The sequence below is a fragment of the Phyllobates terribilis genome, unplaced genomic scaffold, assembly GCF_046119375.1.
Source record: "Phyllobates terribilis strain yellow unplaced genomic scaffold, ASM4611937v1 Scaffold_5__5_contigs__length_657084704, whole genome shotgun sequence".
NCBI lineage: Eukaryota > Metazoa > Chordata > Amphibia > Anura > Dendrobatidae > Phyllobates > Phyllobates terribilis.
Genome location: NW_027362765.1, coordinates 213,303,912 through 213,376,000, shown reverse-complemented (window position 1 = coordinate 213,376,000; position 72,089 = coordinate 213,303,912). Strand labels below are relative to the sequence as shown.

General features: G+C 43.9%; 2 protein-coding genes across 2 annotated transcripts; one reads left to right on the top strand and one right to left on the bottom strand.

Moving 5' to 3' along the window:
• Positions 1 to 26,576: 26,576 nt before the first annotated feature.
• On the top strand, positions 26,577 to 36,039 carry RAB5IF (RAB5 interacting factor). Its single transcript, XM_073683780.1, has 4 exons — positions 26,577 to 26,809; positions 29,290 to 29,393; positions 32,994 to 33,123; positions 35,256 to 36,039. The coding sequence occupies exons 1-4, from the start codon at positions 26,699 to 26,701 to the stop codon at positions 35,295 to 35,297; spliced, it is 387 nt and encodes a 128-aa protein (XP_073539881.1). The 5' UTR covers positions 26,577 to 26,698; the 3' UTR covers positions 35,298 to 36,039.
• Positions 36,040 to 40,206: 4,167 nt separating this feature from the next.
• Positions 40,207 to 64,011, bottom strand: LOC141271060 (ubiquitin carboxyl-terminal hydrolase CYLD-like). Its single transcript, XM_073681162.1, has 12 exons — positions 63,992 to 64,011; positions 62,827 to 63,259; positions 49,589 to 49,712; positions 46,811 to 46,949; positions 46,590 to 46,697; positions 45,231 to 45,310; positions 45,082 to 45,148; positions 44,839 to 44,971; positions 43,857 to 43,965; positions 43,324 to 43,442; positions 42,412 to 42,604; positions 40,207 to 40,786 (listed from the first exon to the last, which is right to left on the bottom strand). The coding sequence occupies exons 2-12, from the start codon at positions 63,247 to 63,249 to the stop codon at positions 40,599 to 40,601; spliced, it is 1,683 nt and encodes a 560-aa protein (XP_073537263.1). The 5' UTR covers positions 63,250 to 63,259; positions 63,992 to 64,011; the 3' UTR covers positions 40,207 to 40,598.
• Positions 64,012 to 72,089: the final 8,078 nt, after the last annotated feature.

Sequence of the window (72,089 nt, the reverse complement as noted above, 5' to 3'; positions counted from 1 at the left end):
ACTACTGGCCTGTGACCATGTGCAGTAGAAGCTCCGTCCTCCTTCATATGTAGGAAGATGTGCTCCACTAATACTACTGGCCTGTGACCATGTGCTGTAGAAGCTCCATCCTCCTTTATATGTAGGGAGATGTGCTCCACTAATACTACTGGCCTGTGACCATGTGCAGTAGAAGCTCTGTCCTCCATCACATGTAGGAAGATGTGCTCCACTAATACTACTGGCTTGTGACCATGTACAGTAGAAGCTCTGTCCTCCTTCACATGTAGGAATATGGGCTCCACTAATACTACTGGCCTGTGACCATGTGCAGTAGAAGCTCCATCCTCCTTCATATGTAGGAAGATATGCTCCACTAATACTACTGGCCTGTGACCATGTGCAGTAGAAACTCTGTCCTCCTTCATATGTAGGAAGATGTTCTCCAATAAGCTACTGGCCTGTGACCATGTGCAGTAGAAGCTCCATCCTCCTTCATATGTAGGGAGATGTGCTCCACTAATACTACTGGCCTGTGACCATGGGCAGTAGAAGCTCCGTCCTCCTTCATATGTAGGAAGATGTGCTCCACTAAAACTACTGGCTTGTGACCATGTGCAGTAGAAGCTCCGTCCTCCTTCATATGTAGGAAGATGTGCTCCACTAATACTACTGGCCTGTGACCATGTGCAGTAGAAGCTCTGTCCTTCTTCATATGTAGGAATATGTGCTCCACTAATACTACTGGCCTGTGACGATGTGCAGTAGAAGCAACGTCCTCCATCATATGTAGGAAGATGTGCTCAACTAACACTACTGGCCTGTGACCATGTGCAGTAGAAGCTCCGTCTTCCTTCATATGTAGGAATATGTGCTCCACTAATACTACTGGCCTATGACCATGTGCAGTAGAAGCTCCTTCCTCCTTCATATGTAGGAAGATGTGCTCCACTAATACTACTGGCCTGTGACCATGTGCAGTAGAAGCTCCGTCCTCCTTCATATGTAGGATGGTGTGCTCCACTAATACTACTGGCCTGTGACCATGTGCAGTAGAAGCTCCATCCTCCTTCATATATAGGAATATGTGCTCCACTAATACTACTGGCCTGTGACCATGTGCAGTAGAAGCTCCATCCTCCTTCATATGTAGGAATATGTGCTCCACTAATACTTCTGGCCTGTGACCATGTGCAGTAGAAGCTCCGTCCTCCTTTATATGTAGGAAGATGTGCTCCACTAATACTACTGGCCTGTGACCATGTGCAGTAGAAGCTCCGTCCTCCTTCATATGTAGGAAGATGTGCTCCACTAATACTACTAGCCTGTGACCATGTGCTGTAGAAGCTCCATCCTCCTTTATATGTAGGGAGATGTGCTCCACTAATACTACTGGCCTGTGACCATGGGCAGTTGAAACTCCATCCTCCTTCATATGTAGGAAGATGTGCTCCACTAATACTACTGGCCTGTGACCATGTGCAGTAGAAGCTCTGTCCTCCATCACATGTAGGAAGATGTGCTCCACTAATACTACTGGCTTGTGACCATGTACAGTAGAAGCTCTGTCCTCCTTCACATGTAGGAAGATGGGCTCCACTAATACTACTGGCCTGTGACCATGTGCAGTAGAAGCTCCATCCTACTTCATATGTAGGAAGATATGCTCCACTAATACTACTGGCCTGTGACCATGTGCAGTAGAAACTCTGTCCTCCTTCATATGTAGGAAGATGTTCTCCAATAAACTACTGGCGTGTGACCATGTGCAGTAGAAGCTCCATCCTCCTTCATATGTAGGGAGATGTGCTCCACTAATACTACTGGCCTGTGACCATGGGCAGTAGAAACTCCATCCTCCTTCATATGTAGGAAGATGTGCTCCACTAATACTACTGGCCTGTGACCATGTGCAGTAGAAGCTCCGTCCTCCTTCATATATAGGAAGATGTGCTCCACTAATACTACTGGTCTGTGACCATGTGCAGTTGAAGCTCTGTCCTCCATATGTAGGAAGATGTACGCCACTGATACTACTGGCCTGTGACCATGTGCAGCAGAATCTCCATCCTCCTTCATATGTAGGAAGATGTGCTCCACTAATACTACTGGCCTGTGACCATGTGCAGTAGAAGCTCCGTCCTCCTTCATATGTAGGAAGATGTGCTCAACTAACACTACTGGCCTCTGACCATGTGCAGTAGAAGCTCCGTCCTCCTTCATATGTAGGAATATGTGCTCCACTAATACTACTGGCCTGTGACCATGTGCAGTAGAAGCTTCGTCCTCCTTCATATGTAGGAATATGTGCTTAACTAACACTACTGGCCTGTGACCATGTGCAGTAGAAGCTCCGTCCTCCTTCATATGTAGGAAGATGTGCTCCACTAATACTACTGGCCTGTGACCATGTGCAGTAGAAGCTCCGTCCTCCTTCATATGTAGGAAGATGTGCTCCACTAATACTACTGGCCTGTGACCATGTGCAGTAGAATCTCCGTCCTCCTTTATATGTAAGAAGATGTGCTCCACTAATACTACTGGCCTGTGACCATGTGCTTTAGAATCTCCATCCTCCTTCATATGTAAGAAGATATGCTCCACTAATACTACTGGCCTGTGACCATGTGCAGTAGAAGCTCCGTCCTCCTTCATATGTAGGAAGATGTGCTCCACTAATATTACTGGTCTGTGACCATGTTCAGTAGAAGTTCTGTCCTCCTTCATATGTAGGAATATGTGCTCCACTAATACTACTGGTCTTTGACCATGTGCAGTAGAAGCTCCGTCCTCCATCATATGTAGGAAGATGTGCTCAACTAACACTACTGGCCTGTGACCATGTGCAGTAGAAGCTCCGTCCTCCTTCATATGTAGGAAGATGTGCTCCACTAATACTACTGGCCTGTGACCATGTGCAGTAGAAGCTCCGTCCTCCTTCATATGTAGGAAGATGCGCTCCACTAATATTACTGGCCTGTAACCATGTGCAGTAGAAGCTCCGTCCTCCTTCATATGTAGGATGCTGTGCTCCACTAATACTACTGGCCTGTGACCATGTGCAGTAGAAGCTCCGTCCTACTTCATATGTAGGAAGATGTGCTCCACTAATACTACTGGCCTGTGACCATGTGCAGTAGAAGCTCCATCCTCCTTCATATGTAGGAAGATGTGCTTCACTAATACTACTGGCCTGTGACCATGTGCAGTAGAAGCTCCGTCCTCCTTCATATGTAGGATGGTGTGCTCCACTAATACAACTGGCCTGTGACCATGTGCAGTAGAAGCTCCATCCTCCTTCATATGTAGGAATATGTGCTCCACTAATACTACTGGCCTGTGACCATGTGCAGTAGAAGCTCCGTCCTCCTTCATATGTAGGAATATGTGCTCCACTAATACTACTGGCCTGTGACCATGTGCAGTAGAAGCTCCGTCCTCCTTCATATGTAGGAAGATGTGCTCCACTAATACTACTGGCCTGTGACCATGTGCAGTAGAAGCTCCGTCCTCCTTCATATGTAGGAAGATGTGCTCCACTAAAACTACTGACCTGTAACCATGTGCAGTAGAAGCTCCATCCTCCTTCATATATAGAGAGATGTGCTCCACTAATACTACTGGCCTGTGACCATGGGCACTAGAAACTCCATCCTCCTTCATATGTAGGAAGATGTGCTCCACTAATACTACTGGCCTGTGAACATGTGCAGTAGAAGCTCTGTTCTCCTTCATATGTAGGAAGATGTGCTCAACTAACACTACTGGCCTGTGACCATATGCAGTAGAATCTCCATCCTCCTTCATATGTAAGAAGATATGCTCCACTAATACTACTGGCCTGTGACCATGTGCGGTAGAAGCTCCGTCCTCCTTCATATGTAGGAAGATGTGCTCCACTAATATTACTGGTCTGTGACCATGTTCAATAGAAGCTCTGTCCTCCTTCATATGTAGGAATATGTGCTCCACTAATATTACTGGCCTGTGACCATGTGCAGTAGAAGCTCCGTCCTCCATCATATGTAGGAAGATGTGCTCAACTAACACTACTGGCCTGTGACCATGTGCAGTCGAAGCTCCGTCCTCCTTCATATGTAGGAATATGTGCTCCACTAATACTACTGGCCTGTGACCATGTGCAGTAGAAGCTCCGTCCTCCTTCATATGTAGGAAGATGTGCTCCACTAATACTACTGGCCTGTGACCATGTGCAGTAGAAGCTCCGACCTCCTTCATATGTAGGATGGTGTGCTCCACTAATACTACTGACCTGTGACCATGTGCAGTAGAAGCTCCATCCTCCTTCATATGTAGGAAGATGTGCTTCACTAATTCTACTGGCCTGTGACCATGTGCAGTAGAAACTCCGTCCTCCTTCATATGTAGGATGTTGTGCTCCACTAATACTACTGGCCTGTGACCATGTGCAGTAGAAGCTCCATCCTCCTTCATATGTAGGAATATGTGCTCCACTAATACTACTGGCCTGTGACTATGTGCAGTAGAAGCTCCGTCCTCCTTCATATGTAGGAAGATGTGCTCCACTAATACTACTGGCCTGTGACCATGTGCAGTAGAAGCTCCGTCCTCTTTCATATGTAAGAAGATGTGCCCCACTAATACTACTGGCCTGTGACCATGGGCAGTAGAAACTCCATCCTCCTTCATATATGTGAAGATGTGTTCCACTAATACTACTGGCCTGTGACCATGTTCAGTAGAAGCTCCATCCTCCTTCACATGTAGGAAGATGTGCTCCACTAATACTACTGGCCTGTGACCATGTACAATAGAAGCTCTGTCTTTCTTCATATCTAGGAATGTGTGCTCCATTAATACTACTGGCTTGTGACCATGTGCAGTAGAAGCTCCATCCTCCTTCATATGTAGGAAGATGTGCTCCACTAATACTACTGGCCTGTGACCATGTGCAGTAGAAGCTCCATCCTGCTTCATATGTAGGGAGATGTGCTCCACTAATACTACTGGCCTGTGACCATGGGCAGTAGAAACTCCATCCTCCTTCATATGTAGGAAGATGTGCTCCACTAATACTACTGGCCTGTGACCATGTGCAGTAGAAGCTCCATCCTCCTTCATATGTAAGCAGATATGCTCCACTAATACTACTGGCCTGTGACCATGTGCAGTACAAGCTGCGTCCTCCTTCATATGTAGGAAGATGTGCTCCACTAATACTACTGGCCTGTGACCATGTGCAGTAGAAGCTCCGTCCTCCTTCATATGTTGGAATATGTGCTCCACTAATACTACTGGCCTGTGACCATGTGCAGTAGAAGCTCCATCCTCCTTCATATGTAGGAATATGTGCTCAACTAACACTACTGGCCTGTGACCATGTGCAGTAGAAGCTCCGTCCTCCTTCATATGTAGGATATGTGCTCAACTAATACTACAGGCCTGTGACCATGTGCAGTAGAAGCTCCGTCCTCCTTCATATGTAGGAATATGTGCTCCACTAATACTACAGGCCTGTGACCATGTGCAGTAGAAGCTCCGTCCTCCATAATATGTAGTAAGATGTGCTCCTCTAATACTACTGGCCTGTGACCATGTGCAGTGAAGCTCCGTCCTCCTTTATATGTAGGAAGATGTGCTCCATTAATACTACTGGCCTGTGACCATGTGCAGTAGAAGCTCCGTCCTCCATCATATGTAGGAAGATGTGCTCAACTAACACTACTGGCATGTGACCATGTGCAGTTGAAGCTCCATCCTCCTTCATATGTAGGAATATGTGCTCCACTAATACTACTGGCGTGACCATGTGCAGTAGAAGCTCCGTCCTCCTTCATATGTAGGAAGATGTGCTTCACTAATACTACTGGCCTGTGACCATGGGCAGTGAAGCTCCGTCCTCCTTTAAATGTAGGAAGATGTGCTCCACTAATACTACTGGCCTGTGACCATGTGCAGTAGAAGCTCCGTCCTCCATCATATGTAGGAAGATGTGCTCAACTAACACTACTGGCATGTGACCATGTGCAGTAGAAGCTCCATCCTTCTTCATATGTAGGAATATGTGCTCCAATAATACTACTGGCCTGTGACCATGTGCAGTGAAGCTCCGTCCTCCTTTATATGTAGGAAGATGTGCTCCACTAATACTACTGGCCTGTGACCATGTGCAGTAGAAGCTCCGTCCTCCTTCATATGTAGGAAGATGTGCTCCACTAATACTACTGGCCTGTGACCATGTGCAGTAGAAGCTCCGACCTCCTTCATATGTAGGATGGTGTGCTCCACTAATACTACTGACCTGTGACCATGTGCAGTAGAAGCTCCGTCCTCCTTCATATGTAGGAAGATGTGCTCCACTATTACTACTGGCCTGTGATCATGTGCAGTAGAAGCTCCATCCTCCTTCATATGTAGGAAGATGTGCTTCACTAATTCTACTGGCCTGTGACCATGTGCAGTAGAAACTCCGTCCTCCTTCATATGTAGGATGGTGTGCTCCACTAATACTACTGGCCTGTGACTATGTGCAGTAGAAGCTCCATCCTCCTTCATATGTAGGAATATGTGCTCCACTAATACTACTGGCCTGTGACCATGTGCAGTAGAAGCTCCATCCTCCTTCACATGTAGGAATATGTGCTCCACTAATACTACTGGCCTGTGACTATGTGCAGTAGAAGCTCCGTCCTCCTTCACATGTAGGAAGATGTGCTCCACTAATACTACTGGCCTGTGACCATGTGCAGTAGAAGCTCCATCCTCCTTCATATGTAGGGAGATGTGCTCCACTAATACTACTGGCCTGTGACCATGGGCAGTAGAAACTCCATCCTCCTTCATATGTAGGAAGATGTGCTCCACTAATACTACTGGCCTGTGACCATGTGCAGTAGAAGCTTTGTCCTCCTTCATATGTAGGAAGATGTGCTCAACTAACACTACTGGCGTGTGACTATATGAAGTAGAAGCTCCGTCCTCCTTCATATGTAGGAAGATGTGCTCCACTAATACTACTGGCCTGTGACCATGTGCAGTAGAAGCTCCGTCCTCTTTCATATGTAAGAAGATGTGCCCCACTAATACTACTGGCCTGTGACCATGGACAGTAGAAACTCCATCCTCCTTCATATATGTGAAGATGTGTTCCACTAATACTACTGGCCTGTGACCATGTTCAGTAGAAGCTCCATCCTCCTTCACATGTAGGAATATGTGTTCCACTAATACTACAGGCCTGTGACCATGTACATTAGAAGCTCTGTCTTCCTTCATATGTAGGAATGTGTGCTCCATTAATACTACTGGCCTGTGACCATGTGCAGTGACGCTCCGTCGTCCTATATATGTAGGAAGATGTGCTCCACTAAAACTACTGGCCTGTGACCATGTGCAGTAGAAGCTCCGTCCTCCATCATATGTAGGAAAATGTGCTCAACTAACACTACTGGCATGTGACCATGTGCAGTAGAAGCTCCATCCTCCTTCATATGTAGGAAGATGTGCCCACTAATACTACTGGCCTGTGACCATGTGCAGTAGAAGCTCCATGCTCCTTCATATGTAGGAAGATGTACTCCACTAATACTACTGGCCTGTGATCATGTGCAGTAGAAGCTCCGTCCTCCTTCATATGTAGGAAGATGTGCTCCACTAATACAACTGGCCTGTGACCATGTGCAGTAGAAGCTCCATCCACCTTCATATGTAGGAATATGTGCTCCACTAATACTACTGGCCTGTGACCATGTGCAGTAGAAGCTCCGTCCTCCTTCATATGTAGGAAGATGTGCTCCACTAAGACTACTGGCCTGTGACCATGGGCAGTAGAAACTCCATCCTCCTTCATATGTAGGAATATGTGCTCAACTAACACTACTGGCCTGTGACCATGTGCAGTAGAAGCTCCGTCCTCCTTCATATGTAGGATATGTGCTCAACTAATACTACAGGCCTGTGATCATGTGCAGTAGAAGCTCCGTCCTCCTTCATATGTAGGAATATGTGCTCCACTAATACTACTGGCCTGTGACCATGTGCAGTAGAAGCTCTGTCCTCCATCATATGTAGGAAGATGTGCTCAACTAACACTACTGGCATGTGACCATGTGCAGTTGAAGCTCCATCCTCCTTCATATGTAGGAATATGTGCTCCACTAATACTACTGGCGTGACCATGTGCAGTAGAAGCTCCGTCCGCCTTCATATGTAGGAAGATGTGCTTCACTAATACTACTGGCCTGTGACCATGGGCAGTGAAGCTCCGTCCTCCTTTAAATGTAGGAAGATGTGCTCCACTAATACTACTGGCCTGTGACCATGTGCAGTAGAAGCTCCGTCCTCCATCATATGTAGGAAGATGTGCTCAACTAACACTACTGGCATGTGACCATGTGCAGTAGAAGCTCCATCCTCCTTCATATGTAGGAATATGTGCTCCACTAATACTACTGGCCTGTGACCATGTGCAGTGAAGCTCCGTCCTCCTTTATATGTAGGAAGATGTGCTCCACTAATACTACTGGCCTGTGACCATGTGCAGTAGAAGCTCCGTCCTCCTTCATATGTAGGAAGATGTGCTCCACTAATACTACTGGCCTGTGACCATGTGCAGTAGAAGCTCCGACCTCCTTCATATGTAGGATGGTGTGCTCCACTAATACTACTGACCTGTGACCATGTGCAGTAGAAGCTCCGTCCTCCTTCATATGTAGGAAGATGTGCTCCACTATTACTACTGGCCTGTGATCATGTGCAGTAGAAGCTCCATCCTCCTTCATATGTAGGAAGATGTGCTTCACTAATTCTACTGGCCTGTGACCATGTGCAGTAGAAACTCCGTCCTCCTTCATATGTAGGATGGTGTGCTCCACTAATACTACTGGCCTGTGACTATGTGCAGTAGAAGCTCCATCCTCCTTCATATGTAGGAATATGTGCTCCACTAATACTACTGGCCTGTGACCATGTGCAGTAGAAGCTCCATCCTCCTTCACATGTAGGAATATGTGCTCCACTAATACTACTGGCCTGTGACTATGTGCAGTAGAAGCTCCGTCCTCCTTCACATGTAGGAAGATGTGCTCCACTAATACTACTGGCCTGTGACCATGTGCAGTAGAAGCTCCATCCTCCTTCATATGTAGGGAGATGTGCTCCACTAATACTACTGGCCTGTGACCATGGGCAGTAGAAACTCCATCCTCCTTCATATGTAGGAAGATGTGCTCCACTAATACTACTGGCCTGTGACCATGTGCAGTAGAAGCTTTGTCCTCCTTCATATGTAGGAAGATGTGCTCAACTAACACTACTGGCGTGTGACTATATGAAGTAGAAGCTCCGTCCTCCTTCATATGTAGGAAGATGTGCTCCACTAATACTACTGGCCTGTGACCATGTGCAGTAGAAGCTCCGTCCTCTTTCATATGTAAGAAGATGTGCCCCACTAATACTACTGGCCTGTGACCATGGACAGTAGAAACTCCATCCTCCTTCATATATGTGAAGATGTGTTCCACTAATACTACTGGCCTGTGACCATGTTCAGTAGAAGCTCCATCCTCCTTCACATGTAGGAATATGTGTTCCACTAATACTACAGGCCTGTGACCATGTACATTAGAAGCTCTGTCTTCCTTCATATGTAGGAATGTGTGCTCCATTAATACTACTGGCCTGTGACCATGTGCAGTGACGCTCCGTCGTCCTATATATGTAGGAAGATGTGCTCCACTAAAACTACTGGCCTGTGACCATGTGCAGTAGAAGCTCCGTCCTCCATCATATGTAGGAAAATGTGCTCAACTAACACTACTGGCATGTGACCATGTGCAGTAGAAGCTCCATCCTCCTTCATATGTAGAAAGATGTGCCCACTAATACTACTGGCCTGTGACCATGTGCAGTAGAAGCTCCATGCTCCTTCATATGTAGGAAGATGTACTCCACTAATACTACTGGCCTGTGATCATGTGCAGTAGAAGCTCCGTCCTCCTTCATATGTAGGAAGATGTGCTCCACTAATACAACTGGCCTGTGACCATGTGCAGTAGAAGCTCCATCCACCTTCATATGTAGGAATATGTGCTCCACTAATACTACTGGCCTGTGACCATGTGCAGTAGAAGCTCCGTCCTCCTTCATATGTAGGAAGATGTGCTCCACTAAGACTACTGGCCTGTGACCATGGGCAGTAGAAACTCCATCCTCCTTCATATGTAGGAATATGTGCTCAACTAACACTACTGGCCTGTGACCATGTGCAGTAGAAGCTCCGTCCTCCTTCATATGTAGGATATGTGCTCAACTAATACTACAGGCCTGTGATCATGTGCAGTAGAAGCTCCGTCCTCCTTCATATGTAGGAATATGTGCTCCACTAATACTACTGGCCTGTGACCATGTGCAGTAGAAGCTCTGTCCTCCATCATATGTAGGAAGATGTGCTCAACTAACACTACTGGCATGTGACCATGTGCAGTTGAAGCTCCATCCTCCTTCATATGTAGGAATATGTGCTCCACTAATACTACTGGCGTGACCATGTGCAGTAGAAGCTCCGTCCGCCTTCATATGTAGGAAGATGTGCTTCACTAATACTACTGGCCTGTGACCATGGGCAGTGAAGCTCCGTCCTCCTTTAAATGTAGGAAGATGTGCTCCACTAATACTACTGGCCTGTGACCATGTGCAGTAGAAGCTCCGTCCTCCATCATATGTAGGAAGATGTGCTCAACTAACACTACTGGCATGTGACCATGTGCAGTAGAAGCTCCATCCTCCTTCATATGTAGGAATATGTGCTCCACTAATACTACTGGCCTGTGACCATGTGCAGTGAAGCTCCGTCCTCCTTTATATGTAGGAAGATGTGCTCCACTAATACTACTGGCCTGTGACCATGTGCAGTAGAAGCTCCGTCCTCCATCATATGTAGGAAGATGTGCTCAACTAACACTACTGGCATGTGACCATGTGCAGTAGAAGCTCCATCCTCCTTCATATGTAGGAAGATGTGCCCACTAATACTACTGGCCTGTGACCATGTGCAGTAGAAGCTCCATGCTCCTTCATATGTAGGAAGATGTACTCCACTAATACTACTGGCCTGTGATCATGTGCAGTAGAAGCTCCGTCCTCCTTCATATGCAGGAAGATGTGCTCCACTAATACAACTGGCCTGTGACCATGTGCAGTAGAAACTCCATCCACCTTCATATGTAGGAATATGTGCTCCACTAATACTACTGGCCTGTGACCATGTGCAGTAGAAGCTCTGTCCTCCTTCATATGTAGGAAGATGTGCTCCACTAATACTACTGGACTGTGACTATGTGCAGTAGAAGCTCCGTCCTCCTTCATATGTAGGAAGATGTGCCCCACTAAGACTACTGGCCTGTGACCATGGGCAGTAGAATCTCCATCCTCCTTCATATATAGGATTATGTGCTCCACTAATACTACTGGTCTGTGACCATGGGCAGTAGAATCTCCATCCTCCATTCTAGGTAGGAACTTGTGCTCCACTAATACTACTGGCCTGTGACCATGTGCAGTAGAAGCTCCGTCCTCCATCATATGTAGGAAGATGTGCTCAACTAACACTACTGGCATGTGACCATGTGCAGTAGAAGCTCCATCCTCCTTCATATGTAGGAAGATGTGCCCACTAATACTACTGGCCTGTGACCATGTGCAGTAGAAGCTCCATGCTCCTTCATATGTAGGAAGATGTACTCCACTAATACTACTGGCCTGTGATCATGTGCAGTAGAAGCTCCATCCTCCTTCATATGCAGGAAGATGTGCTCCACTAATACAACTGGCCTGTGACCATGTGCAGTAGAAGCTCCATCCACCTTCATATGTAGGAATATGTGCTCCACTAATACTACTGGCCTGTGACCATGTGCAGTAGAAGCTCTGTCCTCCTTCATATGTAGGAAGATGTGCTCCACTAATACTACTGGACTGTGACTATGTGCAGTAGAAGCTCCGTCCTCCTTCATATGTAGGAAGATGTGCCCCACTAAGACTACTGGCCTGTGACCATGGGCAGTAGAAACTCCATCGTCCTTCATATATAGGATTATGTGCTCCACTAATACTACTGGTCTGTGACCATGGGCAGTAGAATCTCCATCCTCCATTCTAGGTAGGAACTTGTGCTCCACTAATACTACTGGCCTGTGACCATGTGCAGTAGAAGCTCCGTCCTCCTTCATATGTAGGGAGATGTGCTCCACTAATACTACTGGCCTGTGACCATGTGCAGTAAAAGCTCCATCCTCCTTCATATATAGGAAGGTTTGCTCCACTAATACTACTGGCCTGAGACCATGTGCAGTAGAATCTCCGTCCTCCTTTATATGTAGGAAGATGTGCTCCACTAATACTACTGGCCTGTGACCATGTGCAGTAGAATCTCCGTGCTCCTTCATATGTAGGAAGTTGTGCTCCACTAATACTACTGGCCTGTGACCATGTGCAGTAGAAGCTCCGTCCTCCTTCATATGTATTGAGATGTGCTCCACTAATCCTACTGGCCTGTGACCATGTGCAGTAAAAGCTCCATCCTCCTTCATATATAGGAAAGTTTGCTCCACTAATACTACTGTGCTGTGACCATGTACAGTAGAATCTCCCTCCTCCTTTATATGTAGGAAGATGTGCTCCACTAATACTACTGGCCTGTGACCATGTGCAGTAGAATCTCCGTCCTCCTTCATATGTAGGAAGATGTGCTCCGCTAATACTACTGGCCTGTGACCATGTGCAGTAGAATCTCCATCCTCCTTCATATGTAGGAAGTAGTGCTTCACTAATACTACTGGCCTGTGACCATGTGCAGTAGAAGCTCTGTCCTCCTTCATATGTAGGAAGATGTGCTCCACTAATACTACTGGCCTGTGACCATGTGCAGTAGAATCTCCATCCTCCTTCATATATAGGAAGATGTGCTCCACTAATACTACTGGCCTGTGACCATGTACAGTAGAAGCTCCATCCTCCTTCATTTGTAAGGAGATGTGCTGCACTAATACTACTGGCCTGTGACCATGTGCAGTAGAAGCTCCGTCCTCCTTCATATGTAGGGAGATGTGCTCCACTAATACTACTGGCCTGTGACCATGTGCAGTAAAAGCTCCATCCTCCTTCATATATAGGGAGGCTTGCTTCACTAATACTACTGGCCTGTGACCATGTGCAATAGAATCTCTGTCCTCCTTTATATGTAGGAAGATGTGCTCCACTAATACTACTGGCCTGTAACCATGTGAAGTAGAAGCTCCGTCCTCCTTCATATGTAGGAAGATGTGCTCCACTAATACTACTGGCCTGTGACCATGTGCAGTAGAATCTCCGTCCTCCTTCTTATGTATGAAGATGTGCTCCACTAATACTACTGACCAGTGACCATGTGCAGTAGAAGCTCTGTCCTCCTTCATATGTAAGAATATGTGCTCCACTAATACTACTGGCCTATGACCATGTGCAGTAGAAGCTCCGTCCTCCTTCATATGTAGGAAGATGTGCTCCACTAATACTACTGGCCTGTGACCATGTGCAGTAGAATCTCTGTCCTCTTTCTTATGTAGGAAGATGTGCTCCACTAATACTACTGGCCTGTGACCATGTGCATTAGAATCTCCATCCTCCTTCATATGTAGGAAGAAGTGCTCCACTAATACTTCTGGCCTGTGATCATGTGCAGTAGAAGCTCTGTCCTCCTTCATATGTAGGAAGATGTGCTCCACAAATACTACTGGCCTGTGACCATGTGCAGTAGAATCTCCATCCTCCTTCATATGTAGGAAGATGTGCTCCACTAATACTACTGGCCTGTGACCATGTACAGTAGAAGCTCCGTCCTCCTTCATATGTAGGGAGATGTGCTCCACTAATACTACTGGCCTATGACCATGTGCAGTAAAAGCTCAATCCTCCTTCATATGTAGGAAGATGTGCTCCACTAATACTACTGGCCTGTGACCATGTACAGTAGAAGCTCCGTCCTCCTTCATATGTAGGGAGATGTGCTCCACTAATACTACTGGCCTGTGACCATGTGCAGTAAAAGGTCCATCCTCCTTCATATGTAGAAAGATGTGCTCCACTAATACTACTGGTCTTTGACCCTGTGGAGTAGAAGCTCCATCCTCCTTCATATATAGGATTATGTGCTCCACTAATACTACTGGTCTGTGACCATGTGCAGTAGAAGCTCCGTCCTCCTTCATATGTAGGGAGATGTGTTCCACTAATACTACTGGCCTGTGACCATGTGCAGTAGAATGTCCATCCTCCTTTATATGTAGGAAGATGTGCCCACTAATACTACTGGCCTGTGTCCATGCGCAGTAGAAGCTCCATGCTCTTTCACATGTAGGGAGATGTGCTCCACTAATACTACTGGCCTGTGACCATGTGCAGTAAAATCTCCTTCCTTCTTCATATGTAGGAAGATGTGCTCCACTAATACTACTGGTCTGTGACCATGTGCAGTAGAGGCTCCGTCCTCCTTTATATGTAGGAAGATGTCCTCCACTAATACTACTGGCCTTTGACCATGTGCAGTAGAAGCTCCGTCCTCCATTCTAGGTAGGAAGTTGTGCTCCACTGATACTACTGGTCTGTGACCATGTGCAGAAGAAGCTCCATCCTCCTTCAAATGTAGGAAGATTTGCTCCACTAATACTACTGGCCTGTGACCATGTGCAGTAGAAGCTCCGTCCTCCATCATATGTAGGAAGATGTGCTCCACTAATACTACTGGTCTGTGACCATGTGCAGTATAAGCTCCATCCTCCTTCATATATAGGATTATGTGCTCCACTAATACTACTGGTCTGTGACCATGGGCAGTAGAATCTCCATCCTCCATTCTAGGTAGGAAGTTGTGCTCCTCTAATACTACTGGCCTGTGACCATGTGCAGTAGAAGCTCCATCCTCCTTCATATGTTGGAAGATGTGCTCCACTAATACTACTGGCCTGTGACAATGTGCAGTAGAAGCTCCGTCCTCCTTCATATGTAGGGAGATGTGATCCACTAATACTACTGTCCTGTGACCATGTGCAGTAGAATCTCCGTCCTCCTTCATATGTAGGAAGATGTGCTCCACTAATACTACTGATCTGTGACCATGGGCAGTAGAATCTCCGTCCTCCTTTATATGTAGGAAAATGTGCTCCACTAATACTACTGGCCTGTGACCATGTGCAGTAGAAGCTCCATCCTCCTTTATATGTAGGAATATGTGCTCCACTAATGCTACTGGCCTGTGACCATGAGGAGTTTGGAGGAATGATGGGGGCAACCTAAATACATATTTCAGATAAGTCCTATTTTTGATCATGTTATTGTCTTGAAAAAGTATTTTGGAATGGAGTATCAGCTTATCATATAAACTCAAACTGTGAGGGGGATTAGCACTGTTAACCTTGTGAATATCATACTGTAATATGTGTAAAGCATCTGATTAAGGACTCCATATATAGGGTTGAGCCCTTGACATGTATGTGGTATATTGATGCAGTTTGGGAAATAATAGATATGTATTCATAAGTCCCACCTACAATAACCTTCTCCTGCTGTTTTTAAGATTAGTGACCTATTATGTATAGGCTGTTTTTTGTTCAAGTTCACACCTATATATTATATATCAAGTAGTGAAAGATTATCGTCTTCAGTAAGAAGGTGAGAAAATAGGAAAAATTAATCATGATGAATGTATATTTCTGCCTGCACTAGGTCACTTTTTATGGGCACTTTTTGTATGTTATATTTGTCAAATATGACTATTAAAGATTATCTTTCATAATAATTAGATAAAAGGGCTTTTTGTGTTAGTTGGTAAAAGATATTCCCTTTATATATGGAATCAAGATTTTGTGATCTTATGGCCTGTGACCATGTGCAGTAGAAGCTCCGTCCTCCTTCATATGTAGGAAGATGTGCTCCACTAACACTACTGTCCTGTGACCATGTGCAGTAGAATCTCCGTCCTCCTTCATATGTAGGAATATGTGCTCCACTAATACTTCTGGCCTGTGACCATGTGCAGTAGAAGCTCATTCCTCCTTCATATGTAGGAAGATGTGCTCCACTAATACTACTGGCCTGTGACCATGTGCCGTAGAAGCTCCGTCCTCCTTCATATGTAGGAAGATGTGCTCCACTAATACTACTGGCCTGTGACCATGTGCAGTAGAAGCTTGGTCCTCCTTCATATGTAGGAAGATGTGCTCCACTAATACTACTGGCCTGTGACCATGTGCAGTAGAAGCTCTGTCCTCCTTCATATGTAGGAAGATGTGCTCCACTAATACTACTGGCCTGTGACCATGTGCATTAGCAGCTCTGTCCTCCTTCATATGTAGGAAGGTGTGCTCCACTAACACTACTGGCCTGTGACCATGTGCAGTAGAAGCTCCGTCCTCCTTCATATGTAGGAAGATGTGCCCCACTAATACTACTGGCCTGTGACCATGTGCAGTAGAAGCTCCGTCCTCCTTCATATGTAGGAAAATGTGCTCCACTAATACTACTGGCCTGTGACCATGTGCAGTAGAAGCTCCATGCTCCTTCATATGTAGTGAGATGTGCTCCACTAATACTACTGGCCTGTGACCATATGTAGTAGAAGCACCGTCCTCCTTCATATGTAGGAAGATGTGCTCCACTAATACTACTGGCCTGTGACCATGTGCAGTAGAAGCTCCATGCTCCTTCATATGTAGTGAGATGTGCTCCACTAATACTACTGGCCTGTGACCATGTGTAGTAGAAGCACCGTCCTCCTTCATATGTAGGAAGATGTGCTCCACTAATACTACTGGCCTGTGACCATGTGCAGTAGAAGCTCCATGCTCCTTCATATGTAGTGAGATGTGCTCCACTAATACTACTGGCCTGTAACTATGAGCAGTAGAAGCTCCGTCCTCCTTCACATGTGGGAAGATGTGCTCCACTATCACTACTGGTCTGTGACCATGTGCAGTAGAAGCTCTGTCCTCATTCATATGTAGGAATATGTTCTCCACTAATACTACTGGCCTGTGACCATGTGCAGTAGAAGCTCCATCCTCCTTCTTATGTAGGAAGATGTGCTCCACTAACACTACTGGCCTGTGACCATGTGCAGTAGAAGCTCCGTCCTCCTTCATAAGTAGGAAGGTGTGCTCCACTAATACTACTGGCCTGTGACCATGTGCAGTAGAAGCTCCATGCTCCTTCACACTTAGTGAGATGTGCTCCACTAATACTACTGGACTGTGACCATGTGTAGTAGAAGCTCTGTCCTCCTTCATATGTAGGAATATGTGCCCTCTAATACTACTGGCCTGTGACCATGTGTAGTAGAAGCTCCATCCTCCTTCATATGTAGGATGATGTGCTCCACTAATACTACTGGCCTGTGACCATGTGCAGTAGAAGCTCCATGCTCCTTCACACTTAGTGAGATGTGCTCCACTAATACTACTGGCCTGTGACCATGTGTAGTACAAGCTCCGTCCTCCTTCATATGTAGGAAGATGTGCTCCACTAATACTACTGGCCTGTGACCATGTGCAGTAGAAGCTCCATCCTCCTTCATATGTAGGAAGATGTGCTCCACTAATACTACTTTCCTGTGACCATGTGGAGTAAAAGCTCCATCCTCCTTCATATGTGGGAAGATGTGCTCCACTAATACTACTGGCCTGTGACCATGTGCAGTAGAAGCTCCATCCTCCTTCATATGTAGGAAGATGTGCTCCACTAATACTACTGGCCTGTGACCATGTGCAGTAGAAGCTCCATCCTCCTTCATATGTAGGAAGATGTGCTCCACTAATACTACTGGCCTGTGACCATGTGGAGTAAAAGCTCCATCCTCCTTCATATGTGGGAAGATGTGCTCCACTAATACTACTGGCCTGTGACCATGTGCAGTAGAAGCTCCGTCCTCCTTCATATGTAGGAAGATGTGCTCCACTAATACTACTGGCCTGTGACCATGTACAGTAAAAGCTCCGCCCTCCTTTATATGTAGGAATATGTGCTCCACTAATACTACTGGCCTGTGACCATTTACAGTAGAATCTCCGTCCTCCTTTATAAGTAGGAAGATGTGCTCCACTAACACTACTGGCCTCTGACCATGTGCACTAGAAGCTCCGTCCTCCTTCATATGTAGGAATATGTGCTCCATTAATACTACTGGCATGTAACCATGTGCAGTAAAAGCTCCATCCTCCTTCATATGTAGGAAAATGTGCTCCACTAATACTACTGGTCTGTGACCATGTGCAGTAGAAGCTCTGTCCTCCTTTATATGTAGAAAGATGTGCTCCACTAATACTACTGTCCTGTGACCATGTGCAGTAGAAGCTCCATCCTCCTTCATATGTAGGAAAATGTGCTCCACTAATACTACTGGCCTGTAACCATGTGCAGTAGAATCTCCGTCCTCATTCATATGTAGGAAGATGTGCTCCACTAATACTACTGGCCTGTGACCATGTGCAGTAGAAGCTCCATCATCCTTCATATGTAGGAATATGTGCTCCACTAATACTACTGGCCTGTGACCATGTACAGTAGAAGCTCCATCCTCCTTTAGATGTAGGAAGATGTGCTCCACTAATACTACTGGTCTGTGACCATGTGCAGTAGAAGCTCTGTCCTCCTTTATATGTAGGAAGATGTGCTCCACTAATACTACTGTCCTGTAACCATGTGCAGTAGAATCTCCGTCCTCATTCATATGTAGGAAGATGTGCTCCACTAATACTACTGGTCTGTGACCATGTGCAGTAGAAGCTCTGTCCTCCTTTATATGTAGGAAGATGTGCTCCACTAATACTACTGTCCTGTGACCATGTGCAGTAGAAGCTCCATCCCCCTTCATATGTAGGAAAATGTGCTCCACTAATACTACTGGCCTGTGATCATGTGCAGTAGAAGCTCGGTCCCCCTTCATATGTAGGAAAATGTGCTCCTCTAATACTACTGTCCTGTGACCATGTGCAGTAGAATCTCCGTCCTCCTTCATATGTAGGAAGATGTGCTCCACTAATACTACTGATCTGTGACCATGGGCAGTAGAATCTCCATCCTCCTTCATATGTAGGAAGATGTGCTCCACTAATACTACTGGTCTGTGACCATGTTCAGTAGAAGCTCTGTCCTCCTTCATATGTAGGAAGATGTGCTCCACTAATACTACTGGCCTGTGACCATGTGCAGTATAATCTCCGTCCTCCTTCATATGTAGGAAGATATGCTCCACTAATACTACTGGCCTGTGACCATGTACAGTAGAAGCTCCATCCTCCTTCATATGTAGAAAGATGTGCTCCACTAATACTACTGGTCTGTGACCATGTGCAGTAGAAGCTCTGTCCTCCATTACATGTAGGAAGATGTGCTCCACTAATACTACTGGCCTGTGACCATATGCAGTAGAAGCTCCATCCTCCTTCATATGTAGGGAGATGTGCTCCACTAACTCTACTGGTCTGTGACCATGTGCAGTAGAAGCTCCATCCTCCTTCATATGTAGGAAGATGTGCTCCACTAATAGTACTGGCATGTAACCATGTGCAGTAGAAGCTCCGTCCTCCTTCATATGTAGGAAGATGTGCTCCACTAATACTACTGGCATGTAACCATGTGCAGTAAAAGCTCCATCCTCCTTCATATGTAGGAAAATGTGCTCCACTAATACTACTGGTCTGTGACCATGTGCAGTAGAAGCTCTGTCCTCCTTTATATGTAGGAAGATTTGCTCCACTAATACTACTGTCCTGTGACCATGTGCAGTAGAAGCTCCATCCCCCTTCATATGTAGGAAAATGTGCTCCACTAATACTACTGGCCTGTAACCATGTGCAGTAGAATCTCCGTCCTCATTCATATGTAGGAAGATGTGCTCCACTAATACTTCTGATCTGTGACCATGCGCAGTAGAACCTCTGTCCTCCTTTATATGTTGGAAGATGTGCTCCACTAATACTACTGTCCTGTGACCATGTGCAGTAGAAGCTCCATCCCCCTTCATATGTAGGAAAATGTGCTCCACTAATACTACTGGCCTGTGATCATGTGCAGTAGAAGCTCGGTCCCCCTTTATATGTAGGAAAATGTGCTCCTCTAATACTACTGTCCTGTGACCATGTGCAGTAGAATCTCCGTCCTCCTTCACATGTAGGAAGATGTGCTCCACTAATACTACTGATCTGTGACCATGGGCAGTAGAATCTCCATCCTCCTTCATATGTAGGAAGATGTGCTCCACTAATACTACTGGCCTGTGACCATGTGCAGTAGAAGCTCCGTCCTCCTTCATATGTAGGAAGATGTGCTCCACTAATACTACTGGCCTGTGACCATGTGCAGTAGAAGCTCCGTCCTCCTTCATATGTAGGAAGATGTGCTCCACTAATACTACTGGTCTGTGACCATGTGCAGTAGAAGCTCAGTCCTCCTTCATATGTAGGAAGATGTGCTCCACTAATACTACTGGTCTGTGACCATGTTCAGTAGAAGCTCTGTCCTCCTTTATATGTTTGAAGATGTGCTCCAATAATACTACTGGCCTGTGACCATGTGCAGTAGAAGCTCCATCCTCCTTCATATGTAGGAAGATGTGCTCCACTAATACTACTGGCCTGTGACCATGTGCAGTAGAAGCTCCATCCTCCTTCATATGTAGGGAGATGTGCTCCACTAACTCTACTGGTCTGTGACCTTGTGCAGTAGAAGCTCCGTCCTCCTTCATATGTAGGAAGATGTGCTCCACTAACTCTACTGGTCTGTGACCATGTGCAGCAGAAGCTCCGTCCTCCTTCATATGTAGGAAGATGTGCTCCACTAATACCACTGGCCTGTGACCATGTGCAGTAGAAGCTCCATCCTCCTTCATATGTAGGGAGATGTGCTCCACTAACTCTACTGGTCTGTGACCATGTGCAGTAGAAGCTCCGTCCTCCTTCATATGTAGGATGGTGTGCTCCACTAATACTACTGGTCTGTGACCATGTGCAGTAGAAGCTCCATCCTCCTTCATATGTAGGATGGTGTGCTCCACTAATACTACTGGTCTGTGACCATGTGCAGTAGAAACTCCATCCTCCTTCATATGTAGGATGGTGTGCTCCACTAATACTACTGGTCTGTGACCATGTGCAGTAGAAGCTCTGTCCTCCATTATATGTAGGAAGATGTGCTCCACTAATACTACTGGCCTGTGACCATGTGCAGTAGAAGCTCCATCCTTCTTCATATGTAGGGAGATGTGCTCCACTAATACTATTGGCCTGTGACCATATGCAGTAGAAGGCCTGTCCTCCTTCATATGTAGGAAGATATGCTCCACTAATACTACTGGCCTGTGACCATGTGCAGTAGAAGCTCCATCCTCCTTCATATGTAGGATGGTGTGCTCCACTAATACTACTGGTCTGTGACCATGTGCAGTAGAAGCTCCATCCTCCTTCATATGTAGGATGGTGTGCTCCACTAATACTACTGGTCTGTGACCATGTGCAGTAGAAGCTCTGTCCTCCATTATATGTAGGAAGATGTGCTCCACTAATACTACTGGCCTGTGACCATGTGCAGTAGAAGCTCCATCCTTCTTCATATGTAGGGAGATGTGCTCCACCAATACTACTGGCCTGTGACCATATGCAGTAGAAGGTCTGTCCTCCTTCATATGTAGGTAGATGTGCTCCACTAATACTACCGGCCTGTGACCATGTGCAGTAGAAGCTCCATCCTCCTGCATATGTAGGAATATGTGCTCCACTAATACTATGGAGCCCAGACACTAGGGAAAGTGGGGAGTGGAGACCTCCTAGTCTGGGCTAGTGTCACTCTGTCTCAACTACAGTCCCTCTATTGGCTCTTCACTAATCGCCGCATGCGTGCTTAGCCCTGACTTTCCCTGGCGTATGGCTAAGCCTAGGGATGGGAGGAGATGAGCACTAGTCGATCTCCACTAAACTTTATAGACAACAAGGGTAGACAAACAGGGAGGGGATTGCTTAGCTTTAGACGACTCCAAACAAATGCGCACACGGCCTCATGCTCCAGAGAGTACGAAGTACTGCTCTTGCTATTGCCTCACAAGTAGTAATGAATATCACCAGCACCTCCCTCTCAAAGACATCAGGTATTTATACACTCAGGCCAGGGGACTAATTAGCCAGAGGGAGGTAGCCGCTGGGTCCTAGAGACAGCCAGCCTCTAAGATGGCTGTAATGCCAAACATAGAGATCTCCTGCAACCAACTGCAGGGCGACTGTCTGTCACCTCTGACACATCTGTGACAGCCACTTATTGATTGCATTGCTGTCGACATGATGTCACTGCTGATCAACAAGCCCGGGGCCGCGGTCTTGGACCTGGGAAGGGGTAAAGCTCCCCAACACAATAGACAGCTGTTGGATGAATGATTGTTTGGCGGACTGCTAGCTCTTCCAAGTCCTATACACTCAGGAATGATTGGCTCAGCCAAGTGCTCCAATGTTCTCTATTAGGCTATGTGCCCACGATGCAGAAATGAAGCAAAAAATTTCTGCATCTCCCTGGCAGAAAAAACGCATGCAGATTGTGCATGGGTTTTTCCTGCAGAATACATGCGGATTCACATGCGTATCCACATGCGTTAACGCATGTGTTTCCGCATGCGGACTGACAAGCACTTTCCAGGCGATAGCATCACTTGGAAAGTGCTTGACAACTAGGTCACACTGTATAAATCCATGCAACCAGCATGGATTTATACAGTGTGACCGTAAAAATAAAAAAATAAAAGCTATACTTAGCCCCGATGCCGCCGCGTGTGCTGTCGCGCTTCTTCCTGGTTATTTCCTGGCTTGCCGGCATCTCGCGAGACAGCCTGCGGTCACATGACCGTGAGGTCATCTCAGGTCCTGGAAGGAGAAGCGCTGCAGGGGCCGCCGGACAGGTGAATATAAACTTTATTTATTATTTTATTATTTTTTTCACAGGTACAATGGTACCCAGGTCTGGAGGAGAGTCTCCTCTCCTCCAGAACTGGGTACCATCCGCACATTGAACCGCATATAATCCGCTTGTAGAAATGTACAGACACGGATTCTATGCGTCTCAATGCAAGTCAATGGCGGCGCTTCCGCAAAATTAATGAACATGCTGCGGATTTATGAGCGCTGCAGAAAAGCTGCGGAAAAATCCGCAGCATGTGCATTGACATTGCGGAATGCCATTGGGGACCATGTGGTGCGGATTACCATGCATTTTTGATGCGTTTCCGCTGCGGAAATTCCGGCAGCATAAATGAATGAAAAACGCATCATGTGCACGCAGCCTTTGCCAGACTTGTCTGCAGGCAGTTTATTTCTCAGAGAACAAAAGGATCGGCTGTCAAAAATCCAAGGTTTCAGATCCTTCTCTGCTATGACATCTGTCAAGGGAGGCCCCAATACACATGAGACTGTCATCTAATCCCGCCAACATTCATCTAATGTGTATAGGGGCTCTAAGGACAGCTCATTTTTTTACATATCTATGAGCCTATGGGCTAAAGATAATTGAAAGGGGGCAACCCTTTAATGTAATGGGGGTGAAACTTCTCTACACCCCCCTATTTTCCATTTAGCCAAAGCAAAGAAGCAAGGGTGGCTCATTCAATGGCAGACAATGTTGCCTTAGGATATTTACTAGATACTGTAAAGTCCTAAAATGTCTGGACATTCTCTAGGGAGTAAAGATCAGACTTACAGGCTGATCTTATCTACACAGACATAGTGTAGCACAGTTTTAGAGGTATACAGGTATTGATAATGTATTTAGCTCACAAAGCATTGTCCTCTATGCTGGATAAAGTATCAACAGCTCAGCTGTGTCAAACTGGTTTCAGCTATTTGATGGAAACAATAATGTTTCTATTTATTTACTGCAATCAAATGTATGGAATTGGCTCAGGATTAAAACACAACATATCAGAAACACTATGTATTATACATGATTAAAGGGCTTTTACCATTTAGATCCAGATTGATCCATTATGTAAAAATAAAGGTGGTTGTTTATGTCAGTAGTTCAATATTTAACACTGAACGGTTTCAAATGTGTCATCTTCACTGAAGGCAGAGCTTAGCGGCCGAGGTCACGTGTGGTAGGCGGCACATCATCACTGCAGTCAGGTGAGCAGGGACCGGTGGTATACATCATCTAGGCATATATTGCACATGTAAGGTTAGTTACTGAGGTGCAGAAAAATATCATACGTGGAACCTGTATGAGGACTTAAAGGGAAATAGACTCGGTGCTACCTTAAAGCCTTCTTTCCAAAATAGTAAATTATACCCTATCTAAAATTAATAAAAATAATACATTATAATACATTGAGTAGCCTTTTGGTTGTCCTTTTTTTTTTCTTTAAACCCAGCTCAGCTTGGTTTAGAAATAAAAAGATTACACTCCCTTATTAGCTCCCACAGCTCCTCTTTACCCATACCCAGGTTCCCTGCTGTGCTGTAGCCACAGATTGCATGGTCAGGTGCCATCTCTGCTGGAAGAGGAAGCAAGGAGACTGGCAGTGTACAAGGATCACGGGATTGGTAGGTATGTCATCCAGCTTGTCTTATTTATTGCGCTATACCTGTGTCCTGTAGTGCAGGGTTCCCCAACTCCAGTCCTCAAGGCCCACCAACAGGTCATGTTTTCAGGATTTCCTTAGTATTGCACAGGTGATAATTCCATCATCAGCACAGGCAATAGTTACATCACCTGTGCAATACTAAGGAAATCCTGAAAACATGACCTGTTGGTGGGCCTTGAGGACTGGAGTTGGGGAACCCTGCTGTAGTGTATAAACGTGACTCTTCAAAAATTCCAGTTAATCCTTGTCTGATGAAAAGACTTAAGAATTCAAAATTTTGCTTTTAATATAGTCATTAAAAGGCATCAACCTTCAAGTGCAGCTCAATTTCAGTGCACATTAGAAATGTACCAGAAGTGACCAGTCAGTAAGAGCAAATACCTATTACTGACTGGCAGACTGCACTTCACCTTCTCATTCTTCTGCTGTATGTGATCTTACATTTATTGCTTCACTAATCCTTACTCTCCTTCACTATCCCCAAACCAAAAATTAAGGGGACAGCCAGGTTGGGGTTTTGGTCACATCGGCAAGTGAACACATTTAATAAGAATCTATTTGGGATCCAGAAGAGACATCTCTTTTTGGTGAGTGAAGCCAAATGGACCAGATAACATGAAGAGCCGGACTGCTATCACTAGTGTGAGAACTGGAGCAGATCACCAAGTACAGGGATTTGTCACTGGCAACTTTCTGGGGTGGACACCATATGAAGAACACAAGGCCATATGGCTGACCCTCAGGTGCTAATAACAGTACAGCTGCAACTATTCCTGAAGACAGTGGCTTCTGATCAGGAGACTCTTTACTGACCCTCTATGAAAATGTAAGGAAACGTGTAAGTACACCCATAAATCATGTGTTCTCACTACGGTCTGCAAGCTGTAGTACTAGAGATGTCCTCTAGACATCATGGAGCCACATCCCCAGGGGCACCCCCGGCACCCCCCCCCCCGTAACACTACAAGTCCCAGGAGCACATCCCCCCGTAACACTACAAGTCCCAGGAACACATCCCTCCGTAACACTACAAGTCCCCGGAGTGCATCCCCCGAGTAACACTACAAGTCCCAGGAGCACATCCCCCCGTGACACTACAAGTCCCAGGAGCACATCCCCCCGTAACACTACAAGTCCCAGGAGCACATCCCCCCGTAACACTACAAGTCCCAGGAACACATCCCTCCGTAACACTACAAGTCCCAGGAACACATCCCTCCGTAACACTACAAGTCCCCGGAGCACATCCCCCCCGTGACACTACAAGTCCCCGGAGTGCATCCCCCGAGTAACACTACAAGTCCCCGGAGCACATCCCTCCGTAACACTACAAGTCCCCGGAGTGCATCCCCCGAGTAACACTACAAGTCCCCGGAGCACATCCCTCCGTAACACTACAAGTCCCCGGAGTGCATCCCCCGAGTAACACTACAAGTCCCAGGAGCACATCCCCCCGTGACACTACAAGTCCCAGGAGCACATCCCCCCGTAACACTACAAGTCCCAGGAACACATCCCTCCGTAACACTACAAGTCCCCGGAGTGCATCCCCCCCATAACACTACAAGTCCCAGGAGCACATCCCCCCCCATAACACTACAAGTCCCAGGAGCACATCCCCCCGTAACACTACAAGTCCCAGGAGCACATCCCCCGTAACACTACAAGTCCCAGGAGCACATCCCCCCCATAACACTACAAGTCCCAGGAGCACATCCCCCCCATAACACTACAAGTCCCAGGAGCACATCCCCCCCATAACACTACAAGTCCCAGGAGCACATCCCCCCGTAACACTACAAGTCCCAGGAGCACATCCCCAGGCAGCAGGTGGCACGGAGTTCTGGGAGTTGTAGTTAGGCAGTTGCTGGAGCGCCACATCACGCCATTGATTAGAATATTCAGTCTCCTGAAAAATGGCTTCTGTCTGCAGCCTACAGCCGATCATGAACTTTCCACCATGGATACGAGGAGTCACTTCCGGCATGTCCGTGTTTTCACTTCCGGGTGAGAGTGAGGACGAGCTCGTCATCCTAAGAGCTCAGAGGTCCTGGGATCGTCCAGCACAGCGGGGTCTCCTTCCTCCAGTGCCGGAGAATGAGCCGCGCCAAGCGGAAAGACGAGCACCCTGTGTCCAACGGGGGCGTGAAGGAGAAGCAGTCTCCCTGGAGCAAAGCACTGCGGGGGGATGCAGCCTGGGAGGACAAGGTACGGGCCACGGAGAGGCGGGAGTGCACAGCCTCTGCGCAAGACTGCCGAGCAGTGCTGGGACTTGTAGTCCTACCAAGGAACTGCCCTGTGATGTGACTCCCTGCTAATGCTGGGACTTGTAGTTCCACGGCGTGATATCCTAGTAGTCCTTGGACTTGTAGTCCTATAGAGTAATATTCCAGTGATGCTGGGACTTGTAGTCCTATAACTTGGTTTCTTAGTACACCTACGGCGTGACGTCCCGGTGACGCTGGGACTTGTAGTCCTATAATGTGGTATATTAGTACACCTACGGCGTGACGTCCCGGTGACGCTGGGACCTGTAGTCCCACGGCGTGACGTCCCGGTGACGCTGGGACCTGTAGTCCCACGGCGTGACGTCCCGGTGACGCTGGGACCTGTAGTCCCACGGCGTGACGTCCCGGTGACGCTGGGACCTGTAGTCCTAAAATGATCGTTACAGCAATAGCATTCATAGACCCACTGATACTCCAGATGGGTCAGCTGTCAGGCTGCCATTACACTTTGGGCACATGGGGGTCTGATTGGGTAATAAAGGTCCCACTTTCCTTTCTCCTCCCCACATTCTAACCACTTAGATGTCCTGGTTGCTGTTTATCGTGGCATTTAGAAAGCTAAACTGCTCTGCGCCCGCTCCAATTACCAGAGCTAGCTATTACCGCTGGCGTCTGCTGTGTAACTCAGCTGGCATCCACTGGGATATGGCGCAGGCTAAGCTTGTGAGGCCGCTCCGTAGAAATCCTTCCCACTTCTCCCGTAGATGAATGGTGGATGTTGGGAGCAGTGGGTAGATGCCAGGCAGGGCCCTATAGGATAATTGTATGATCACTGGGGGTCTGACCGTTGGACCCTCCACTGATCCTAAGTACGAGGGGCGCAAAGTTTGCTATGTAAGTGGAGGGGCATGTGTGTGAGGTATGCGTCTCATTGGTGAGACTGACGGATACAGCAGTTCTGTCCAGCCTATGGAAGTGCTGATCACATATGCACAGCACTGCTCCATTCACACAGGGGACTTATGGGACCCCTGTTCTTAGAATCGGTTGCGGTCCCAGATATCAGACCCCCATATATTTATAAATGGATGGGCGTTTACATGTATTTAGTCGGAAACCACTTTTAATGTTCCTTCCTTTGAATATCTGATTATTTATCAGATGATGTAAAACCCTGGGCCAGCCATGAATGGTCAGATATGGAAAGAGGAGGGGGCACACAAGTGACAGGTTCAACGCTGAAGACCACAACACATTCCCTAAATCCCCTACATTTTCATAAGTCTTGTGGCGCCTGCCCAAAGAGGCAGTATGTGTCATGATCATATGTGTCATGTTCGAGATCTGTGTTCTGCTGCTGTGATACCGCAATTTCCTCCGGGATAAATAAAGTATATCTTATCTTATCTTATCTTATCTTATCTTATGTTTTGTTGGCCTGACTTTTCCTGTCTGCATCTGGACAGTCCATCAGTTTTTTTTCCTGTAGCGTCTTTTTCTGGCGTCGTTTCGTGTGTTTATTTTTTTTATTTCCATGTCATCAGCAATTGATAAATCTATATATTTTTTGTACACTTTAATATAGGGCTATGGAGTCTGTAAGCCAAACCTCCGACTCCTCAATTTCCATGACTATGACTCCGACTCCCTCATACATGGCTCATGTTTAAGTGATAAATTTACTGTAGCACAGATTCATCTCCGCTAAAAGTCTAGACCCTTAGATCAGGAATAGGACAGACATTTATAGGACATTTCATAACTTTCCCAAATTCTTATGGAAAAAATATTCCCCACGAACTGCATTGATCTACTGCACCCAATTTATTATATATTTTAGGAGTCGGTCCATTTTATACCGACTCCAACTCCACAGCCCTGCTTTAATATAAACTATTGAGGCTCCTGAGCGGGAGCTGCCTGAATAATGGGTCACTTCTTTTAGCCACTTCATGGTTTTCAAAGCCCACAGTGGTCAGAAGAAGCCCAGAATACCTGACAATGTGCACAAGTCGTTCTGATACTGAGCTGCATACGGCCATTTTTTTTTTTTGCGGAATCAAAGATGTGGTGTGCACAAACCTTAAACAGCCTATCTTGCAACCTCCTCAGAAAGTGATAATCCTTCATGGACGACCGCCATCAAAACGTTTTAGTTTTTATAGAATTTCCCAATAACCCATTCCCTCCAATGACTGCCTAACCCCTGCTGTGAGGGAAGTGCCCCTACCACTGCTTGTAATGCAGCCCCTTACCACAGGGCCACTCGTTTTTTTTTCTCCGGAGGATTATTAGAAGTGAGGGATTTATTCTGGTCAGGACTGCTGACTCTGCAGCTGCCGGCGGAGAATTACTACACCACATGGTGCCCTAAGCCTCAGTGCTGGCAGAAAATATCCCGCATGTAACTGACCCCTCATCCCGATTCCCATGTAACCCTCCCTTCTCTGTCCCCTGCAGGATGAGTTCCTGGATGTCATCTACTGGATGCGGCAGATCCTGGCCATCGTATTGGGTGTAATTTGGGGTATAGCTCCTCTGAAGGGATTTGTGGGAATAGCTATGTAAGTATTCATTGAATTCACATGTACAATGGTCCTAACAGTAATATATTATCTAACTGGTACCGTGCCCCCTATCTTGTTATATAGCCCTATAGGAAGAGAACAGGGTCTCCGGTGCAGGAGGTAGCACTGTTCTCTTCCTCTGAGATGAAACTATTGCATATATAATGTCCTATAAGAGCATTGCATAACCTACACGTCTCCTTATGTCAGGCTGGTGCTCTTAAAGAGTTTGTCCTGTGAAAACAAGTCATTCCCTCCATTGGGGCCTGCATCGGTAGATCGGGGGGTTCTTATTGCTGTTACAAAATAGAGCATCAGATCGTACACCTGACCGCTGCTTCATTCATTCTCTATGGGGCTAATGAAAAGAGCCGCCCGGAGCCCCCTCAAAAATGAATGGATTGGTGGTCAAGCATACGCCCTGCCGCTCCATTGTAACAGGGATCTGTGGATAGGTGATAACTTGTTTTAAATGGAAGATCCTTTTAAGGGGAATCTTAATCCCTTAAAGTATGTTCACACAGAATTTTTGTTGCAAATGCTTAAAAAAAAAAAAAACTCTTAAAAACTCTTGGAAAACACTTTCTACTTATTTCTATAGTCTGTGCCGGCGCGTCAGTGAGGCATCGTGCATGGGCGATATTGTTACTATAACTGATGCTGGCGCAGAAGGGTTGGCAGGATTATTGGCAGAGGTAGGGGGGAATATTTAATGTGGATTTACATACACTTGCTGGCACGTGACTATGAATTGTCCAGAGCTTACAGCAAGACAACGGAGCAAGGTACAGCAATAAACGCTACATATCCTGAAAGGGCTGCCTGAGCCCTATTTCAGGATGCTATTAATATGCTATAAAAAATCACCTGACAGATTCCCTTTAAGTTGTGTGCGCCTCATAATGAATTTGGAGCATTTTACTCCAGCGAGCCCTTCATTAAAACTGATGTGCACACCTAATAATAGTATGCACCATGTCAGCACCCCCTGTTCAGCGCGGGCTCCGGCGCTGAGCCCTCACTGAACCGGGCGCATGTCAGCTGATCTATACAGCTGACATGTGCCCTCAACAGCCGCGGGTGGATCATGATTCCATCTCTTGACAGCGGCATTTAACATCTCCGCATCGGAAGTGCGTCCCTTACCCCACCTATTGGTGACCCCATCACATGATCGTGGTTCACCGATGGGTTGGCTTGACATTCTGGGGTCTGCAGGAGACCCGTGTGGTTGTCGTGTTTAGATTGTTATGAGCGCCGAACACTGGGCTGCGCTCATAGCAAGTGAGCAAATCTGCTACATACAGGCGATCTGCTCATCGCCTGTACGTAGCAAAGCCGATCAGGCAAGTGCTTTATCTAGTCTCTCATGGAGACTATTGAAGCAAGCAAAAAGTAAAAAGAAAATGTTTTTTAAAAAAATATAAAAGTTTAAAACACCCCCTTTCACCCCATTCCAAATAAAACAATAAAAAACAAACACATACACATATTTGGTATCGCCGCATTCAGAATCTCCCGCTCTATCAATATAAAAAAAGAATTAATCCGATCAGTAAACGGCGTAACGAGAAAAAATTTCTAAACACCAGAATTACATTTTTTTGGTCACTGCAACATTGCAATAAAATGCAATAATGGGCGATCAAAACATCATATGTACCCCAAAATGGTATCTATACAAACGGCTGCTCGGCGCGCAAAAAATAAGCTCTCACCCGGCCCCAGACCCTGAAAAATGGAGACACTACGGGTCTCGGAGCATGGCGCCATATTTATTTTTTCTTTTAGCAAACTTTGAATTTTTCACCACTTAAATAAAAAATAACCTATACATGTGTGGTGTCTACAAACTCGTAATGACCTGGAGAATAATAGTGGCAAGTCAGTTTTAGCATTCAGTGAACGCGGTAAAAAAAACAAAACAAAAAAAAGTGTGGTATTGAATTTTTTTTGCAATTTCACCGCACTTGGAATTTTCTTCCTCTTTTCCAGTACATGATATGGTAAAACCAGTGATATCGTTCAAAAGTACAACTCGTCATGCAAAAAATAAGCCCTCACACGGCCATATTGACCTAAAAATAAAAAAGTTTTGGATCTGGGAACAAGAGGAGCAAAAACGGGAAATGCTCCGGTTGCCGTGGCTCCATAGACTTTCCAGTAGGAGCCGTTTAGTAGTACACTGGGTGCAGTTGGTGTACAGTAGTCTCCTAGGTTTCTACAGCTCCTACTAATTTTAGCAGAGGCCTATGCTTATAGAGCGGGGGTTGCTTATATATTAATCCTTTAACCCCTTCACGACCTTGAACGTACCGATACGTCCTGGTTGACCTAGGACATATGACTATGTCCTGGCGATCGTACGGACACAGGAGCAGTGCCCGCGCTATCGCCGCCGGGGCTCAACTTACATGATGGCTTCCTAGTGTTTTATATGATTAGGGCTGATTGTGAGGGGGGCTGGCTGACCATTTCCGTAGCTAAACAGCCTCCTTCTATGCCTGTATGTTTATCATGAGAAAATCCAGGGGCCAGAAGTGGAGCTGCCGAAGCAGGGAGCAGATAGTTGGTGGAGCTGCCAAGTGTAACTGAGCTGTATTAGTAGTGTATACAATTTCCTCTCTCGTGCTTCTGTATGTATTTTTTAGGTTAGACAGCCCCTACCACTATGTACGCCGAGCCTCTGAAATCTAGTCGCCTTATAAAAGGGGCCTAACTTGTCACTCCCACTTGTTTAACCCTTTATTTGTCCTCCTTTCTAACTTTTAATTTTGGCCTGTAACATCAGTGATTAAAGTCCAAATAAACAAAATGTTCCAGCTCATCCTTTCTAAAATGAATGCAGTTAGTGGGGAAGCTCGGAAAGCACGCCACAGCATGGTGATGTTATACAGATGTGTCCAAGAAAGGTAAAGGATCCAGCTTCCAGTGTGTATATGATAGATAGATAGATAGATATATATATATATCTATCTTTTTTTTTTTATTATTATATCATTGCTACAGCGTTCTTAGTCCTGGTACATGGAGATGACTATGAACGCTGTAGCGCTTGAAACGTGTTGATTTTTACAGCGGGTATTTGCCCTCTTGCAAAGTGTGTATGCTTTTTCACTTTTTTTAATTGATTAAATAAAATGTGATGTTTTTTTATATAAGCCGGAAGCTGGATCCTTTACCCCTCTGTAACGTCAGTGAGCACATTAGCAGCTCCAGTATCCTTCTCTCATACAAAGCTTAACTCTCCAATCAGGAAGATAAAAATCTTGGGGGTCACGAGGCAGCACCCTGACAGTCATCTGATCATGGTCTACAGGTAACACAGGCTTCTATAGTTTTCGAGCAGGCGGCCCCCTCCATAGGGTGAGACAAGCCGCTTCTGCCCTGAGCAGTCTCTGTAGACCCACCGGAACGTATAGAACATGACCTGGCTGCATACGTGATCAGTACAGACCCGCTGACGGAGCACATTGGGGAACGTGCCTGCTTTCACCAGCCTGTCAGGAATTCTTTGTGGCTTTAGTCTTACAAATGGAGATAATAACAGGATTTTGCTTCTGATGCTACATTTATTTCTCTTTTCTTTCCCTACAGATTTTGCCTAATAAACGCTGGCGTTCTGTACCTGTATTTTAGCAGCTTCCAGCAAATAGATGAGGAGGAGTATGGTGGTACCTGGGAGTTAACCAAGGAGGGATTTATGACCTCATTCGCTCTGTTTTTGGTACATATTACTTACTGCTGACTTTAAAGTTTCTGTGCAGGATTATTGGATTTTGTTACATATTAAAGAGTTTGTCCAGGACTATTTTTATTAGTTTTTAGGCCCATAGTTGAGAAAAAACAAAAACAGGCAGGTAGTTGCTAAAAGAGGCAACTACCCGTCTATTCTACTCGACTCGGTTCAGAGTGGTCACAGACTGCTCCTGCCGGCGATTACAGAGCCGCTCTTCTTCTTCCGAGCTGCTTTGTTGACCGTGCATGACTACCGACCTCATGCTGATTGACAGCCAGCTCCCTGCAGATAGACAGCAGGGAGCCAACTGTCAATCATTATGACATCAGCAGTCACTCCCTATCAATAGAGCAGAGTAGAAGAAAAGCAGCTGCTCTGTTGACCTGTCGTGACTACTGATGTCATGCTGATTGACAGTTGGCTTCCCGCAGTTAGGCAGCAGGGAGCCAGCAGTCAATCATTATGAAATCAGCAGTCACACCCCGTCAACAGATCAGAGTGCTAAATTGTTTTACAAAAAGTACCATGCACCCCCCAAAATGGGGCTGAGCTGCAATACCACACGAGGCCTGTGGACAGATGTGGCACTGTTTTTGGAAGTAAGCAGTCGTGGTTTTTTTGAACAATGTCCTACCCCTTTAATAGAATAAACATTTAAAGCAGGTGGTTAATATTAGTAATATCATTACTGTAAAATATAAAAAGTGCAAGAAAAAAAAAACCTTGTGGCTACCAAGAAGAAAAATCATGCAGGCCAGTCTTCTAGGCTGTCTTCAGTCTCTGACAGCAAGAACCGCTCAGCACCTAGCAATATTCTTGTTGTCAAAGCAGTGGAACCCCCGATAGACCGCATTATACGTCAGGCGGGTCCATTGGGATCCGTCATACAATACATCCAGAATAGCTTTGTAGCTTCCTTTACTAATGTAAAGATTTGGTGAACCTCCTTCTCCCAGGGCTTTTTGTAAGGCGACCCTAACATCTGTATATGAAATCATGCTCACAAACAGTGATCCCTATACTGATAGGGAATCCTCATGTAATGTACCGCACATGGTCGTTAAAGTATATTATAAGCTCAAAGCTGACAACGTGACCATAATATGGAGCTTGTAATAGAGTATGTGGCTGCTGTTTACCACTAGATGGCGCTATTTTGCCCTCTTGATTTTGTGTTTGCAGAACATTTTCTTTTTTATTATTAATCTTATTAAATTGACAATTCAGCGATATACTGTACGGCAGAGGGGTGATATTGCAGTATATAGAACAGGCGATTTCAGGTCCAAGTGCCTGAAGTGGACAAAAAAACGTTTAAATATATTAAAAAAATGAAAAACAAAACCTAAACATTTGGAGAAAAAAAAATTAAACACTCTCTCCAGAATTTACTTTTTTTTTTTGTCTTTTTGCCACCCCCCCCCCCCCAAAAAAAAATGCAATAAAAAGCGATCAAAACATTGTATATGCTTAAAAATGTTAGTTCGCCACGCAAAAAAAAAAAGCCCAGAGCGCCATGGACTAAAATACAAAAACTTTTAAGTCTCAGAAAACCTATTTATTTATTTTATTTTTTACAATTTCATAGTGATTTGAAGAATACATTTCCCCAGGACATTTTTACTACACATAGAGCACCATAAAAACAAAAACCATAGCAGAATTATTATTTTTTTGTCACCATTTCACCACTTTTGTAATTTTTGGCCAAAAATTGCAAAAGTGGTGAAATGGCGAAGAAGAAAAAAATTCTGTGATGGTTTTTGTTTTTTATGGTGCTCTGTGTAGAGCATTAGCAAAAAATTAGCTACGACTGGAAGGGGTTAAAAACTACCTTTTTTCCAGTAGTGAAGGCTGTAAGGTTAAAAAAGGACACAAGCATGATCATGGTCCCTGAGCACTCCATGTCTTCAGCCGTCCACCTATGTCTAGATGGCTTTTTTGACAAACCGCATCAGATCATCTTTGAGACCGTGGATGTCATTAAAGTGTCAGTAACTGCACAGGGGATCCTTGTTAATTTGTTTTGATTGTTTTTGTGGTGCCAGTTTAATAATGGAATTTTACTGTCATTTTTTTTTTATACATGTATATATTTTAACTCTATTTTTCTCTTCTAGGTCGTTTGGGTCATTTTTTACACTGCGATTCATTTTGATTGACAGTCATCATTTCCTATCTCCTGTTTTGCCAAATTCAACCCCATTTTGTCAAGAAGATTGGTAATTATTTTTTTTTAATCGGCCAATAAAAAGGACATTTCATGGGAAGATAAATGGAAAATCGTTTTTCTTTTTTATTCTTTAGCAGCATTAATGTTCCCTGGATTTTGACATTGGGGCTGCAGGTACAGTTCACCGCCATGACTTCAGAGATGTTGTCCTACTGTTTGCAAAGTACTTAAAAACTTTTCACTCCCTCAGAGGAACTGAAAGCCCTTTAATTTTGGCTCTTGGGAAATGTCAGCATTTTCACTTGGCAACATCCTGCGCTTGTCCATTGTTCATCAGGACCGCAGCATGACATGAGGGACGTATCATAGAACGGGCACCGTCGTCAGATTAGGCTCCAGCATCCAGATTGGATCCCTGCGAATATTTTAATTAAGGATTTACGAGGCTTTCAATATCTGCCCACACGTGTTTTTTATGCACGTGGAAGGGGAGACCAGTGTATGAACAGCAGAACATAATTTCTCCAGCTTGTATGTGACTGGAAGCCCTCGTCCAGCTGTACGCTAATACTATTATGTCTGACGGCAGTACACAGCTGCTCCAGTGTCCCTGAATGGGTTACAGGGAAATCACCCAAACTAACCCTTACATAAAGCTACACAGTATTGGAACAAATTTGGTATTTAACGCGGCGTGAATGTGTTTTACAAATAAATCAGATTTATTTAAATTTGTCTTTGATCTTTGCAATTGTCATAATCTGTGGCCCCCTCCCCCCCCCCCCCCCAACTCTGTTTTTGGTAGTGCTAAATTAGATTTTTGATTGAGGCCTTTCTTTTGTAAGATTCTTCTGCTCACATAAGGATTATAAAAGCAGAGTATCCATAATATTAAGAATTTGCATGAAAAAAATACACCACTTTTTAAAGATTTACTAGAGTTAAGCAAAAAGATTGGCTGCACCATGGTCGAGTGGCCAGGTTGGCAGTCTGTGGACTCTGTGTACCTGCTAATACTTGCACCAGTTCTGACTAGTTGTTCCAGCGACATTACTACATTATAGCTCAATGCACGCATGATGTTGCGTTGGCCTACTAATCAGAAGAGGTGTCGCAGGTAGTAGGAGGTTTGCAGAGCTCTGGTCCAGCAGCCTTGGACCACCAATGTGGCCGCTGGACCAGGATCCTACAAATCGATTTGTTCAAGTCTACACCTTTATATATAAAATCTACATAATATGATGTTTTCCTATTACACTTTTTAAAGAACATCTCTGATCTTACAAAGTGATTATTTTATGTTACGCCATCCATCATCTTTTAACTCATGACATGTCTGCTCTCTCTGGTGCTCTCTAGTAGTTAAAGGGCTCATGTAATAATTTATTAAGCTCTGTCCAGCTCTTTTTAAAGCATGCCCGCTATTAACCCTCGAGCAGTGTATCGTTAAAGATCCCCTAATATGTAGTGCTCTGTCAGGTTTCTTACGGTGCAATATTGGGACAACCCATTTGATGGCTGTAGTGAAGTGAAGTAATCCCAATGTTTATTGCAGTAACTCCCTTCCACTTACGCAAGTGTATAACCATAACTCATCCCTCAATCCCAACCTGATCATTCATGGCAATGGTAGATTTCATAGAATCATAGAATCATAGAATGGTAGAGTTGGAAGGGACCTCCTGGGTCATCTGGTCCAACCCCCTGCTCAAAGCAGGATTCACTAGATCATCTCAGACAGATGTCTGTCCAGCCTCTGTTTGAAGACGTCCATTGAAGGGGAACTCACCACCTCTCGTGGCAGCCTGTTCCACTCATTAATCACCCTAACTGTCAAAAAGTTTTTTCTAATATCTAATCTGTATCTCCTCCCATTTAGTTTCATCCCATTGCTTCTAGTCTTTCCTTGTGCAAATGAGAATAAAGATGATCCTTCTACAATGTGACAGCCCTTGACATATTTGTAGACAGCTATTAAGTCTCCTCTCAGTCTTCTTTTTTGCAAGCTAAACATTCCCAAATCCTGCAACCGTTCCTCATAGGACATGGTTTGCAGACCAGTCACCATTCTGGTCGCTCTTCTCTGAACTTGCTCCAGTTTGTCTATGTCTTTTTTAAAATGTGGTGCCCAAAACTGGACGCAGTATTCCAGATGAGGTCTGACCAAAGAGGAGTATAGTCCGATAATGATTTCTTCAAACGCAAATGGTTATTATATTAAGGCATGGCAATTTGAGCAAATCCTATATTATATGTGTGGACAGACATCACATGTGGAGACAGGCATTGTAACGACAAAAAACGTACATGATGCAGTATTTGTGCGCACGAGTGCAAGTTCCTTTTATATCAAAAGAAAAATCAATCAATATAAATAAGAAACTATAAATCAAAACGAAACCTTTATATTCCAGAGCCCTTTATCGGTGAATCCTTGTTCTCTTTGTCACTAAGTTATGGGGGCTGCTACATCATCTTCCCATTCTATGGGTCACTCACTAGAGCACCATAGCTTTCAGCTTGACAGTTGTCTAAATAAACCCAAACTGATCCATTTACATTTCTTGTCTCAAAAATCAAGACTAGAGGGTTAATATAAGAACCCTTTCACAGCTCAAGGTAATACATAACATTAGTAACCAGAATATCTTGCAAGCCTCTGGGCCCCGCTGTAGAATCTGTAATGGGGCACTGTATTTTCGGTCCGTGTTCTATGCGTTAAAAAAAAACGGATCGCGCTCTAATCAATGATTTTCAATGGCGCAGTACAGATGAAGAGTTTTTTCACTTACTGAATCTGCATGTGCAAAAAATCTCAGCATGCAATAGTTTCTTCTGTAAATTGGATAAGACTCACCCATTCAAGTGTATGGGTGACAGTATAGCATGTGATTTTTAAGGATACATTGCAATTCTGTAACATAGGAAACTGTAAATGGTCCTGTAAATAGCCGCTGCTGTAAAAAAAGAAAAAAAAAATGGACCATATTACACACAGATCACAAGTAAAAAAAAAAAAAAAAAAAAAAAAAAAAGATCCACCCACTTTTCTGGATGCAACTCTGAGCGATTTTTTTTTTTTTTTTTATCATTGTGATTACCGTATATGCTGTTTTGTGATCTGCTACATAATGTATAAATAGGTTAAGTATGCTGAGCGTGATGTGGGTCCTATATTGCCTTGTGTGTGCCAAGGTCAGTTGAGGAAATGCAGATGTGGGCGAGACCTGTAATTTCGGCAGGGTGCGGTAGAAAGGTTGAGAAATTGTCCTGCTCAGATTTTCTTTACAGATCCGATTATCATCTTGCTTCTTACCTAACTATAGGTAATCATTCCGGACTGTTAGCTGATTATAGGGTAATTAAAGGAGCGGTCATTACCCTTGACTCTACAGGTATATATAATCCTACTGATTATAGGTTACAATAATACGTTCTAAACACAAATGCAAAAAATGTGTTGGACCAGGTATCACTGTGCACTTTATTTCTTCTCTTGGCTGGATGTCAATCTATTAACCATAGAAGCAGTGTGTACGAAGTCAAGGATCAGCAATGCCCACCCCCTTATGTATAGGTGGGCCGGTATAGGCCAAATTCAGAGCATTCAGCTGTGTCTGATTCTCACATGGTGCAGGAACGGTAGAATGCATCATCAGTCACAACGGCCATCTTGGTGAGGAGGGACAAGAACCCATACTCTAAGATTTATCACTGATACTGTGGTAAGACCACCCTCCGGTATCCCTACTAGAATTTTATGAATAAATTGAAAACTGGGCGTTGGCAGTTTGTGGTGTGTTCCTGCATATAGAGCCTCAGGTAAGTGGGTTTGCTAAGATTGCACAAAGCCCCGATTAATCAAGACTGGCATTTATCCCGCCAGGCTTGATGAGGGGCATAGTGGAGTGCGAGTAAGTGGGACTGGCGTGAGATTTGTGGTGTAAGGAACACTGTCATGCATTTTACAAACAGTCGTCCCGCTTGCATTGTCAGAGCTGGCAAAAACGGCATGAAAGTGCCAAAAGTTGCAAAAATTTTCAAAGCATTTTACTCCAGGCTTCTATTGTAAATTCTTGGACCACTTGGAACCTCAAAGTGGACCTCTAATTGCAATCCTCTGATTGACCCAACATGGGGTATGGAGTGATGCTACTGCTGAGGGGTATTGTTGCAACTCTGATTCCCGAACAGTTTATTCTATGGAACCTATTAGTTGAAAAACTGCACCAGTCGGCACACGTGAAGGTCCCCATACACTAAAGTCAGCTGAACCCACCAATATCGACAGGTTGAGCCACCAGTTTAATGCTTACCTCCGGACTCTCCCATGATGTTAGGAACAGATGTATTCGGCATCTCCGATTTCTGACTGCCAATCGTTTTGGTCCCTAAGAGATAAGATGCCACCATAGGCGTTTCATAGAGACCACATGAGCTCTCAGCCAGCTGTATGGGGCAGATAGGTGCTGGCTGAACGATCGGCTGTACCATCGTTCGGCCAACCACTATTTAAAATGTATGGGGGGGCTTTTGCAACTCTCCGTACCAAATGTTGGGTGGAATATCGAAATGGAGATACAATTTAAGTTTTTACATAAATCGATATTCCACTGTTGTACATTTGACATATTAACAGGAACAGACAGTTTAAAGAGACAGTTCTACAAATTCTTGCTAGAACTGCTGTATGGCAAATTTCATCCATAGCGTATCACGGTCCTTGGATATTTTTACTTACAACACTTTGACCACTTACATGCGAGTGATGAAATAGTAACTCCTCTTGCAGAGGTTGATGTGAAGTGCCTTGCAGATTGCTACATTCACTTTTCTTATGGAGCTGAACACACTTAGAGGAAGTATATTAACTTGGGCGATACAAGTACCTGTAATTTTATTGCACAAGATCCTTTGTATGCATACACATGATTCATATACCTAACCCCCACACATCTAAAGTGTCTTCTATTATTTATAAATATATACAAATTTTTAAAAAAATTTAACCTGAAGAACAATGAAGATATTTCAGAACCGTAAAGCAACTTCTGTTTGTTCATATTGTAAAAAGTCTGTAGAAATGCCCTCTCAGAATGAAAAATCAAAAGGAAGTCAAGAAGAGTTTCAATGGTTCCAGCATTGGATACCTGGTACTTCTCTTTCCATCTTCTGTGTCATCTGTCAGAAATGATTTTAGGTCTACCATCTACTTTGATCTAGCTTTCGGGGGAAGTATGGATATAACAAGATTGTCCAAGGTGCATCCCCGTTCACCAAGATCTGACTGTCAACCACTTTGCATGCAATGACCTGGGCGCTGGTAGATGCACATGTAGATGTCGGAAAAGAATCTTTTAGGTAGCGCATCCATCTTTGTGAAGTCCACAGCACTAAATTCCTCCTCAGACATGGATAGATAGTCTCCCAGTTGTGTGCAGGTTCGGACCACAGGGACATTTGTGCCAATTTCATTGCCTATGTAAAAACATAGAGGTTTTTAATAAAAGAGCATTTCACACAGAAAAATACTTAACCCTTCTAAGTATTGCCTGCTAGAGAGTAGACTAATATCATGCAATGAGGAATGCATCAACGTATCGACAAGAAATAATTGCTCCGAGCTGTTTAACATAGGTAAAGAGGACCTATCAATTGTTAAAAAAAAGTTCATCATTGAGTTCCACTTATTTGATCGCTCTTTTCTTTTTGGCGCTGCCTCATACGATGGCAGAGATATTCACATTTGTCTCCTAAAGCAAACTATTTGAAATCTCTGTTTTGCAGTCCAGCTGAGCGTTTCTTCAGAGTCTTCCCTGGGAGCTTACACTTTCACCCCTCCCAAACACTGCTAATCACAATTCAGCAGCATCTGAGACTGATGGGCTACTAGATCAGTTGCTGAGCTGTGATTGGCTGCATCTAGCATGGAGGTGTGAAAGTGCATGCACCCAGAGAAGACCCAGTTGGCCTGCAAAGTGGAGATTTCACATTCTGCACTTCAAAAGCAACAGGTTATCTGTAAAAGAGCTACACAGCACAAAATGGGAAAAAAGCGGTAGAATCGGGGGAGAGCAGAGATTTCTACAAGGTATTTCACTCAATTTTTTTTTTTAGCAGGGGACAGGTCCTCTTTAAAGGGGACTAATGTTCAGAAAATAACCTATTTTTGGGACCTGAAAAAATACATATCCAAACCACTTAAAAACTGTACACATTAGTGAACAGTCTGCCATCTGTTGAATAGCAGCTTCCTGTCTATTCCACAATAGATTATGCCAGGGGATATAAGGATCGGTTGGTTTGAATTCAATCGCCCAATCTTTGTTCTATAGGCGAGAACATTTTGTCCTAAGGGAGAGAATGCTGAACCAAGTATGGTGGAGTCAGGAGAGACCACTGTCAGCCAAACAAGGCTTCAGCCAACAGTTCTCAAAATAAGACCCATGTCAGAAAGTTAGTTCAACTTTGTTCATGCTTTTATCTTTTGGACTCCATTTGCCCTAAAGTGAATTGACATGCTCTGAGGGGCACGGCAGAATACCCTTCACGTGTCCAGAGTCAAGTACCATCTCTGGAATTGACAAATTTCTGTGATGTCCCATTTACAGATCACTTCCTTCACTTCTGCTCTTGCCTGGTGATAGGATGTCACATCTTGATTGACAAGAGGTGGCTGCTAGACCTTGTGCCGGGGCATTGGGGGGATCGGGAGAGAACATAGGTTAAGAAGACCGTTCTAAATTTCTGCAGTGGAGATGGGTTGGTTAAAGGTTATAAGAGTGGGAATGATCAGATGGAGCTAGCACTGGCTTGTCTGAAGTCACCGGTAGATGTGACAGCCAGAAGTCCTGTAAACACATGGGCCTACGGTGGTGACATGGGGGAGAAGGGAAAACAGCGGAAAAATTAGATAAAACAATTGAGAATATTGTAGAGCTATTTAGACTGCTGAAACGTCATGTTTGAAAAATTACTTTGGGAATCGAACACCCCTTTAATGCAATGTCAAGGCACCCCTTTCTCCTTACTATTGTTATATTTACAGATTGTTAGACCCAAAACTATGGTATGTGACCAAGTGTCTTGGTGCATATTTTTACCTATTCTTCCTGCCATGCTGTCAAAGAAGACCCAAGAGTTTTTGTCTGGTCCATATTTCACAAATGAGACAAAGTGGCTGGTCCTTATGCAGAGAACGGCCAACAATTCAAGCTTTTGCTTTTGGTTTGGAACATTAGTTTGTGTTTCAAGTCTTGTGGGTCTGTGATCTTTCATCTGATTGCTTGAATGAACCTATAGGTAGAAATGATGGAAAATGATGAGGCCAAACCTTATATATATATATATATATATATGGCTGTAACATACTGCATATATTTAGTGATAAAAGTACCGTATCCACAATCTTACATTGGATATGTAAAAACTCAGCATACTGCACAGCGATCATGACTATAGGACAAGCTATGGTACTTGATGAAAGCTCAGACGCGGACATATCATTGGTGCAACGTGTGTTGTTGAAAGAGAAAATACCCATGTATGATATTGATGACCTAACCTTAGTATAAGACATCAATATCAGTTTGTTGGTGGTCCGCCACCCTTACTGATCAGTTAATATAAGCTCAGACAGTGATTGGATGGAACCAATGAACAGAGTTGCACTGTGCAGCTACATTCAATGTGTAGCAGTCACTGCTGGGTACTGCAGAACAGCTCAGCTTTTTTTTCTCTTGATAAGTCATTAATTTATCACCAGAAAACCCCTTTAATGAAAACTATGGACACCTTAGTGGACCCAATAGATCTAATTATAAATAAATGGTGTCTGTCATGCACTGCTTTTGTCTATGCTGCACCTAATCCAGTACTGCATTGTTGCTTTCATCTACAACTGAATCCACAACTCATATGAGAACAGCCCCATAGTCAGGGGTAGACTGGGAAGCTTACTATCCAACTAATTTACAGCCATATGTACATACAGTATCTCTACTGCAGATTCTGACCTGTTTCTCACAAAGTTGGCAGAACTGGCGAACGTTCCCATCCGTGGTTAGTGGGTCAGCAAGGCAGTGAGTGCATTCATACTCGGCAGGGCTCAGACATAGACAGCACACCGCGCTTCCTACGGAGAAGCACATATACATTACATTCTAGACAAGACCACAATAACCATGTACCGAGATTAATAAAGGCCAGACTTGGTGCGAATCGATTTGCAGGACCCAGTCCATCAGCCATGTCAGTAATCTGTGGCTGCCGGACGGGAGTTTTAAGAACTTCCTCCAACAATGGCGTTGCACCAGGCCAGATGTCATCAGGTAGGAGGCGGTTCTCAACATTCGAGTTCGGCGACCACAAATTTCTGACACAGCTGATGAACCGGGTCCTGTGAATGCTTCGCCCCAACTCTAATAAAGACTTGATTTAGCTCATGTCCTATTGTATTATTTGTCGACCTAGAGAACTAGAGAGTCCGAGGAAAAGCCAGACCAAGAATGCTTGATGCAGAATGCCAGGCGCATTACAGAATACTTACTTTTGTGCAGCATATGAGTGATGTCCAGTTCTAGAGAAGGAAATATATATGGAAACATTTTAAACTTCTTGCCAAATCTCGGCATTTGAAGGATAAGACAACGTGGAACCTGGGAACAAGACAGCATGTGTAAGCAGAAATGGACACCGTCATCACAGTAAGCAGCCTCATCTCATCGTCAATGCAGTGACTAACAAAAAAGTAAAGTACTTTATAACAGCCCCCCATAAAAACTATTCAAAGTGCAGTCCATTGGATGTCTCCATTCTGTCTAACGTCCAGTTGTCAAGTGTCATCTGTCTAAAACAGGAATGTCAAATTCAAAACACACAGAGGGCCAAAATGAAAAATGTGGACAAAGCCGGGGTCAACCAGTATACAGTATAATGGGCCCCTCACAGTCCTCCATACAAAATAATGGGCCCCACATAGTCTTCCACACAGAATAATGGCCCCACACAGTCCTCCATACAAAATAATGGGCCCCACATAATCCTCCAAACAGTATATTGGCCCCACATAGTCCTCCATACAGTATAATGGCCCCACATAGGGGTGGTGGTTCTGGTGTCGCGGGCCAAATATAATCACAGTGCGGGCCAGATTTGGCCCACGGGCCAGAGTTTGACATGTGTTGTCTAAAACAACAGAGTGGGACTACAGAAAGTGGGGCAGGTCTTTGTGTCAATCTTCATACAGACATAACAAAGAGGCAGGCTGTCATTTAGAAGCAGGTAAATCATTAGACAATGACAGGTGTAATATAGGCTAAAAAGGGAAAGTAAGTTAAAGCACCTATAGTGCTGGCAGACTGCTTATAAAGATGAAATGCCCATTAAAGAATAGTGGAATCCCAACTATGCTGCTATTTTTGCCATCATCCTTTTTCACCCATAGAGAAACATAAATATCACAGTAGGCCGAAAACAAAGGCATATCTGGATGTGGATGGACTCATTTTTGAGAGATAATCAATGATCACCTGGTCAAATGTTAGGTCCTCGTAGAATTGGAATGACCTGTCCATCAGGGTCTGGACACTGGGAACCTTTAGTGCTCCATCTCGTTCCACAATTATTTGATAGCTGTTGCTCTCCTGGGTCTTGTTATTACACCTGTGATATTGGGGGGAAAAAGGAAAGTGGTAATGCTATGTCAGGAGAAATGACAATACCTTTATAGCATTGATATATGCCTCATGCAGTCACAGATCCATATAACATACCTGATTTTAAGAAGAGGCTCCACCGCTAGAACTTCATGTAGTAAGACACTGAGGAATTCTTCTGGGTCTGGAAGAAATGAGATGAATGAAGCTGTCATCATTCACATAATGTGGAAAATAGATAAAACTATCCAAAATTACAAACAAACCTTTCTCCTCGGTTACAAAAGAGGCACATCGAAGTAGTTTTCTGAGCTTCATGACATTTTCTGCATGTACAAATCCACTCCTGCAAAATCCAAGTATATATGATATGAAATACAATACAATACTGGAAATAGGTCATAAATTGTACTGCATATTAATTAGTTAGTGTGAGGAACACTTGGATTACCCATATGGACCACATTTCCACATAAAACTACAGATGGAAACTAATGGCTGAAATGATCTCATAGATGTCTATTGGATTCTTCCAACTCATCAAAAAACGTTGCATGCATCCATTTTTGATCTGGCTGTGGAAGCCAAATGGTGGCATAAGGTCATGCATACCCAATACATATATGGACTCAGATAAAATAATGTTTAGACTTCAGTTTTAAGGACTTTGCAGTATCATTGATTAAAGTTTTGATTCAGTAACCTGAAAGGTATACATCTCAATCATGGGAACATGCCTTCCCCATTACAAAAAAAGGCAACACCACACCAATCTGCTAAGACCAAGCTCAATGATCCTGCAGTAGGACCCACCTGCCTGATAGGGCAATGCCTGGGTCAATCAACAGGGGACTGGACTACCACCTCTTTTTCCCCCAGTGGTTGACTCACCATGGCCTTTTTGATGTTAAATCCATGAGGGTAATGGATTGCGATCTATGCCCAAAGCAAGCTTCACAGCAAGATTCTAGGGTGGATCTGCATTTTTTTTGGAGATGATATGCCTCAAATGGTTGTAATTGCCTTTCCTATACCCATTCCCCTATCAATAGCCAATTAGAGGCAGAGGTTTTCCCTTTGTTCTTATTATCCAATAACCCTCTAATCACAGAAAGCTGGTGACCGGGAAATAAAAAAATAGCACTGGCCACATGGCAACTGACTCCAAGGTCACAAATAGCTGCGTCCTATGTTGACCTGACCTTTATAATCCTTGTGTGCATTTGCATGATGCCAATCCTATTAAGCTAAAAATATATCAAACTGAGAAATGTATTGAATGTTATGAGAAATCAAGACATCTAGGCCCATCTAGAATGTCTAAAAGATCGCTTTGGCCCTGGGTTCAAATCTGACCAAGAACAACATCTGCAAGGAGTTTGTATGTTCTCCCTGTATTTTCGTAGGTTTCCTCCAAGTTCTCCACTTGCCTCCCACACTCCAAAGACATACTGATAGGGAATCTAGATTGTGAGCCCCAATGGGGACAGTGAGTTGGACAATGTATGTAAAGAACTACAGAATATGTTGGCGCTATATAAGCGAGCTTAATAAATAAAACCATTTGGATGGATTGTATACCAGCTACGTCTATGACCAGATCTACACCTATGCCAGAAGCTTACCTTCTCAGGGGATTCACAATATCTTGTCGCAAGATTCGCTGGACTTTGGCATCACAAACATCAGGAGACCGTAAGATGTGATCCAAGACAGGGGAAAATGCAAACAGGCTGTGAAAGGGGAAGCCAAAAGCATACATTCAGGTTTGTAAATGTCCTGTATGTTTTATGATATAGGTTTGTGAACGCATCCCTTATGTTCTCAGGATTCTTACAACCCTTACCTGAAAAGCGTTGTATCTAGATAGCAGGAGTTGAAGTGTCCTTGAATGCCTTTTCTCTGTCCAACAATCTTCTCCAGAACTTCAGATTCACGCACAGGTGGATGGTCCTTCATGCTGTCTTCCAGGACAGTGTACATATCTACACAGAAAAAGAGACAGACATAGTCAATACTGATTTTTGTTTTATATTTTCTGCATTGATCATGGCGGTAATTGCGGCCATGGCTGGAAGGGGATTTGTTTGTCTCCAAGTGCATGGAATACCTGCAGAGGGATTTATGCTAGCAGGATTAGGCAATTTTACATGTTCGACATTCCCGATTTGAGTATGGACTGTGATGTTCGGACCATCTGCGGCTTTCCTGACCCAATCTCCACAGACTCATGTATGCCTATATTCACCGGACAATGCTTAAAGGGGTTGTCTGAAACCTAACAGTGTTCTGACACTGTGCTGAGGCACCGAGAGCCCCGCTGCCAGGAGGAAATTAACGTTAACCATTGCTCAGTATGCTCTCTCTGCTCTCCACGTTCTTTTCTTATTAGGGAGAGCAAAAGTAAGCTAAAGTACAGAGGGAATGGTAGGGAATTTTTAATTCATGTACATTACAAAAGTAATAAGTTTGTAAAATTAAATAGATATTGAGTTTTTGGTTCACTATTAGGTCTTGGACAACCACATTAAAACAGCATAGCAGTTTTTACTGGCGTGTTCCTTTCAGGATCTAAGATCTTCTAACTTATTTAAATTAATTTTTTTTAAATATTCTATGTAACCAGTGTTCTATTAGTTTATTGGTATTTATTAAATATATATAGAAACCTGTTTATTATGTCATAACTAATACTAAAGTATGAGAGCCATACATTCAACAGATCACACAGAGCACATTAATTAGCACAAATATATTATAACCCTATAGAAAATGATCTAAGATAACATTTATAATAACAATATATGTGAGCATATATGAAATCAGGCCAGAGACATTAAATAACAGTTGTAAATGCCTTGAAGGCTAACACATTGTAATTACAGTGATTAGATACTAATTATCCTTCCAACACGTGGCTCTCCCATAGTAAAATATAAAATATATAGGCTTAATGGTATGTCATGACAAAGTCAGAAGGGATTCTGGGATAGCTTTCATTGACGCACATTGTGTTACACAATGAAACTAAAAGTCATCAATGTTACGTCAAATAACTTAGATCGGTATCCAAAATAACAAATCATCTGATACTTAAAGGAGTGGTCCAAATTAAAAATTGAATTTCATCCTAAATGTCTCTCTATTTATTTTAATAGTATAATAGTTTTTCTAATATGGTTTAATTAAAAAGTCCCTACTGTTCCCTCTCTAATCTAACTGCTTTATTTTATATTTACCTATTACCGTTTTCGTTTGAGAATCCTCAGTACATGCTGGGATAATCAAGTGAGACGTCATCAAGGGGCAGAGGCTATGGTCACTGCCACAGCTTCTGTCCCCACCCTGAAATGAAGCGTCATCAGTGACATCCGTTTCAGGGTCTGGGCTAGTCCCTGTTGTACTGAGCATGTGTTGATTGTCAATTCTGTTGGATGCTCAGTATCCGCTCCCTTCTTACTGTGCACTATTATTCTCAGTGCACATTGACAGTGCACTCCCTCTCCGGCTCCAATTAGAAGTTTGACAGTGTGCTCTGTTGTTGGCTTGTCACTTCTAATTAGAACAAGAGAGGGAGCGCACTGTCACTGTGCACTGAGAATAATAGTGCAAAGTAAGAAGAGAGCACATACTTAGCATCCATTGGAATTGACAACCAACGCATGCTCAATCCCTGAAACGATGTCACTCTGCTGCCTTATGACATTCCATTTGAGTATCCCAGCATGCATTGATCCATCTGAATGGAAATAGGTAAACAAACTAAATATCATAAAGCAGTTAGATTACAGAGGCGAAGGGTAAGGAGGACTTATTTATTTAACTACAGTATATTAGAAAAACTAGTATATTATTAAAATAAACAGAGACATTTAGGATGAAAATCAATATTAGTTTTGGACTATCCCTTTGATGTTTCAGTATTTATAAATGCCGATACTTTTCTTAAAACATAAATAAACTTTAAGAGTATGTGCACACAATGTCTTTTTCAGGCAGCTTGGCTCAGGAACCCAACTGAAAAATCGCTTCAAAAATGGTAAAAAGAATGAACATATACACTGCAATGTAAAAACTACTTGCTGTGCATATGTTCAGTCTTTTTGTGCTTCTTTTAATTTTGAACGCCGTTAAGCAGCTAAAAGAAGTGACCTGAACCTTCTTCTAGCAGCTTGGAAGCCCCTCACTACTTTATATATACAGTTTGAAAAAAACAACCACAAAGACTCAAAGAAAGCAGCCACAATGACACCAAAGAAGATGCTTCAGGAGAAACACCGCCTACAGTTTTTCTGAAGAGTCTTCCATTGGCAAAACTCAGAGGGTATGCTGGCATACAGTATATCAGATGTCATGTGCACATACCCACATGAGGTTTTTAATATTTTGGAGTCCATTGTAGATTGCTGGAGTTCTTGCTCCTGAGACCCCCACTGTGCAGAAACGTTCAGTATGCACACAGCTTCAGAGTGGAAGGAGGTCTCAGGACCCATAACCCCACCAATCTACAAGGCATTTAATGGCCTCAATATATCATAAAGAAAATTATAAAAGTTTAGTTAAACTTATTTATCTAACAGTAGTTGACAACATTTTTATTTTATGGTCTTTGATGGACATTCACCTTCTTCATCCAACCGGGGTCCATTTCCCCTGTACTGTGAAAACCGCTGTACACTAGAGCTTACAGCCAGAACTTCGCCTGCATCAACCTTTACTGGCATGGAGGTATCGCAGCACTCTCCATCCTGTAAAATATTACCAAGTTTTATAACTGTAAGAGTAGTAAAAGATTTTTAAAGAGGATCTGTCTGGATATTTCACAATACATACTACATATATTACTAAATAGATCTCTTATACCTGATAATATAATAATATATGCAAATAAATAAACGTCTAAATAAGTCTAAACGTGGATTTTCCTGGCAAAAAATATATTTAAAAAATAAGAGTTAAAACATGCCTTTTTTAAGTCAGTTTTTCTTTATGGGGATTTTTTTCACTTCCAATTGATTTCACTGTCAAATTTGGCCCAATAATGAATATATCGCTTGTTTTCCAAGTGAAAATTTTCATGGAACAAACATAGCAATTATATTATAGGTGCATTTTATACTTTAAAACTACCTGACATTAACATCCCATTTATTTTAAGAGGTTTTTTGGTGAACGCTGAGTAAACATAAATGAGTCAACGAATCTGAACATAGCCTTAGGCTATGTTCACATGTTGCGTTTTTTTCATGAGTTTTTTAATACAAATTTTCACCTGCCTTTTACAGTCCAGCAAAGTGTATGAGATTTCAGAAATCTCATACACACAGCTTATTTTTTTTGTCCTTGGGTTTTGTACAATGCAGCATGTCACTTCTTTCAGCGTTTTTTCAGCATTTTTCAACCATTAAAAGCAATGGGTGGTGCAAAAAAACGCTGAAAAAAACGCTGAAAAAACTGCAGGTATCAGGTTTTGCTGCATTTTTTGTGAAAAAAGCAAGTACAGCAGTATGTGAAACTCATTTATTTTTGTGATTTTCCCAAGCTTACCATCTTGTCTTGGTCACCTGAGATGGCAGTTTGGATTAGAACAGTTTAATTAAATGAGTGACATTAAACATTGGCTGAGCTAGGTGTGAAATTGAACAATGCCTGAACAACTCAATGGCAGAGCAAAGTTTGAAAGTAAACAGCGTCCTTAAAACTCAATGCACTGCCATTGGTGACCTGTGTTCATGCTTCTGTGGTGGAAGCAAAGCTGAACTTTGGGATCTTGAAAAATGCACCAAAACCAACATTTTTGACGCTGCTTCTTTTCTGCCAAGAGAGCAGGTTTTCCTGCAGAAAAAAAATGCAGCAAAAATGCAAAGTGTGAACATAGCCTCCGTGGTGTGATCATAATATGGGGAATTTGAGACATAGTAAAAAATCTCTGCAGCACATATGGCTGGAAATCCAGGCACATTTTGTTTTGGATTTGCCTTGGATTCATTCTTTACAATACAAATATTGGGCATAAAATCAATGCATATTATTTCCGAATGTTGCAAAACGAATTGTATATTGTACATGTTAGAACCTTGCTGTTAGGTTTTTTTTCCTTTGCTGGTCACATGACCTTGTTGGCCTATTTAATCCTGCTCCGCCCTTCTGGCTTTGCTGGACTTCATTGTATATCTACTTTCTAGCTAGCCTGTGCTCTGTATCTAACTCTGTTAGTTTGCTTGGTCTACGGACCTCTATGTTCTATCTATTTTGTTTGTTCGTCTGTCTGCTACTATTTCTGTTAGGAGGTGTCCCATATTCCTCCCAGTCCTTAGTACTTGTAGGGATTCCCTCCCCACATCTATAGGTCTCCGTACAGACTAGATTAGGACTTTAGCAGGTCTGATCGCAGGATCAGGTTCCCTGTTACATCGTAGGGATTCAGCTGAGTCCTATAGTAGGGACAGATCTCCTCTCTTTCCTTAGCTTTGGTAGCAGAACATAACAGTAAGTCCAGCCTGCAAATTCTCTAAGGAAAGATTTTTTTTTTTTTTTTTTGTTCCATCATGGTGTCGGTTCAGGATTTGGCTAAACACCTGCAGGGACTCTCTCTGGAAGTGGCCGAGCTCCGTCAGCACGTGAGTAACTGTCCTGGAGCATATTTCTTGGAGCCTAAGGTATGTTTGCCGGATTTATTTTTTGGTGAACATCGAGAATTTTTTTCATTTAAAAATGCTTGCTTATTGTATTTTCGTTTGAGACCCAAGTCCTCTGGGGATGAATCCCAGCGCGTAGGGTTCATAATGTCACTTTTGCGCAAAGAGCCTCAGGAGTGGGCCTTTTCTTTGCAACCTAGTGATACATGCTTCAGATCAGTGGATAGTTTTTTTTCTGCTTTAGGATTATTATATGATGATCCTGACCGTGTGGCATCAGCTGAGACTGAGTTGAGACGTTTAAAACAAGGATCAGGTAATGTCGAAAAATATTGTACTCATTTTCGTCGTTGGTCCACTCAAACAGGGTGGAACGATTCTGCTCTGAAAAGTCTATTTCTTGCTGGGCTCAGTGAAAGGGTTAAAGACCTGCTAATTGCTTATCCTACACCTGAGGATTTGCAACAGGCTATGCAATTAGCTATACGGGTGGATAGAAGACTGCGTGCTAGGGTTAATGAGAGCAAATCCTCTGCTATGTCAGTTTCTGGTTATGATAATGTGTGTACTAACAGTGGTGAACCGATGGAGATTGGATCGGTGGCACCTCGCTCTCAAGAAAAAGACCGTCGTTTTTCAGAAGGCTTGTGTTTCTATTGCGGAAAATCTGGTCATTTGATTAAAGGCTGTGAGCTTCGTATGAAGAAAGAAAAAAAAATGGTCAGTCACGCCCGTATTGCCTGTTTAAATTCCAAGGGTATATTTTTAGCTGCTTCCACGATTGCTCAGGAAAAATTAATGGAATTTCGGGTGTTTGTTGATTGCGGGTCTACACTGAATGTAATTGATGGGGGATTCGTGGAAAAACTCAATTTAAAACCTGAACCTTTATCATCCCCCATTGCTGTGGTTTCTGTGGATGGCTCCCCTTTGAAGAATATTACTCTCAAGGTCAGTGAATTTCCTCTCACTATTAATGGTGTTCACCATGAGAAATTGGATTTGGTAGTGTTGAATAACTTGCCTTCTCCAGTAATATTGGGTTTGCCCTGGTTAAAATTTCACAATCCTGTACTGGATTGGTCTACCAGTGAAATTAAATCCTGGAGCCATAAATGTTATGACAAGTGTTGTAACGGGCGTATTGCAGCTTTGGATAGGGGAGAATTGCCTGTTCCTATTCAGGATTTTTGGAGAGTTTTTTCTGAGAAGGAATCGCAGGTTTTGCCTCCCCATAGAGACTATGATTGTTCTATTGAATTTGTCCCTGGAGCGACTCTTCCTAAAAGTCGTTTATTTAACCTTACTATTCCTGAGAGGAAGGCTTTGGAGGAATACATACAGACAAGTTTGGCCGCCGGTCACATTAGGCCCTCTAAGTCTCCTGTGGCGGTTGGATTTTTTTTTGTAAAAAAAAAGGACGGCGGTTTACGTCCTTGTCTGGATTTTCGTGAGATTAACAAAATTACGGTACGCAATCCTTACCCACTGCCATTGATTCCTGATCTGTTTAACCAGTTATTGGGGGCCAAGTGGTTCTCTAAAATTGACCTTAAGGGGGCATACAATCTGTTGCGCATGAAGGAGGGTGATGAATGGAAGACTGCTTTTAACACTCCTGTGGGTCATTTTGAGAATCTGGTTATGCCTTTTGGTCTTACTAATGCTCCTGCATTTTTTCAGAATCTGATTAATGACATCCTTAGACCTTTGATCGGTAAAAATGTGGTTGTGTATTTGGATGACATTTTGATTTATTCGCCAGATCTGGAGTCTCATTGGCAGAGCGTGCGTGAGGTATTACAGTTATTGATGGACAATTCGCTTTTTGCTAAGCTGGAGAAATGTGAGTTCGCTGTACAGAGAATTAGTTTTTTGGGCTACATTATCTCCAGCAAAGGTTTTGAGATGGATCCGGTTAAGGTTCAGGCTGTGCAGGAATGGCCTAGGCCTATTGGTTTGAAATCGATACAGAGGTTTTTGGGTTTCGCCAATTACTACAGAAAATTCATAAAAAATTTTTCTAGTATTGTCAAACCTCTGACTGATCTCACCAGGAAAGGTGCTGATGCGGTTCAGTGGTCTTCTGAGGCCATTGAAGCTTTTGTGTATCTCAAGGAGAGGTTCACCTCTGCTCCCATCCTTATGCAGCCTGATGTTACTAGGCCGTTTTTGGTTGAGGTTGATGCTTCCTCTGTGGGGGTTGGCGCAGTATTGTCTCAGGATAACGGGGATGGATTACATCCCTGTGCCTTTTTTTCAAAAAAATTTTCGGAGACTGAACTGAATTACGATATTGGTAATCGGGAATTATTGGCTATTAAACTCGCATTTGAACACTGGCGCCACTTCTTGGAAGGTGCGGAATTTCCCGTTCAGGTTCTTACGGATCATAAAAATCTGATATATCTTGATGCTGCCAAGCGCCTGAATGCCCGTCAGGCTAGGTGGGCACTGTTTTTCTCGCGGTTTAATTTCTCCGTTACTTACATCCCTGGTACTAAGAATGTTAAGGCGGATGCCTTGTCTCGCAGTTTTTCTCCCATAGTCGGTGCTGAGAAAGAGGAAAACATTTTACAAGAAGGTGTTGTGATAGCTGCTTTAGACTCCGTTTTGGAAGATGAGATTCTTAAAGCTCAGGAGAATGCCCCATCTAACACTCCTCATGGGAGGTTGTTTGTGCCTGGGACCTTTAGGAGAGATTTGTTTGTTGAGTGTCACGAATCTCGGTTGGCAGGTCATCCCGGAATCTCTGAGACCAAGAGACTGGTGGGTCGCAGTTTTTGGTGGCCTGGATGGCAGAAGGAAGTCATTAAGTGGGTGCGCCAATGTACTATATGTGCTAGATCTAAGTCCTCACATACTCCTGCTGCGGGGTTGCTTTGTCCTTTGGAGGTCCCCAGTGCTCCTTGGACACATTTGGCTATGGACTTTATAACTGACCTTCCCCCCTCTGAGGGTTTTACTGTCATCTGGGTGGTCGTGGACCGTTTTAGCAAGATGTGTCACTTGGTTCCCTTCGTCAAACTGCCCTGCGCTAAAACTCTCGCTAAGGCCTTTGTCAAGGAAATTGTCAGACTTCATGGCGTTCCTACTGACATTGTTTCTGATAGGGGTCCTCAGTTCGTGGCTCGTTTTTGGCGTGCCTTTTGTGACAGGTTGGGAATTCATTTGTCGTTTTCGTCCGGATATCATCCTGAATCTAATGGCCAGACAGAAAGGAAAAACCAGGATGTTGAGCAGTTCTTGCGTTGTTTTGTGGCAGACAATCAAGAGGGGTGGTCTGAGTTTCTGCCACTTGCCGAATTTGCTCTGAACAATCATACATCTTCTTCTGCTGGTTGTTCGCCTTTTTTTTGTTGTTCTGGGAGACATCCGTCGTTTGGGTCGTTCTCCAAGTTGGGATCTGCCGTGCCTGAGGAGGAGAATTTTTCCGGTGATTTGGAAAGAGTTTGGACGGATGTGCGTGGTAATCTTCAGGAGGCCAACAGAAAATCTAAAGACTACTTTGATAGGAAACGACAGGAGGTTTTGTTCGCTGTTGGTGACATGGTTTGGTTGTCCTCTAGGAATCTGCGGTTGAGGATTCCTTCTAAGAAATTGGGTCCCAAGTTTGTAGGGCCCTTTAAGGTGCTTCAGGTTGTCAACCAATCTGCTGTTAGGTTGGAGGTTCCTACCTCCTGGAGAATTAATCCGGTCTTTCATGTCTCTCTGTTAAAAAAAGCTGTTGTGTCGGATGGTGACGCCTCTGCCTCTGTTCCTCCGGTGGTGGAGGACGGGGAATATGAAATTTCTCGCATCCTTGACTCTAGACGGTATAGAGGTAGTTTGCAGTATCTTGTGGCCTGGAAAGGTTTCGGACCCGAGGATAACTCTTGGGTGAGGTCAGATGATGTTTCCGCGTCCAGACTTATCAGAGCGTTTCACAGGAGATTTCCTGATAAGCCTGGTCCTAGGGGATCCGGAGGATCCTCTTAGAAGGGGGGGTACTGTTAGAACCTTGCTGTTAGGTTTTTTTTCCTTTGCTGGTCACATGACCTTGTTGGCCTATTTAATCCTGCTCCGCCCTTCTGGCTTTGCTGGACTTCATTGTATATCTACTTTCTAGCTAGCCTGTGCTCTGTATCTAACTCTGTTAGTTTGCTTGGTCTACGGACCTCTATGTTCTATCTATTTTGTTTGTTCGTCTGTCTGCTACTATTTCTGTTAGGAGGTGTCCCATATTCCTCCCAGTCCTTAGTACTTGTAGGGATTCCCTCCCCACATCTATAGGTCTCCGTACAGACTAGATTAGGACTTTAGCAGGTCTGATCGCAGGATCAGGTTCCCTGTTACATCGTAGGGATTCAGCTGAGTCCTATAGTAGGGACAGATCTCCTCTCTTTCCTTAGCTTTGGTAGCAGAACATAACAGTACATGTTGAGTAATCTTCCTATTGATACTGTGTATTTTAGATGTCTGTAAGGCTCTGTTCTCCTGCCCAGTTACCATACTTTTTTAACGAATCCAGTACTAAAAAAAGAAATCTATCTATTACAAATGGAACAAAATTAGAAGTAAAATGGAAAGAAAAATTTCTGTTTTTGAATACAAAAAAAAGAACGGATGCATCTAATACAGGACACCATGGTTCCCTTTTTTCATCCAATTTGTTCAGTTTGTAATAGATCTATTTTTTAACTAGAGGTCTCTTTTCTTCTCTAGTGTTCTGGGAATGTGCAGTGCCAAAAAAACCTGATACATTAATGGATGACCATCCTTTTCCTATAGACTCCAATGTAATTTCTCATTTCCACGCGGCGCTGCACAGTGTCAGAACACTATTAACCTGAGAATTGACACAAGACCATCCCTTCCGATCTTTTCCTGTAGACTTCCTTGTAAATAAAATAAAACGAGCTTCAATTGCTTTACAATTTTTTGGCTATACAAAAAAGTTTGCACAGACTACATTTTTTTGATCCAGCTGAAAAAAGTACAGCAGCTGTAAACGAGGCAAACAGAAGACACTTTAGTTCCTATTCAAATGGATTAGTCCTGAACTGAAAAGTTTTAATTCTGGTTTTATGATCCCAGAATGGATCTAAAAACAGATATAACTACTGAACATATGAATAGAACCTAAAACTGGAGGGGTTTCCAGTAGACAGCTATTCATTGCATAGCATACTCTATTATAGGGTATATAATATACACAGGGGCAGACATATCATTGGTGCTCACAGGGGCCACTTCCACCGATAAAAGCACAGGGGTCCGTGTGTGTATAGACTTCTCGAATGGCACCAGTCCCGTTAATTCACGTCCGTTTTTAAACACTAATGTGTGAAGGAGGCCTTAGGCAATAATAATAAATAATAAAAAAAAAATTATATATATATATATATATATATATATATATATATATATAAAATATATATTGGCGCTAGACCCCCTTCACACATTAGTGTTTAAACACGTACGTGAAATAACGTGTTATTCATCCATGTCTCCATTTTTACGATCATTGTAGTCATCAGTGTTTTTCCAGTATGGATAAAGAAATGACAAAGCTTCTCCTATACTTCACAATGTTATCCCCTTAATGACCAGGCCATTTTCCATTTTTCGTTTTTTGCTCCCCTTCTTCCCAGAGCCAAACTTATTTTGTTTTTTGGTCAATATGGCCGTATGAGGGCTTATTTTTTGCGGGACGAGTTGTACTTTTGAATGACACCATTGGTTTTACCATATCGTGTACTTTAAAACGGGAAAAAAATTCCAAGTGCGGTGAAATTACAAAAAAAAGTGCAATTCCTCAGTTGTTTTTTAGGGTTATTTTTACCATGTTCACTAAATGCTAAAACTGACCTTCCATTATTATTCTCCAGGTCATTACGAATTCGTAGACACCAAACATGTATAGGTTCTTTTATATGTAAGTGGTGAAAAAAAAATCCAAAGTTTGTTAACAAAAAAATGGCGCCATTTTCCGAGACCCATAGGGTCTCCATTTTTCAGGATCTGGGGCAGAGTGAGGGCTTAGTTTTTACGCACCGAGCTGACGTTTTTATTGATACTATTTTGGGGTAGATCCGATGTTTTGATCGCCTGTTATTGCATTTCATTTAAATGTTGCGGTGACCAAAAAAACCTTAATTCTGGGGTTTTTAATTTTTTTCTTGTTACGCCGTTTACCGATCGGATTAATTCTTTTTTACATTGATATATCGGGCTGTTCTGAACGCGGCGATACCAAATATGTGTATATTTGTTTTTTTTATTGTTTTATTTTGAATAGGGTGAAAGGGGGGTGATTTAAACTTTTATACTTTTTTTTCCAAAAATTTTTTTTACCTTTTGCATGATTCAATGTCTCCATGGGAGACTAGAAGCTGCAGTTGTCTGTTTTCCTTTACTACACACAGGCGATCATCAGATCAACTGTGTGTAGCAGAATTGCTCACTGGCTATGAGCGCTGACTGCTGGGTGGCACTCATAGCAATCTGGCAATGACAACCGCAGGGGTCTCCTGCAGACCCCGAGTTATCATGCCAAACCATCGGCGACCCGCAATCATGTGATGGGGTCGCCGATGGGTGGAGCCAACGATGCGTTTCCGATAAGCGTGAGTTAAATCCGCTGTCAGAGATTGACAGCGGCATTTAACAAGTTAACAGCCGCGGGTGGATCGCGATTCCACCCGCGGCTGTTGCGGGCAAATGTCAGCTGTATAGATCAGCTAACATGTGCCCGGAAAAGTGCGGGCTCATCACCAGAGCCCGCGCTAAACAGGGGGTTGTGATGTGTGTCGTACTATTACGGCAGACGTCATAAAGGGGTTAAACCCGTACAGCACACTGATGGTACACTAACTCCATCCATGAGCTGTACGTGTTCATCATGGACCCATAGACTTGTATTGGCCATTGTCATCCGTGCTGCCAGAAAAAACAGACCTGTCTCCATGTGTTTTGCAAGGACACCCGGTTAGGTTATAACGGGTACCGCATTTACTCTTCCGGGCTGATGCCGTGTATACACCAATTGTCTCCGTTGATACATTTTGTAATATCACAAGGTAGTTTTCTGTCCACAGCATGGATGTGCTGTCTATACCTGGGGGACTGTCGGGGCCTATTCCCTCACACATACTACCAGGATAATGTAATGAAAGAGTAATAATTATACTGAGGATATATTCCAAGCCTGTGTTTTATGGTCTGGGTACATAATGCATTTTCCGGACTGGCTGCGAGTCTCCTCACCAGAACCCAACAGCTTCATATGTGCCTGAGGATGTGGAGTGTGGGGTCCGGAGATTCACAGTCGGACTGGAAATCACGGTCCATATAGCCTTAGGGCCGTTCCCACTGCGTTCTTCACCACGTTCACTCGGGGCTTGCGTCAGAACCCCCCACAAAACAGGATACGTGCATATGCACCGACAGGGCCATTGACTATAATGGTGCAGATAGGACCATTGACTCTACCGTCACCATTATAGTCAATGTCACTGTCAGCGCATATGACTGAATCCTGCTTTGAATTTATTAAGCCTGTGAATTAATATTACTAATTCCGTTCTACTAAGCTCTGAGCCACCAAGCCTGTAGGAAAAAATTGTGCTTCGGCCGAGACCACTTCATGTCTTGGAGTCCCTGGCAATGTCCTGCCAGCTACATATGTGGCGGGCAAGCCACATAGGAGAAGTCTCCGATCTGCCGCCTATCTATCCTATCTATCTTCTGAGAGATATCTGGCTCGCTGGCATCTTCTGATAGATATCTGGCTCGCTGGCAGATGCTTTCTTTATTACACTACCATGATCTCTGCACTGCACCCAATTATACAGGTAAACCTCAGCTCTATTTATGTGCCCGTGATGGCAGAAACTTCTAACTTAGGGAGACTTTAAAAAAAAAAATATCTAAAGAGACCTGCTGGCAGTGACCCTGCCCCTGCTGACAGTGACCCCGCCCCTGCGGGCAAATAGTCCCGCCCCTGCTGAATATTTAGGGCAAATTCATTGAAAAGTCGTTGGTTTTGCCACCAGCTCATTTGCATAAGTCGGTGAGCGAGTGCTCTGATTGGCTGGCTGTGGAATGCTGCATCTGCAGCCATGTGGTAGACGGGAACATCATCCTGACAGGACAGGTCGCTGTACGAGGGACAGGAGGTCACAGATTAAGGAAATGGGGCGTAACTCAGGGCTGTATTTACCTCTGGGCACCTTAGAGCGGGTGCCTAGGGCGGCAGACTGCAGGAGACGACGTCAGCATGATTGAATAAACAAAAATGTATTTCCCCTGCTCCATCGCTGGACCGAGCATCAGTATAGCCGATGATATTTGGTGGGGATATCTGTACATCATCTACCACATCCTATACATAATTTAGGGCAGGGGTCCCAAACTCGCCGCCCGCGGGCCGCATGCGGCCCCTCCGGCTGCTTCTTGCGGCCCGCAGGCACAGACCCCGTAACTATCGCGGCTCTCTCCAGCTGCCGCCGACATCAGCGCTGTAATGCAGTGTATTGCCGCGCAGAGACCGGCTCTCCGCACAGCAATACCAGTGTCAGCCGCCGGCCTATCAGAATCAGCAGCTGACATTGGCGTCCCAGCGCAGCAGCCTATGACGTCAGTGCCATGCGCAGATGTCAGCTGCTGGCCTCTGATAGGCGGCGGCTGGCACTGGTATTGCTGTGCAGAGAGCCAGTCTCTGCGCGGCAATACACTGCATTACAGCGCTGATGTCGGCGGCAGCTGGAGAGAGCCGCGATCGTTATGGGGTCTTTGCTTGCGGGCCACAGGTGCAGAAAGGACGCCGAGGGAACGGAGGACAGGTGAGAATTTTTTTTTTTCTCTGTCATGTGAAATACACCACAGGGGACCTGTGCTCAGTATGGGGGGGGCACAGTGCGCAGTATGGGGGGACGGGGACCCTGAGCGCAGTATGGGGGGACGGGGACCCTGAGCGCAGTATGGGGGGACGGGGACGCTGAGCGCTGTATGGCGGGACGGGGACGCTGAGCGCAGTATGGGGGGAGACGGGACCCTGAGCGCAGTATGGGGGGAGACGGGGACCCTGAGCACGGTATGGGGGGAGACGGGGACCCTGACCGCAGTATGGGGGGGGCGACGGGGACCCTGAGCGCAGTATGAGGGGGCGACGGGGACCCTGAGCGCAGTATGGGGGGGCGACGGGGACCCTGAGCGCAGTATGGGGGGGGACGGGGACCCTGAGCGCAATATGGGGGGACGGGGACCCTGTGCGCAGTACGGGGGGACGGGGTCCTTGTGCGCAGTATTGGGGGATGGGCACCCTGTCCGCAGCATGGGGCGATGCTGCCCTGTGCTCAGTATGGGGGGGCTGCCCTGTACACACTATGGGGGGGGGACCTGGATGGGGGACATGTCTGCAACATGGGGACCTGGATGGGGGACATGTCTGCAAGATTAGGACCAGGATGGGGGACCATGTCTGCAATATGGGGGACCATGTCGGCAATATGGGGGACCTGGATGGGGGACCATGTCTGCAATATGGGGGACCTGGATGGGGGACCATGTCTGCAATATGGGGGACCATGTCTGCAATATGGGGGACCTGGATGGGGGACCATGTCTGCAATATGGGGGACCTGGATGGGGGACCATGTCTCCAATATGGGGGACCTGGATGGGGGACCATGTCTGCAATATGGGGGACCTGGATGGGAAACCATGTCTGCAATATGGGGGACCTGGATGGGAGACTATGTCTGCAATATGGGGGACCTGGATGGTAGACCATGTCTGCAATATGGGGGACCTGGATGGGAGACCATGTCTGCAATATGAGGGACCTGGATGGGAGACCATGTCTGCAATATGGGGGACCTGGATGGGAGACCATGTCTGCAATATGGGGGACCTGGATGGGAGACCATGTCTGCAATATGGGGGACCTGGATGGGAGACCATGTCTGCAATATGGGGGACCTGGAGGGGAGACCATGACTGCAATATGGGGGACCTGGAGGGGAGACCATGTCTGCAATATGGGGGACCTGGCGGGGAGACCATGTCTGCAAGATGAGGACCAGTTCAAAAGGTGTATAGAAAATAAAATGGTATCACTAAAAATGTCACCCTGTCATACAAATAATGCGGCCCCCCAAATTAAATGTTTTTCCGTGTGCGGCCCATATGCCCAGCTGAGTTTGAGACCCCTGCTCTATACAGTATGAACAAAATAGACATGAAAAGTAATAACATTTTTGGAAGACCAATAGATTTTAACAGCAAGGTTGGACATACCAGAGGAAGACCCTGACATCACACTCCTCCATTCCTGGCCATTGTAAATGTAAACCACATTCACTATGTGATACCACGTACAGTCAGGATCTATGGAAGGTGTGATTACGGCATGAGCATTCCACTGGTGGAGTTCTGCACTCATCGGCTGTCTAGTAGCATTTCTCTACAGTACATTCCAGTACTATATGTTCTGTACTTCCTTTTACCTGTGTCAGCATGAACACCAGGTAAGGAGAGTCACATGTTATTTTCGGTACACTGTCTGTACTGCACAGGAGCCTGCAGAAGCTGCTGTCCTTTACATAAGAAGTGATTTCCAGCTTTCAGCTGCTCTTTATCACTGGACTTCTTTTATCTGCATTAGTTTTTCACTTACTGGACAACCCCTGCTTAATCAATTCAGGACTCCAACTAAAATGATAAACGATGGGTACTCCCTCCTGCAGCAGTGCCGCTCCAGCAATGTCAAAGCGGTTGTTCCCGGAAAGTGACGTGACATCGCTGTGTCGTGTGCATCCCATGAGCGGCTGCCATTAGGCTGCAGCTCATCAATATTCCATCAGGGCAGTCGTCCGCTCTGATGAAATAGTAAAGGGTGCAGATAAACAGCAGATACTTATGGGCACGTGGAACAACAAGTCAGGTCGCTCTCTGGGATCAGCGGCGCCAACATTGCTGAAACAGCGCTGCTGACGTGGCTCCATTGCTTTTATTTCAACTGGGGTCCTGAACTGATTAAGCAGGGGTTGTCCAGTAGTGGATAACCCCTTTAATCTTCATGCTGTATTTACTTACCTTGAGGGACCACCGCAGAGACTAACTTGGGCTGGGCCTGCTTTCTATAATCTCAATAACAGCTGAAGGACAGTACTGCATGGGCACCATCAAAATAAAGGTATGGATAGGTTAGGGATATACAACCCTACATGAATTTACTTACCAGTAATTCAACTTCTACCAGTAGCTTTGTAAGCTCGCATAGACCCGATTTTTCAGAAAGTTCCCAAATGGCAGTGGCCACACCAACTGTTGCATAGCCCCGATAACGCACTCGGACAACATCACTAATCTGTAAAGCACAAACTGCAAGAAATAGCTTCTCATTGGCCAAAAGATGAAGCCGCCTTTGAGGTAATCCAATCCCATACAAAAAGGCTGACTCTCTTCTACTTAGGAGCCGCACCAGGCTTCTTCTCACTGGCACTTCTGGACGTGAAGGTAGATCCATAATACGACCATGTGTCTGTTCATTGTCTAGAAAAACACCAATGGATCCAGAGGCCACCTTGTGCCGGCCAGTCATAAACTCTTTTAGGACAATAAATGGCTTCCGAGACTTAGCCATGGAATTCATAGTGGACATTTTGTGATACCTAAAATAAAGGTTAATATTTTAGTCCTCATAATAAAAAGGCAATAGGTACCAAAGATGATAAATGTAAGAACATATAGCTAATAATTAGAATTTGGGATTTTTTTTTACATTCACGTAAACAAAATATCAACAGCATAAAACATAAAGTACAAGTATGGCCTATTGTCCATTTAAGAAACTGCCGCTTAAGGGCCCCTCTATTAGCCAGGCATGAGAACCACTCTGTTCTGAAGGACATTATTACATGGACGGCCATTCATCTCGCTGAGACCTTCTCAAAGAAAAGCTGCTTTTCCAATGATCTCAGGAGCCAGACCCCAGGCTTACATATAAAAGGGATTTGTTTGCGATGAGACAATACCTTTAAGACTGTTTACATGAAGGATGACCTCTACACGTGGCATATATTTTGCTTAAAGCTATGCAAATGTCGATACAGAGTCAACATATAAACTCAATATGGTTCTGAATAGCATTACATTAGTGTAGCATCTTTGCATATATTAAGTATCATTATTTGCTAATTTGATTATATCTTTAAACATGATATAGCTAAAAATTTTAATGAAAGTTGGAACTGATCACTTATATCAATCCCTTTCACTGTGGAGCTCAGAACTTAATTTCACATTATCTAGCACATCACTAACCCCCCTGCTCCCCTCCCTTATCATGTCATTTGTTATCATACCCTATAGTTCTCATCATATATCTCAGGACCGTAACTCACCTAGTGAGGCTGTCACTCTCTGTGAGACCAGTGTTCTGCAAAAGTACTATTTATACTGCAGGGATGACTGAGAGCAGTATGCCAGATCCACCCATCTAAACTTGGCAGCATGTCCAGTACCAAGCACTCGCCACTTGTATAACAACCATTTACATAGATCACATAGTAATCCATACAGCGCTTTGTTAGTGCCACATAGTGCTCCATACAGTGCTTTGTTAATGTCACATAGTGACAGCACTTCATCTGTGTCACATAGTGATCTTTACAGTGTTTTGTTAGTGTTACATAGTGATCCATACAGTACTTCATTGGTGTTACATAGTGGTCCACACAGTGCTTCATTGGTGTCACATAGTGGTCCACACAGTGCTTCATTGGTGTCACATAGTGGTCCATACAGTATTTCATTAGTGTCACATAGTGATCCATATAGTACTTCATGGGTGTCACATAGTGGTCCATAAAGTGCTCCCTTGGTGTCACATAGTGGCCCATACAGTGCTTCATTGGTGTCACATAGTGGTCCACACAGTGCTTCATTGGTGTCACATAGTGGTCCATACAGTATTTCATTAGTGTCACATAGTGATCCATATAGTACTTCATTGGTGTCACATAGTGGCCCATACAGTGCTTCCTTGGTGTCACATAGTGGTCCATACAGTGCTTCATTGGTGTCACATAATGGTCCATACAGTACTTAATTGGTGTCACATAATGGACCATACAGCACTTCATCTGTGTCACATAGTGATCTTTACAGTGTTTTGTTAGTGTTACATAGTGATCCATACAGTACTTCATTGGTGTTACATAGTGCTCCACACAATGCTTCCTTGGTGTCACATAGTGGTCCATACAGTATTTCATTAGTGTCACATAGTGATCCATATAGTACTTCATTGGTGTCACATACTGGTCCATACAGTGCTTCCTTGGTGTCACATAGTGGTCCATACAGTGCTTCACTGGTGTCACAAAGTCACCATAGTGACATTGATTAGTGTGAATCAATTTGCAGTATCCCGGCCAAGTGGCCAGTTAGTGGCTGAATGGGAGCCCTGTGAACGATCTTTTTCCTGACAACCTTCCAGGCTCCTCTTTTGATTAGCCAGCCTGATGCATCAACATTTTTGCGGTGTGATGCACACACAGCGTCGCTCAAAGCTGGGTAATCCATAGAGGAGCCACGAATGTCATCAAAAAAGAGGCAGTTCGCAGGGTTCCCATCACCTACAATATGGTTCGCGAGATCAGTACAGTTATGGTGATAGTTGTATCGTTTTTTCATTTAACATTTATCATTTGATTTTTTTCTCTTTACAGCATTTACCAATCAAGTTAAATATGTTTAGATATTGATAGATCGGACTTTTATGAACATATGTTTATTTTTTATTTCTTTATTTTTAATGAGGGAAATGGTAGGTGATTCAAATTTTTATAGATTTTTTTCTGTATTTTTAAAAACATTTTTTATTTTTTTCAGTCCAGGGGACTTGAACTTGCACTGCTTGCTACTGCTAGAGGCAGATGCTGGCTGTGTAACACAGCTATGGTCTGCCATGAATGATGCAGATAAAGCTTCTGGATCTGCATCAAAGACAGGAACCCGACAGTAGACGTACTAGTATGTTTAATGTTGGTAAGAGCTTAAAGCCAAGGCTCGGTGCTTATATATATCTCTGCAACTCCACCTTATACCTTAGAGTAAAATTATTTTATTCCCAGTACAAGTCATTAAATCATCAGTACGTCAACTTTTCAACCCTTGTTCCCTTGCAAGCTGAGGTTACGGAAAGGTGAGGGATGTGGTTGGTAATACAGCAAACCCACACCACTGCTTAAAATAGAATTTTCCACTAGCAATCCTGACATTGAGCAAGGTGCTATTGGGTATTTGTTTGTGTATGGCTTTTTATGTAATAACAGGGACAGGCAACTCTGATGCAATCCCTGAAAATAATACAAAATTCACTCTGTTCTCAATATTTAAGAACAAATATTCCTAGGATCCCTCATTTCTCGATAATAGTGCAGTATAAACAGGCTGACAATTATCTGAAGAACGAGCAAAAAATTCTTGTTTGTCGGGTGAAATGATCTTTTAGCTTGGTTAAAAGATCATTGTTCTCAACAAAAATGTTGCAGTTCGGTGGTCATTTAAGGGTTTTTGCACATGATGTCTTTTTCAGGTGGTTACCACCTGAAAAAGCACCACAAAGCTATTGCACAAAATGAATATAATGCACAACATTGTAAAAATGACATTGCTGTGCTGTGCCCCACTATCAGTGTTTGGTCAGTATTCAGTCAGTATTTTTTCTCAAGAGTTGGAGCCAAAACCAGATGAGGAACAATAAAAGAAAAAGTAAAATAGAAACAAGTCACCAATTCTGCATTTATCACCCACTCCTGGTTTTGGCTCCCATTCCTGAGAAAAAATACTGACCGAATACTGATAGTGGGGCCGTGGCCTAAGAAAGCTGCTCACTAGCTATAGCTCAAATTATAGAAAACAGACACACGTGGTAGAAACGCTGCAAAAATAACAGCAGAACCACAAGCAAAGCCGCTTCAGGAGAAAGCTTCTTAAAGACGTCATGATCACATACCTTAACCCCTTTACCCCCCAGGGTGGTTTGCACGTTAATGACCATGCCAATTTTTACAATTCTGACCACTGTCACTTTATGAGGTAATTACTCTGAAACACTTCAACGGATTCCCCTGATTCTGAGATTATTTTTTCGTGACATATTGTACTTCATGATAGTGGTAAAATTTCTTCGATATCAATTGCGTTTATTTGTGAAAAAATTGGAAATTTGGCGAAAATTTTGAAAATTTCACAATTTTCAAAATTTTAATTTTTATTCCGTTAAATTAGAGAGATATGTTACACAAAATAGTTAATAAATAACATTTCCCACATGTCTACTTTACATCAGCACAATTTTGGAACCAAAATTTTTTTTTATTAGTGCGATATAAGGGTTAAAAGTTGATCAGCGATTTCTCATTTTTCCAACAAAATTTACAAAACCATTTTTTTTAGGGACCACATAACATTTGAAGTGACTTTGAGGGGCCTTTATGACAGAAAATACCCAAAAGTGACACCATTCTAAAAACTGCGCCCCTCAAGGTGCTCAAAACCACACTCAAGAAGTTTATTAACCATTCACGTGCTTCACAGGAATTTTTGGAATGGGGAAGAAAAAAATGAACATTTAACTTTTTTTCACAAAAATGTTACTTTAGACCCAATTTTTTTTATTTTTGCAGGGGTAACAGGAAAAAATGGACCCCAAAATTTGTTGTGCAATTTCCCCTGAGCACGCAGATACCCCATACGTGGGGAAATAACACTGTTTGGGCGCACGGCAGGGCTCAGAAGGGAAGGAGCGCCATTTGACTTTTTGAATGTAAAATTTGCTTGAATAATTAGCGGACGTCATGTTGCGTTTAGAGAGCCCCTTATGTGCCTAACCAGTGGAAACCCCCCATAAGTGAGACCATTTTGGAAACTAGACCCCTCAGGGAACTTATCTAGATGTGTGGTGAGCACCTTGAACCCCCAGATGCTTCACAAAAGTTTATAACATGGAGCTGTGAAAATAAAATTTTCACATTTTTCCCACAAAAATGTTTTTCAGCCCCCAGTTTTGCATTTTTATAAGGGTAACAGGAGAAATTGCACAATGCAACTTGTTGTGCAATCTCTCCTGAGTAAGCCGATACCCCATATGTGGGGGAAAACCACTGCTTGGGCGCACGGCAGGGTTCAGAAGGGAAGGAGCGCCATTTGACTTTTTGAATGTAAAATTTGCTTGAATAATTAGCGGACGCCATGTTGCGTTTGGAGAGCCCACAATGTGCCTAAACAGTGGAAACCTCACACAAGTGACACCATTTTGGAAACTAGACCCCTCAAGGAATTTATCTAGATGTATGATGAGCACCTTTAACTCCCAGGTGCTTCACAGAAGTTTATAACATGGAGCCGTGAAAATAAAATTTTCACATTTTTCCCACAAAAATGTTTTTCGGCCCCCAGTTTTGCATTTTCATAAGGGTAACAGGAGAAATTGCACCATGCAACTTGTTGTGCAATCTCTCTTGAGTAAGCCGATACCCCATATGTGGGAAAAACCACTGCTTGGGCGTACGGCATGGTTCGGAAGGGAAGGAGCGCTATTTGATATTTTGAATGTAAAATTTGCTTGAATAATTAGCGGATGACGTGTTGCGTTTGGAGAGCCCCCAATGTGCCTTAACAGTGGAAACCCCCCACAAGTGACACCATTTTGGAAACTAGACCCCTCAGGGAACTTATCTAGATGTGTGGTGAGCACCCTTAACCCCCAGGTGCTTCACAGAAGTTTAGAACATGAAGCCGTGAAAATAAAAAAATCTAACTTTTTCCACAAAAATGATCTTTTAGCCCCAAATTTTTTAGTTTGACAAGGGTAAGAGGAGAAAATGGAAGCGAAAAACTGTTGTACAATTTCTCCTGAGTACACCAATACCACATATGTGGGGAAAATACACTGTTTGGGCGCAGGTCAGGGTTCAGAAGGGAAGGAGCACTGTGTGACTTTTTGAACGCAAAATTGGCTGGACTCAAGAGCGGATGCAATGTCGCATTTCGGGAGCCCCTTATGTGCCTAAATAGTGGAAACCCCCCACAATTGAGTCAATTTTGGAGACCCCTCAAGGATTTTATCAAGGGGTATAGTCTACATTTTGAACCCAGAGATATGACAGAATATGATAACATTAGGTCATCATATTGAATAAGTTGTCATTAGTCTTGAGCGCAAGTGCTCGCTACTTGAGTTTGCATCAGGTCCTTGGGTATGCACCATGTATCACGGGTGCTCGAGTGACATGCTCGAGTCCCTGCCCCGCATGTTTCACGGTTGTTAGACACCCAAAAAAAAAAACATACGGGGATCGCTTGTGCATGGCAGGATATCCCAGCAACGTTTTTTTTGTCCGTGAAGCATATGTGGCAGAGACTTGAGCATGTCACTCGAACACCCGCGACACTCAGTGCATACCCGAGCACCCGATGCAAACTCAAGTAGCGAGCACTTGCGCTCAACACTGGTCGCCATATTGTCTTCATTTTTTTTTCTTTACTGTTGAAAAAACCCAACCCTAACCCCAACCTTAATACAACCCCAACCCTAACCCTAACCCTAGCCCCAACCCTAACCCAACCCTAACGCTACCCCAACCCTAACCCCAACCCTAACCCCAACCCTAACCCAACCCCAACCCTAACCCTAGCCCAACCCTATCCTCAACCCTAACCCTAGCTGTACCCTAACCCTACCCAACCCTAACCCTAGCCCAACCCTAACCCCGACCCTAATACAACCCTAACCCCAAGCCTAATACAACCCTAACCCTAGTACAACCCTAAACCTAGCCCAACCCTAACCCTAGCCCAACCCTAACCCTAGAGTTTATTTTTTACGCCGTTCCTTGTGTGGTATAAGTGATTAGACGACTTTATTCTTCGGGTTGGTGCGATTACAGCGATACCAGATTCATATCGGGTTTCTATGATTGACAGCTGTCACACACTAAAAGACGCTTTTTTTGCAAACGCTAGTATTTGCATCGCCATATTTTGAGAGCTATAATTTTTCCATATTTTGGCCGACACAGTCATGTGATGGCTCGTTTTTTGCGGGACAAGTTGACGTTTTTATTGGTGCCATTTTTGGGCATGTGACATTTTTTGATTGCTTTCTATTCTGATTTTTGGGAGGCAGAATAAACAAAAACCAGCAATTCAGGAATTGTTTTTTTGGGGGGGGGTTTTATGCCGTTCCACGTGTGGTAAAATTGATAATGCAGCGTTATTCTTCGGGTCAGTACGTTTACAGCGGTACCACATTTATATAGTTTTTTATGTTTTGGCGCTTTTACACAATAAAAACTATTTTCTAGAAAAAAATTTTTTTTGTATCGCTTTATTCTGAGAGCTATAACTTATTTATTTTTCGGATGATGGAGCTGTGTGGCGGCTTGTTTTTTGCGGGACAAGATGACATTTTCAGCGGTACCATTTTTATTTACATTCGTCTTTTTGATCGCGTGTTGTTCCATGTTTTGTTTGGCGGTATGATGATGGAGCATTGTTTTTTGCTTTATTTTTTATTTATTTATTTTACCGTGTTCACTAAAGGAGTTAACTAGTGGGACTGTTTTATAGGTCAGGTCCTTCCGGACGCGGCGATACCAAATATGTGTACTTCTATTGATCTATTTTTTTTTCATAATAAATAAATATTATGGGTTTAATATATTTTTATTTTTTGGGGATTATTTTTTTCTTTTTTAAAAAAATATTTTTACAATTTTTTTTTTCACTTTTCTACTTTTTTTTTTACTCTTACACATTTTCCCACAATGGGACTTTCACTTTTTGCAGCCTGATCAGCTGCATGGCATAGAGAGCAGCAGCTCCCTATGCCATGCAGCATGTCAGCGCTGCACACAGGGAGACATTACTTTGGTCATACACTGCGCATGACCAAAGTAACGTCCTGCCTCCTGGTGACCCGGACGTTGTCATGTAATCTAGCCAGTAAGGGCTAAACAAACAGCTGTGGGCTGATATTAATAGCCAGGGAACATTGTTGGCTAATGGCCCCTTCACCGGCTATTAATATCAGCCCCCAGTGGTCGGCTTTCCCTCTGCTGGTTATAAAAATGACGCGGGAGCTCACCCCATTTTTAAAAAAAAATGTAGGCTCTGCGACCACAATACAGACGTAGCAGCACTTTGGATGCATATTTTTTGCTGCATCCAAAACGTTGCATTCTATTGAACGCAAGTAAATCCGCATGTGTTTACTGAACCATGCGGATTTACCGCATTCAATACATTCTAGTGATCAAATTTCAAACTTCTGTTGCGGAGACTAGCGACTCCACAAGAGAATTTGACATGCTGGTGTCTTGAAAGACGAGCCGTATGTTAGTGTCCACGGGTGATCCGCAGCCTCAGATGCACGCATAGTGGACATGGGATTTCTAGGGATCCCATCCACTACGCTGTAACATCTGGACACTGCGGGTTTGACACTGTATAAACACGCAGCGTCAAACCTGCAGCGGCTCCTGACCGTGGCCACGTACCCAAACTCACCCACAGCATGTAAATTTCTGTAGCGGACAAACTAGTCTCCGCTGCAGATTTTGACCGATTGAAGTGTCATTATATGCGGTGGATTCACATGTACGACAAAAGTGCGGCACTAGAACACCGTTTTTTGGATGCAGCAAAATAATGGCCAGGGACTATGTTTGCCTAATGGCACCTTCCTAGGCTAAAAATAGCAGGTCACAGCTGCCCCAGAAATTACATGAATGGGAATAGCTGACACCTAGCTCCTTTGTTTGGTGATGACAATGTGTCAATAAGACCTTTTCATGACCAAACCTAATTAAAGTAAAGAGTTAAATAAACACACAGACACAGAGCAAAAACTTTATTTGAAATACAACAGACACATTCTTTAATCATTTAAATTAACCAATATACTCACCTCATTTCTGATCATAATCCAAGCTTTGAAGCAATAACTTCATTTAGCTCCAAAAAGCATTCACTGATGTACAAAAACACTTAAAAAATGCTTAAAAAAGTGAGTAAAAAAAGGCGTCAAAATGGTGGAAAAACCGCACTTTTTTTCTGCAGCGTTTTTCCTGCCAAGGAGATGAAGAAACACTTAGGAAAATTCTGCTTCAAATCCTGATCGTGCGCACATAGCCTAAATCTGCAAATAAATAGCGTTTCGGCACATGACAGGCTCTCCTTTAAGTGCTGCTAGGCTGCTTTATAGGTTTTGGCATGGCTGGCATCCTATCAGCTGCAACTAGGCAATGTAGTAAGCGACAATGCCTGGATCATTGTGGCTACATTACATTTGGGCAAAGTTACTTCTGCTGCCGGCATTGGTGCACATCCTAAATTTGATCATACAAAATTGCTTAAAAAATGTACCCACTTGAAGAAGGTGGTGGGCCTTTAAAGTGCTCTTAAATTGCGAACCGATAGGTGTATAAAAGT

Excerpts from the sequence above, each read along its gene's own strand:
- RAB5IF (XM_073683780.1), top strand. The coding sequence starts at position 26,699 with ATGAGCCGCGCCAAGCGGAAAGACGAGCACCCTGTGTCCAACGGGGGC. Across the intron at positions 29,394-32,993 it reads GGATTTGTGGGAATAGCTAT|ATTTTGCCTAATAAACGCTG; the intron begins GTAAGTATTCAT and ends CTTTCCCTACAG. Across the intron at positions 33,124-35,255 it reads CCTCATTCGCTCTGTTTTTG|GTCGTTTGGGTCATTTTTTA; the intron begins GTACATATTACT and ends TTTCTCTTCTAG.
- LOC141271060 (XM_073681162.1), bottom strand. The coding sequence starts at position 63,249 with ATGTCCACTATGAATTCCATGGCTAAGTCTCGGAAGCCATTTATTGTC. Across the intron at positions 49,713-62,826 it reads TGGTAGAAGTTGAATTACTG|GATGGAGAGTGCTGCGATAC; the intron begins GTAAGTAAATTC and ends AATATTTTACAG. Across the intron at positions 44,972-45,081 it reads GAGCCTCTTCTTAAAATCAG|GTGTAATAACAAGACCCAGG; the intron begins GTATGTTATATG and ends CCAATATCACAG.